The sequence below is a fragment of the Dipodomys merriami genome, unplaced genomic scaffold (genome assembly GCF_024711535.1).
Source record: "Dipodomys merriami isolate MVZ:Mamm:240054 unplaced genomic scaffold, mDipMer1.0.p SCAF_126, whole genome shotgun sequence".
NCBI lineage: Eukaryota > Metazoa > Chordata > Mammalia > Rodentia > Heteromyidae > Dipodomys > Dipodomys merriami.
Genome location: NW_027202560.1, coordinates 2,674,325 through 2,746,413, shown reverse-complemented (window position 1 = coordinate 2,746,413; position 72,089 = coordinate 2,674,325). Strand labels below are relative to the sequence as shown.

The 72,089-nt window shown below is 37.9% G+C and overlaps 1 pseudogene; it reads right to left on the bottom strand.

Annotated features, from left to right (window-relative positions):
• Positions 1-13,685: 13,685 nt before the first annotated feature.
• On the bottom strand, positions 13,686-47,499 carry LOC138824119 (zinc finger protein 658B-like; annotated as a pseudogene).
• Positions 47,500-72,089: the final 24,590 nt, after the last annotated feature.

The following is a 72,089-nucleotide window of genomic DNA, read 5'->3' as shown; positions in this document are numbered from 1 at the left end:
ACCTTCCCCTGAGTGCTAACCAAATCATACTCCATCAACACGCTTTGGCAAGATGCTCTACACATCATTTTAGTGAGAGTTTTTCATTATTCTTTTTGCTTTTAGCATCTGTTTAACTTACGTTTCTCCCATAAGTTCCTTAATTAAATAATACATTCCTGCTTGCATAAGAAAACTGAAATGACAAGAAAAGTAACTCTGAGATATTGAATCTACTTATGGCAAAATAGAAATCATTCAGAGAACATCAGAAAGAAGTGAGAAAAATAAACAATGCAATAATACTAGGAGAACAAAAGAATAGACAGAAACTAAAAAGAAGGTGGGGCCAGTTGTTTTGTTTGTATAGTAACTAGAGAAATCAGCTAATAAAAGCAAATGAAGATGATCTCTGGTAGCTCATGCCTATAATCCCAGATACTCAGGATCAGAGGGATGAAGTTCAAAGCTTCACCGGGCAGATAAATCTGAGACTCTTATGTTTAATTAACCACCAGAAGACCAGAAGTGGAGATTCAGCTCAAGTGATGTGGCACCAGCCTTGAGTGAAAAAAATCTAAGCTAAAGAATAAAAGCCAAACAATAGTAGAAGTCCATGATTTTGAGCCCCAATACACACACACACACACACACACACACACACACACACACTCACACACACACATCAACTGAGAAAGAACAAGGTGAAAATAAACTACTTTAGAAAACTGCAATCATTGGCTAGAATAGCCAATGTTTCCAAGGAAAAATAACTGAAAACAAGTCTTGGGGACCAAAATTTTTTTAAAAATCTAAATAGAGTCTCACATTTTAAGGCTTAAGAAAAAAAGCCCATGCACCGCCTCAATCCTATAAGGCAGGGCAGTTGTCAGGCTCTTATCTCCAATTAACCACCAGATAACCAGAAGTGGCGCTGTGGCTTAAGTGATAGGGCACTAGCCTTAAGCTGAAGAACTCAGTGACAGTGCCCACGCCCATAGTTCAAGCCCCAATGACTGATGAAAACAAAACAAAAAAAAGAAGAAACCTCAAAATGCTGTTGTTCCTATTCTCTACTCTTTATTCATAGCCTCCCTACATGCCTGGTGGGTACATTTATTTTTGGTCACTAGACACCAATCAAGTAATTCAGCTGCTGAATTCCACTAGCTGTCCTTTCATTGGCTTCACTGCTGATCATATTGATCTAGAGATAGTGTCAGATCTCCAGGTTGAGGATTTAGTCAACCCCCCAAAAGAAACTATATATATTATATATATACATATATATACATATACATGTACATATATGCACCAATACACACACACACACACACACACACACACACACACAACGCTATTTGCAAGCCTCAGGTTATGATAACTAATTTCAGCCAAACAACTATAAATTGTGGTTTCATTGATTTATCGTTTGGCTGCTTTGCTAGAGCAACCCACAGTACTTGAGTATACACCTCACTTATGATTACATATTTATAAGAAAGGATATGACAAATGAACAGCCAAATTTAATATGGAGTGCATGAGGCAAGCTATAGTAGAAGGGTCGGGAGCTTCCATATCATTTTTCAGTATGCTCCCATCCAGGAACATCCACACAGCCATCTAGAATCTCCCTAGCAAACACTCTGTAAATTAAAGAGGCAGGGTTCACTAAGTCATAGGCTATTAGTAATCAACTCTATGTTCAACTCCTCCCACCTCCAGAGTTCAAAGTATGAAGCTGAAAGTGAAATAGGCAACTTGAAAGATGCTTTTGCTGGAACATCTGAATTAACTAAACTCCCTCAACTTTGTATCTGTGCACTATGATTGGAGTTATTCCCTGCTGCAGTCACTTTACCATGCCCACCTTGCAATCTAGGAAATAGAACATTCACTGTTAAGTGTCGTGTGGAAGGCAAACTACTCCACAAGACACCCAAAAGCAAGATTCCCCAATGAGAATGAGATAACAATTCTCCAGAACTTCTCCAGAGACCTTGCTGGTGACTCAAGTCTTGGGTTAATTCTGCATTCCCCTGCCACTAGTTCTCTTTTTAACCTGAAGCCAACCTCTTTTCCTCCTAAAGATGCCTGATGATACACTTAAGTGCTTTCTTCTCATGGCTGCTATATAATAAGTATCTTTTCTCTGGTCTTCTTCATTTCTCTTTACTTGGAATATCGAACATAATTTGGGACTTCTAAATTTGGAAGAGGGAGCCTTTAGAAGACTTGAACCCCTCCCAGAAGTCATTCATTAGCATAAAAAACACTTATGAGCTGGGGATCAGTGGCTCACAGTTCCTGTTATCCTAGCCACTTAGGGGGCTGAGATCTGAGGATCAGCCTGGGCAGGAAAGTTTGTGACACTTTTATCTGCAATAAACCAGGATAAAACTGAAAGTGGCATTGTGGCTCAAAGTGCTAGAGTGCCAGCTAGCCTTGAGTGAAAAAGCTCAGGGACAACACCCAAGCCATGAGTTCAAGCCCCACAACTGACAAAAACAAAAACAAAAACAAACAAAAAATCAAGACACTCATCACTCCAGAGTCTTCAAAGGCTTAAGGAAATGATTATAATATCTAAGTACATAATTCATAATATCATACATGGTTGAATAGAAGTATCTGGATTTATTAGACACCTCATTTCAGGAAAGAATAATAATTGGAAGAAGTAAAAAAAAATAATAGGAAAATTGCAAGTTAAAGTAATGTGTTAGTTATAAAGGTTTCCTGCAGGATACGAGTGACAGAATAGGCTAAACATTAGGACTCAAACAGACGTAAGTAATGAAGCCTCTTCCTCTTCTCTATTGAGCTATACTCATTCCTGAGACTAATGCTTTTGAAAAATTCACTTTATTCAATGACACCTTTTTAGAAAATTCACAGAATCGTTAATAGCTAGATACTTCAGGGTTTATTTGGCCATGGACTTGAATCCATTACACAGTATTACAGCTGAGGGCCAGTGGCTCACATCTGTAATGCCACACACTCAGAGGCTGAGATCTGAGGACCAAGGCTCAAAACTAGCCAGGCAGAGAAGTCAGTGAGACTCTTATCTTCAATTAAACATGAAAAAGCCAGAAGTCAAGCTGTCGCTCAGGTGTTAAGAGTGACAGCCTGGAGCAAAAATGCTAAGGGATGGTGCGCGGGCTCTAAGCTCAAGCTTGAGTACCAGCACAAAACAAAACAAAAGACAATAGCATTAAAGCCAACTAGGTGCCAAGCTTTACTAAAACACATCTAGAAGTAATATATTCACTACTTCCTGAAGAAACATAAGCTACACCTGGTGAACTCTGAATATGAGAAAAATCTTCCCTGGGTTTCAAGGTTGCTGCCCATCTAAGTGTTGTATTCTTTACTTTCTCATTCTAATATATTGAGCAAATATGAATAGAGACATCACATACTAATCTTCTAGAAACTCATCTCCCTGTTGGTCCTCATAGTAGTAACAAGAGTTCCTCATCAAGTTCCATGTACTGACATCACCACAAGTCCTGGTTTCTGTAACAAGCATGCTCCTTTCATTTTTCATCAGGAAGTAGTAAAGTAGGAATGGGATAAAGACATCCCTCAGCTTCCCAGTGTCGATGCAATTAACAAGAATTTGAGATCCAGGACCTCCCCCCCAAAATCTGTATTAATAGCTGAGAGAGAGAGAGAGAGAGAGAGAGAGAGAGAGAGAGAGAGAGAGAGAGAGAGAGAGAGAGAGAGAGAGAGAGAGAGAGAGAGAGAGAGAGAGAGAGAGACTCTAACAAAGTAGTTCAGCAACCACTTATTTTAGTGTAATAGGATAAAGTGCAGAAAACTAGGACAGGGAAATGAGAGTAAAGAAGACTCCAAATGTAGGTTAGTGTCTAGAGAATTTATCTGGGGGATATCATGTTGAATTCCTATCTACACACCTGCTCATCACCTAGCAACTCTTAATCATTAGAGACAATACGTTCTGGGTAGGTTTATTACATAAAACACAGCCAAAATGTTTCTTAATATACAGAAGCTGAAGATGTGGTCTCAGCTCATGAAAAACACATCAGCAAAATAGGTGCAAATTTCAGAACTTCAACTTTCAAAACTAGTCCTTCAATTTCCTGGCTATTAAAAGATTTGGCAGTTTCTTCCTATAAGTCTGTAAGGAAGCCAACTTGTCCTTTATTGTATTCTTCCTACTCTAATAACTTCCTAACATCTAAAAGGGGTGGTGAACATCAGGCTGGTGGGATATATTACATGTCTGAAATCATCTGGTACATGGCTGCCCAAGCCATCACATATATAGATAATTCTGGTTGGCCTGCAAATTCTGGATGTTACAAATATCCAAATGTGTTTGTGACTTTAACTAAGTATCACTATCCCACAATACTGTGAAATTTGTGAAATTTATATAATCACAATAAAAAATTGCAAAAAAAAGAAAGAAAGGAAAAGAACTGTCTGGATCTCCAATTCTAATGTTCAAGTTATTTTGTATATGTATGTGTTTCTGTTTCTCTCTCTCTCTCTCTCTTTTTCTGAGTGTGTGTGTGTGTGTGTGTGTGTGTGTGTGTATGTGTGTGTGTGTGTGTGTGTGTGTGTGATGTCTCCCCTGGGATTTTAAGCTCATGGAAGGCAGGAAGCATTCTTAGTTATGCCAACCCTGTCAGAACTTATCACATATTTTTACATGCAGGAGCCTGAGAATGGAGCATACAAGGTAGAGGCCAGCCAACATAGAAATGTTCAGGGACTCTATCTCAGTGGAAGAACCATGGTACATTAGTGCACATCCATCATATTAGGAAGAGTAAGAATCATGAAGTAGGAGGATCCCAAATATAACCATTGCCCAAAAGGGCTTGTCATGTGCTTGAATGCCTGCCTACCATGTGCAAGGCCCTGAGTTTGAACTGTCAAAAAGGAAAACACTTGTGTGTGTGTGTGTGTGTGTGTGTGTGTGTGTGTGTGTGTAAGTGTGTGTGTATTTGTGTGTGTGTGTGATGCTTCACTTGGACTTTAGGCTCATGGAAGGCAGTTAGAATTTTTGGTTCTATTGTCACTCCCATGGCTTAACATGGTTTTACATTTAGAAAGGACAGTTAAATTTTCCACTACCATGTAACAAGCCCAAGCAAAATTTAGTGAGTTAAAACAACAGCAGGAAACATCAGTTCTCATGGTTCTGACTTTTGAGTTGTCGTTAGCTGCTCAGTTTAGCATCTGCTGAGGTCACATCTTCTAGGGTCTGCTGTGTTGCTGGCCAATTTGACTATGGTGGCATGACTTCTCTTTTTTCCTCTTCTCCCCCTCCTCCTCCTCCTTTTCTTACTTTCCTTTTCCTCCTCCTCCTCTTCCCTTCCCCTCCCTTCCTTCTTCCCTCCCTCTACCTTTCTTCTTCTCTCTACATCTCTTCTCTCTTCATTTAGCCTTCTAACCAAAAGCCTTTACATTCTGACCATTAGCATTCAAGAGCAAAACTAGAAGCTGCCATATTTTTTTACAAGTTACACTCAAAATGTCACAGCTTTGTTTCTGTCAATTTCTACTGGTCACAGAAAGATTAAAAAAATATACAAATGGCTTTCAACTGAAAATAAGGTGTCCTACTCTTGAAAAGGTGATGGTGTCACAATCATGTTGGATCCTCAGCTTCCAACTCTCCACACAGAAATTCCAGGCACAGGCTGGCAAGGTGGCTTCATGGTAGAGTGCTTGCATAGCATGCATGAAACCCTGGGTTCCATTCATCCATACCACATAAACAGAAAAAGCCAGAAGTGGTGCTGTGGCTCATGTGTAGAATGCTAGCCTTGAGCAAAAAGAAGCTCAAGGACAGCATCTAGGCCCTGAGTTCAAGCCCCAGGACAGGCAAAAAAAATCCAGATCCACTCATAAAAAGCAATTCAGGGCTTCACACGCATATGAGGTTGATAGGGAATTTTGACCCACACAACTTGCAGCCAAGATAAGTTGATACACCCAACCTGCCTGATGACAAAATGGGGGCAGGAGGCTGCAAAAGAAAGAAAAACGGGGAAGTAAGAAGGACAAAAGAATGAGAAAGTAAGACAGTAAATCTTTGGCATTTCAACCTCACACAAAACACAAAAGAGACCCATAAATCAGAAAGCCATCCAATTCTCAATTTAACCTGAGGCCAAACTCTGTAAGGAGGAAGACAGAACAAGACATAGGAAGACAGCTGAAGACTGTTCAAGATGGCAGATTTAGGATGAAATGCTGTCTTGCCAGTGGCATAGACATGCTTCCTGCCTGCTCTCTTTCTTTATCACATTCTCTTCCAGTCATTTTTTTTTTATCATACTTACATACGTTTGCATCTTGCCTGAATTGTTAATTAGTTAGCTGCCCTAAAGTTTCTGGTAACAACTTTGGTGAGTTAGCCTGGAAGTTAGGAATGAAGTAAGTATGTGTCTTTTTCTATCTTGGACTCAAGAATTTCACAAAGTGGAAGTTCTGGCATGGATTTGTTTTAGTGTACCAGGATAAACCAGGAAGAAAGAAAAAGAATATTGCTTCTTCTAACACAGGAAATGGGAGCTCCGGACTCAATGGTTTCGCCTGTTTGTATAGCTTTCTACTTTCTGAGCTAGTGGAACATAGGTAAAGTTCTCTAGCAAATCCTAATCCTTAGATAGTTCCTGGGTGGGTGAGACCTAACCAAAACACCAGTAAACCTCAAAACTTCTTTTGCCAGACAGGGCCTCTCTTTCATTTGGTTCCATTCATTCCTTGAATTTCCAGCTGTTTTCTATTTCAAACAGAGAAGGCAGATGTAGAGAGTCCCATTTCTGTGTGTGTGTGTGTGTGTGTGTGTGTGTGTGTGTGTGTGTGTGTGTATGTGTGTGTGTGTGTGTGTGTGTGTGTGTTTGGGCAACCAGGTAGCAGAGAACATAATGGACTGCTTGGCAGTACCTGTCAGAGGCTACTATAAATACAAATAGCAGCGAACAAAGCAAGACTGTAACTTTCTACCCACTAACAAGTTAGACATGTATGGATATTAGGTGGGTGAGCAACTATTTCTCTTCATCTCCCAGCTCTGATTAATTTTGAAAGAGCAAGCATAAAGTAACTCCATTTAGTAAGTAATCTCTTCTTACTCCTCTCCATAGTTTTCCATTTTCAGGACTAAAATTGTTCTGGGTGGTCTCAATGTCTGTTGCTGGGATAGGTTGTCGTAGTTGGCATTGACTGGGTTTGAACTCAAGGTCTGGGCACTTTTCCTGAGCACTTCTGCTCAAGGCTAATGCTCTATCACCAAAGAGTTCCTTGGAGGTGAGATTCTCTTGAGCTATGTCTCCAGACTGGCTCTTGGCTGATTAGCTGGGAAATACAGTTTTAGACAGATTCTTTGTGCCCAGGATGGCTTTGAACTGTGGCAAAAGGAGTCTTTGCCATAAAAACCCTTTATATTTCCAATTCAAGAAACAAGGAGATCAATGAGATTGAGGATACCTATAACTTGTTAATAATTAACTAACAATTTAAAACCCAGTAGATATTTTAAATTACAACTGATTGACATTCTAAGTACTGGCCCTTGCCTCTGTGCAGCTTGTTAAAAGTCATATAGCATTTAACCTTTAACAAATATACAGACCCTTTCTTGGGCTATAGCAGTATACCTTGTTTAACATTTTGGTTTGTAAACACGTTTTTCTGGTTGACTGAGGAGCCTGATCTGTAGTGGTCCCAAAAATGCCTGCCCCTGTAGGCCTTTAGACAAATCTCACTAGGGACCTAGTCTCAGGTCACAACCACTTTTCCTTAACATATAAATGAATGTGGCTGGGCCAGCTCAAAAGTCACTGCCATTTAGGACTTTGAAGCAGATACAGGGCGTTTGGGATTTCAATTATTCCTCACATTTTACAACTTTAGCTTTTAAAACCCAGTACCATAGATGACTGGCAAGTCCCTGCCAAGTCAGACAGACATGGGCATTAGGCATGCCGACAAATTATCTTCCCATGACTTCTGGACTCTGATCAAGCTTTGAAGGGCCACGCAGAAGTGACTCCAGGATCTGATACCATCTCTGCCATCCAAAGAGCAGTGGCTTACTACCTCTGCATGTTCCAACATTCCCGGGGTTCCAGGAATGCCTTTCTCCGTGGTGGCATAAATACTTATTTAGTAGTTTCCTTCATTGCTTGCTGGACTTGAACTCAGGGTTTGAGTATTGTCCCTCAGCTCTCCAGATCAAGAAATCCCAACCAACTTCGCTTTTGAGCACTCTGCTGGGAGATTTGAGATGACAATCTCACAGGCACCTTTCTCTGCACAGCCTGGCTTCACACCACTTTTCAGCTTAATTGGCTTTACTTATGGCCACATTTACCCCAAGTAAAAGCATCAAAGATGGGCACCGTAAGGAGATTTAAAAGCATGGTCTTACCTGGAATTTATTCAGGGCCAACATTACATCTGACAAACGTGTCCTCTGTCCTTTATTGTGGGCCTTTTGGAAACTGTTATAAAAAACCTATAATGGCAAAGTAGGTTAAACAATCCTTTTGGTAATCCTAATTTTTATTTTCTACTTTGAAATCAACCTTTAGTATAATTTTTCCTTTTAAACTTTACTTTGTCTGGGAGACCTGCCATTCCCCACAATGTCACAAATTTCTGACAATGGGGAGGACATTTGTAAACTTTTTTGAAAAGTCAGTTTACTTTGAATTTAAATTCCTCATTGAAACACTGGGCAACACTCTTTACCTCTTTTTTTATTTTAATTTTCATTTTTTGTGAACATACTGTACAGAGGGGTTACAATTACATGGGCAAGATAATGAGTATATTTCTTATCAAGCATTGCAGCCTCCTCTTTTGTTTACCCTTCACATCCCTTCCGAGCCTCCCTCTGCCCCCCCCCAAACACACACACCCGCACCAAAGTTTTAAAGTTCATTTTCGACATGACAACTTCTATTTCTCATAGTTGCAACAGGTCCACCTGTATCCTTAAATCACTTGTTTTTCCCCATCTCCTCCACAAATTATACCAACATCAAATATAGTGAAAGCAGGGGTTATACTGTGGGGGATAGACATACAAAGCAACAAAGAAATAATCTTATAAATGCATTAGAAACAAATGCATGAAAGAAAAAAAACATTTAAATACATATCTATGGTTTCATTTTCCTAACATCACATTATCTGATATTTTCTGCTTGACTAATTCATATACTAGATATTGCAAATAAGGGAAATCATGGGACCTATGTTTCTGTGGGCCTGGCTTACTTCACTTAATATAATTTTTTCTAAGCCTTTCCATTTCCTAACAAATGGGGCAATGTCATTCTTTCTGATGAAGGCATAGAATTCCATTGTATATATATACCACATTTTCTTGATCCATTCATCTACCGAGGGGGTTCTGGGTTGGTTCCATATCTTAGCTATGGTAAATAATGCTGCAATAAACATAGTTGTGCTGGTAGCTTTAGTGTGGTCTTGTTTGTAAACATTTGGGAAAATGCCCAAAAGTGGGATTGCTGGGTCATAGGGGAGCTCTATGTGAAGTCCTTTGAGGAACCTCCATACTGCTTTCCAAAGTGGTTGAACAAGTTTACACTCCTACCAACAATGAAGTAATGTTCCCTTCTGTCCACATCCCCTCCAGCATCTGTTGTTGTTAGAGTTCTTGATTTTTGCCATTCTAACTGGGATGAGGTGGTATCTCAATGTTGTTTTGATTTGCATTTCTTTTATGGCTAGGGAGGTTTAGCATTTCTTCATGTGTCTATTGGCTATCCTTCTTTTTTCTTCAGAGAAGTTTCTCTTCAAGTCTTTCGCCCACTTATTTAATGGGCAGTTGTTTCTTTGAGGATTTGTTATTGGGGGATTTAATTTTTTGAGTTCCAAGTATATTTTAGATATGAGACCCTTGTCCATTGTATGGCTAGTGAAGATCTTCTCCCAGTCCGTGGGCTTTCTATTGATCTTGCTAACTATGTCCTTTGCCACGCAGAAGCTCTGCAAATTCATGCAATCCCATTTGTCCAACCTTTCTTTGATTTGTTGTGTTTCCGGGACGCTATTAAGAAAATTTGCACCTGCTCCAAGGAGACCTAGGATTTCTCCTATTCCATCCTGTAATGTTTTCAGAGTGTCTGCTTTGACTCCGAGGTCTTTGAGCCATTTGGAGTTGATTCTGGTGCAGGGTGATATATAAGGATCTAGCTTTAGTTTTCTACATGTAGTTAACCAATTTTGCCAGCACCATTTATTGAAGAGGCTGTCTTTCTTCCATTCTATTATTTTAGCTCCCTTATCAAAGATTAGTTGGCTATAGGTCTGTAGGTTCATTTCTGGGTTTTCAATTCTATTCCATTGGTCCTCAGATCTGTTCTCATGCCAGAACCAAGCTGTTTTGATTACTATGTCTTTATAATAGAATTTGAAATTTGGTATTGATATTCCACCAGCAGTGTTCTTTGCATTGAGGAGCGTTTTTGCTATTCGGGTTCTTTTTTTGTTCCATATGAATTTTTGGATTGCCTCTTCAATTTCCTTGAAGAATGAGTTTGGAATTTTGATAGGTATCGTATTGAATTTGTAGCCATCTTCCTATAATAATCCCCCATTTACCTCTTGGCTGAACGTTTAAACTGCCCATTTTTTTCTACAGTGTGAGTTACATTTAGGAAATCAACAGTTTATTTTAATGCAATAGCTCTGTACCAAGAATCTAGACTTAGTATCTCTTGCCCTTTAGAGATAAGTCAACTTAGATTTTTTGTTCACACACCCCTTATGGTGTAAGATGGTGGTGATTAACATTACAGAAACAAATTTCTTAACTGGCTTGTTTTTTATTCTTTTTGTACCCCAAATTCGCAGTCTTTTCATCATGTGTGTTTCAGCATGGCTGGAGTCTAGGCAAGGTATTGGCATCTCCCAGTGTGTATGGACTGTCCCATCTCTTGCTGGTTACCTGCAAAATTCTATATGCATTGGTTAAAGACCACTGGTGAAAGACCACACTGGCTTTTGCAGGCTGGTGTCACTGGTTTAGGCAGTTGTGACAACTTTGTTCTGTTACATGGGTATTTCCAATGCATAGGAGCAAACTGCATCTTGATGCATTGTGGTCCCTTGATCTTATAGGGAATTGATCATTGCACAGGGGACAAAACAGAGAATTAAAACCTGAGCCTTAGTTTACCAGTCATGGTCAGAGGTACAATATTTAATCTTAGCATAGATAGACATAAGAAATAACATAAATCACAGCCAACTTAATTACCAATTTCATTGACTTGGAAAGGAAACCAGCTTTTCTAACTCCTTTCCCATGGTCTTTTAAAACTGCCTTTTTAAAAAAATTTTGGCTTATAGTCATGTCACAAAGCAATTCAGATTAAACAACAGCTTCCACTGACAAAAGATTTTTAGCAAGCAGAAAAGTTGGTAACTTTGGAACCATTACTATTTACATATTTTACATATAGAAAGACAGAGATGTTTGTGCACAGATTATAGAGCACATTAAATGCTAAAATTTGCCATTTAAAACTTTTGGAATTTTAGCAGTAATACGTTGCCTAATCATGGTAGAACCACATAGTTCACAACAAAAAATTTCCAACAACAAGGAACTTGTACTAAACAGGAATCAAGACATGAACAGACATATAGCATGACATAATGGCCCCTATCCTGGTCAGGTAAGGGGGGATGTTTATGGGACCCAAAAAACAGGCAAAGAAATTTATTCTGAAAGCAATATTCACGCCCCACCACCTCTTCACTCAGCTTCCCTCAGAGCACCTTGACTAGTTCCCTCTGCACCGACACCCCTGTCATGTTACCCCAGGGACCACAAGGATCGTTTTTGTCTGTATTTTACCCTGCCAAATATATAGCACAGTCCTTCCTCTTTCTGCTTAGCTCTATAATCCCATGGATATCTGTAAGTATTCAAGCTAGCTTTTGTCCATCATTTTTTCCATGAGTCTGGTTTTTTTAATTGCTACAGAATTAAATTTAGCAAAACCATAACATAATTTGTTATAGAACTAGAAATTTGGAACTAGAAAAAGCAATATTCTCCTCTTGAGAAATTCACTTTCACCTTCCATAACAGTGAGAAAACACAGACTCTCCACAATATCCACACTAGTGTTTTATTACTGAGAAGAACAGTAGCATGGTCAACAAGTGAAAAATTCACAAGAGACTCAGTAGTAATTAAATATAAACAGCATGTAGTAAAATCATTTTGGCATTACTCATCCAAATCCAAATGCTTAAGAATCATGTATTTATTTTTCCACCAAAGAAACTAGTAATAATAAAAGTTTTACAATTTCTAGTAATAGTAATAGTGACAGTGTTATAATGCATACATAGACCACACATATACTGGAAGACTTTTGGGGAGCAGTGGAGAAATTGATGCTCTCATGTCCTTGGGTTAAAGCATGACAGTACTTCCCCATCTAGCACTAACAAAACTCTCTGGATGATCTGAGTTCAATCTCCAAGTTCCAGAGCTCATATTTCTGAGAAATGTTTATAAAATTTCCTTGAACATCCATTTATTAATATAAAAGACACAAGTCAACAATTTCACTATCTTAATTCTTTGTCAAGCCTGTAAATAATTGATACCCATTCCTTTGGTCCAACCCCTGAATAATATGAAGGGGCATCATCCCTACTCTACACAATGAGAGGATGAGAAATATTGGCTCAGTGAGTGGTTTCCCCTTACACCTAGCTTAATTCTGACATGAAGGATTTCTGTATAATTTACAGAGGTTTCTGCCAAAGGTTTCCCTATGTTGGGTTTCTTTTTTGTGTGAGTGCTCTAATGCTGGCTGAAGGTTCATTTCTGCTTGAAAGACGTCCTCTAATGTTCAGTTGACATTCTATCTTGTCTCTAGGTCTCTGAAATCTATAGAGAAACCTCTGAAACTTCTGGCTAAATATTGGTCTACATTTAGTATACTCATATTTTCTCTCCTTATTATGTTCTTGGATGTACTGAGGACTGACTTCACATTAAAAATTGCATATTTGTTAGACCTGTTAGTTTTCTTTTCTCCTTTGTGATTCAGTTCTCTGATGAACACTGTGCTATGCTGTCGAAATGGGGTTTTCTACATTGGTATTATTCATTCCTTGTCTTTCTTCTGTGTGCTCTATAAACACTCATTCATGCATGATTACTAAGTGAAGGACCTTTTTGATACTTGTTTCTTATTTTATTTTATTTTATTTGTGAACATACTGTACAGAGGGGTTACAATTACATGGGCAGGATAATGCATACATTTCTTACCAAGCATTGCAGCCTCCTCCTTTGTTTACCCTTCACATCCCTTCCCAGCCTCCCCCCTCCCCACCCCACCGAATCCCAATCCTCCCCCCTCCCCGCACCGACGTTGTAAAGCTCGTTTTGGACATGACAACTTGTACTTCTCATTGTTGCAACAGGTCCACCTGTTGATACTTGTTTCATTCATAATGTTTTTCTCCTGTGTGCTTTCTGTTGAAAATTTAACTATGACTTCTTGAAAACTTTCCATATTTTTTTATTAATAAGATTTTGTTCCCGTGTTCATTCAATTTGGAACCATGAGGTATGTCTTCTGGCTAAAAGGTTGCACATTTGCTACATTCACAAGGCTTCTATCAGGTTTTGGTTCTATCATGCAAATTTATTTTTCTTTCAGGTGAGACTTTCCATAGTTATCACATTCCTTAGGTTCCTCATGTGTGTGGATTCTCTTATGCTTCCTGAGGTATGAACTCCAAATGAAGGACTTTCCACATTTGTTACATTCATAAAGTTTTTCTCCTGTGTGTGTTCTCTGATGGAGATTAAGTTATGAATTAAATCTGAAATACTTTCCACATTTGTTACATTCATAAGTTTTCTCTCCTTTGTGTGTTCTCTGATGATCTAAATGTGAAATACTTCCACATTTGATATATTCATAAGGTTTCTCTCCTGTGTGTTCTCTGGTGAACAATAAGGTGTGACTTATGTCAGAAATATTTTCCACATTTTGTAGATTCATAATTTTTCTCTCCTGTGTGTATTCTCTGATGAGCAGTAAGTTGTGACTTTACTCTGAAATACTTTCCACAGTGGTTACATTTATAAGGTTTCTCTCCTGTGTGTGTTCTCTGATGAACAGTAAGGTGTGACTTATGGGTAAAAGACTTTTCACACACATTACATTCATAACGTTTTTCTTCTGTGTGTATTCTCTGATTGAGTGTAAGGTACGATCTAAGTCTGAAATACTTTCCACATTTGTTACATTTATAAGGTTGCTCTCCTGTGTGTGTTCTCTGATGAACAGTACGGTATGACTTATGGGTGAAAGACTTTCCACACACATTACATTCATAAGATTTCTCTCCTGTGTGTGTTCTCTGATGGACAGTAAGGTGTGACTTACGTCTGAAATATTTTCCACATTTTGTACATTCATAATGTTTCTCTCTTGTGTGTATTCTGTGATGAGCAGTAAGCTGTGACTTTACTGTGAAATACTTTCCATATTGGTCACATTTATAAGGTTTTTCTCCTGTTTGTGTTCTCTGATGAACAGTAAGGTGTGACTTATGGGTGAAAGACTTTTCACACCCATTACATTCATAAGGTTTTTCTCCTGTGTGTGTTCGCTGATGGAGAGTAAGGCATGATCTAAGTCTGAAATACTTTCCACATTTGTTACATTTATAAGGTTTCTCTCCTGTGTGTGTTCTCTGATGAACAGTAAGGTATGACTTATAGGTGAAAGACTTTTCACACACATTACATTCATAAGGTTTCTCCCCTGTATGTTTTCTCTGATGGAGAGTAAGGTGTGATTTTGATCTGAAATACTTTCCACATTTGTTACACTCATAAGTGTGTGTATTTTCTGATGGACAGTAAGGTCTGACTTCTGTCTGTAATACTTTCCACATTTGTTACATTCAAATAGTTTTTCTCCTGTGTTTGTTCTCTGATGAAGATGAAGGTGTGCATTACAGGTAAAAAAAAATTTCTACGTTTGTTACATTCATAAGGTTTCTCTCCTGTATGAGTTCTCTGATGTACAGTAAGGTCTGACTTCTGTCTGAAATACTTTCCACATTTGTCACGTACATAAGATTTCTCTCCTGTGTGTATTCTCTGATGCAAAGTGATGTATGACTTCATTCTGAATGATTTTCCACATTTGTTGCATTCATCAAACTTCTGTTCTGTGTCAGTTCTGTGATGCCTCCTGAGACCTGACTTTTGAGTGGAAAATTCCCTACATTCTTCATATTCATAGGGTTTCTCTTCTGGTGTTGTTTGAGGTTGGTCAGAACTTAGTTCTGACGTCTTAGAGATTGATTTTGCATATTGCTTAATACTCATCAGGCTTCTCTGGATATTTCCTCTCAGGTTTTGTAAGGTATAAATCCTTACTAAATGATTTCTCACATTCACTACCAGACTCATTGTAGGAGAGCGTGTTCTGACACTGAATGAACTCATCCCTCCTCATTCTTAAGGAGTTCTCATCATTCCTATTCAGATCTGTCTTCTGTTTTGAGGTCAAGTTAGAAGTTGTCACTAATCTCACTCTTTGCTCTATTGTCTATTTGTGACAACTACGTCATACAGACATTCATCTGGACCTTCCTGGTAAGTCTCAGTCACATGCTCCATTTTTTTTAATATCTAAAATGAGTCATATAAAGAAGAAAAAAAACATACATAAGATCCAAATACTCCTTAATGAAAAGACATTTTTCCCATCTTAACTGTTACAAATTTTAAAATATTAAAGTAGAATTGATTTTTGAGAAATAAATTTCTTTCATCACAATGTATTGATTAAGAAAGTAATGCTGTTCCTTTTTTGTCATGGAGCCTGAACTCCAGTCCTGGTGTTGTCCTTCAGCTCTTCAGCTCAATGCTAGCTTTCTACCACGTGAGCCACAACACCACTCCCAATTGTTTCTGCTTATGTGGTGCTGAAGAATCGAACCCAGAGCCTTAGGCATGCAAGGCAAATACACTACCACTGAGCTACTATAATCAAGAACTCTAATAAGATGTTAGAGGGGATATGGACAGAAGGAAACCCTACTGCATTGTTGGTGGGAGTGTAAACTTGTTCAACCACTTGGAAAGTAGAATGGATACTCCTCAAAAGACTCCACATAGAGCTCCCCTATAACCCAGCAATTCCATATCTAGGTATTTACGCAAATGATCACAAACAAGACCATACTAAGGCTACCAGCACAATTATCTTTATTGCCGCATTATTTACCATAACTGAGATAAGGAACCAACACAAATGCCCCTCAGTAGATGAATGGATCAAGAAAATGTGGTATATATACACAATGGAATTCCATGCATTCATTGGAAAGAATGATATGGCTCCATTTGTTAGGAAATGGAAAGACTTGGGATAATTATATTAAATGAAGGAAGCCAGGCCCAAAGAAACATAGGTCCCATGGTTCCCCTTATTTGCAATAACTAATATATGTCTGAGACAAGCAGAAATGGTCAATAAGTTGATGTTAGGCAAAATGAACCCTAAGATAAGGACCCAAATGTTTTTGTTTCTTTCTTGCTATAGTTTCTAACTATATTTATAAGATATTTCTTTGTTGCTTTTATGTCCCTCCCCCACGGTATAACCCCTGTTTTTACTGTATTTGATGTAGGTATAATTTGTGGAGGGGAAGGAGGACCCATTCCAACAATGAGATGTACAAGACGTTATGTCGAAAAACGAACTTTACAACTTTGGCGAGGGGGGAGGGTGGGGGGAATGATGGGAAGGGATGGTAACGGGAAACAAAGGAGGAGGCAAAAATGCTTGATAAGAAATGTACTCATTACCTTGCCCATGTAGTTGTAAGTTCTCTGTAGAGTATTTTCACAATAAAAAAAGAGTAAAACTGGTAGTTTATGATGGAAATTTTTTTTCTGTGTTTCAGGTTTTTCTTCTTTTTTATGTCAAAGGAAGTATTTACACAATTTACTAAACTATTTACTGGTAGACTTTTAACCTGTATATTTTAATATTTAGCATTCCTCTTTTTTCCCAAAAATTGTTTTGATTGATCTTATTTTCTTAAAACAATTTTATATTGTGCTACTTTACTTCTCAAACATTAGGAGAAGAGTATTATCTAACTTTGGAGATTGTAACATTTTTATACAAACCTTTGTCTTTCACCTAAGAATAAGGTTTTATAACCACATTTCTTCAGTTATAAGTTCTCACTGTGAATTATTTTAAGTATCTTTGGAAATTTTAAAATTTGTTCCCCTCCATCTTAGACAGAAACTCATCAGACTTTTATTTTTTTTAATTAATTAATTTATTTATTTTTTGGTCGGTCGTGGGGCTTGAACTCTGGGCCTGGGTGCTGTCCCTCAGTTCTTCAGCTCAAGGCGAGTACTCTACCACTTGAGCTACAGCGCCACTTCCAGTTTTCTGGTGGTTTATTGGAGATAGGAGTCTCACAGTCTCTCCTGCCCGGGCTGGCTTTGAACCGCGATCCTCAGATCTCAGCCTCCTGAGTAGCTAGGATTACAGGCGTGAACCACCAGCGCCCAGCTCATCAGACTTTTAAACCCTCAGACTCATGAATTAAAGCCACATCAGCTCACCACCTAGTTAATCATTCTCTCTAGACTGAAAGCTTTGGTTCTGTATCTTGGCCTCTACCTTCCTTATCCTTATCAGAGGATAGCAGCCTTGGCATAGTCATTTGCTATACCTGCCTAGTCCTAGTTTCAAAGAAAACTAAATCGCATTTTTGACATTTCTAATTTTCTTTTTTCAAAACAATTTCCACAAAGAGAAAGAATTGCTAACTTTACCTTTACTGCCATACACAGTTCAGTGGGCATCTACAAGCATTTTTGATTCACAAGTCTAATACAAAGATCACCTAGTTCTCTGCCACACATGGGACTCAGGGGAACTAGGAATATTATTGGTCAGTACAGAGCAAGATGAATTTATCAATTTGGTTCTGGATCCAAGATCACTATGCAAGATGCCTTAACTCACCTGGTAAATTCTTGTCTGAGGCTTCTGCCATATATGGCTTTTCATCTTGCTCCAGCTTGATAATCAATTGAGGTTTAGGACCGGTGTGCCCTGTTAATAAGAGTGAATAACTATTGCTCATGCTGTGTCAAAATTGTTGTAAGATTTCAGATATCCTGTTAACAAGGTTGGTCCCAAATCTTCTTTCATTTCTCCCTGGCTCCATGGTTGACTTTCCACGAGGCTTGATTTAATTTTGCAGGTTGTGTGACTTGAACGCAATTCTGTTTCTCAAGGTTAGCATTCTATTAGTTTGAGTCCTAACTCCACTTCCAGTTTAAGAGTGGTTATCTTGACATAAGAATCTCTTGGAGATTTCACTGGCAGTTTTTGCTTCAAACTGAAAGCCTCAGATTTCAGACTCCTAAGAATTACAGGCATGAACCACTGCATCTAGTACTAGGTTTGGATTATAAATAAGTACTCCCTCTAAACTAGTGATTTCCAGTACATATTTCCAATAGTGATAAATAGGTATGTATGTATGTATGTATTTTCTAGATTGAATATCCACCCACAATAATCATCTCAAGTTTGGGAAGACAGTCTTCTCTTTACGGAAGAAATTTTGGAATTTTTTAATTAATTTTTTAAAATATTTTGTGAACAAACTGTACAGAGGGGTTACAATGACATGGGCAAGATAATGAGTACATTTCTTATCATGCATTGCAGCCTCCTCCTTTGTTTACCCTTCACATACCTTCCGAGCCTCCCCCAGCGCCCCCAACCAATTCTCCCCCCGCACCCCCCTCCCCCCCAAACCAAAGTTGAAAATTCGTTTTCGACATGAAAACTTGTACTTCTCATTGTTGCAATGGATCAACCTGTATCCTTAAACGACTTGTTTTTCCCCATCTCCTCCATAAATTATACCGACATCAAATATAGTGGAAACAGGGGTTATACTGTAGGGGACGGACATACAAAGCAACAAAGAAATAATCTTATAAATGCGTTAGAAACAAATGAATGAAAGAAAAAAAACATTTAAATACATATCTATGGGTTCATTTTCTTAACATCACATTATCTGACCTTTTCTGCTTGACTCATACATATACTAGATATTGCAAGTAAGGGATACCATGGGACCTAAGTTTCTTTGGGCCTGGCTTACTTCACTTAATATAATGTTTTCCAAGCCTTTCCATTTCCTAAAAATTGGGCATTCTTTCTGATGGAGGCATAGAATTCCATTGTGTATATATATCACATTTTCTTGATCCATTCATCTACTAAGGGGCAGCTGGTTGGTTCCATCTGGGTTGGTTCCATATCTTAGCTATGGTAAATAATGCTGCAATAAACTTAGTTGTACTGGTAGCTTTAGTGTGGTCTTGTTTGTAATCATTTGTTTACAAACATTTGTTTGTAAACAATCCCCCAAAAGTGGGATTGCTGGTTCATAGGGGAGCTCTATTTGAAGTCTTTTGAGGAACCTCCATACTGCTGTCCAAAGTGGTTGAACAAGTTTACACTCCCACCAACAATGAAGTAAGGTTCCCTTCTGTCCACATCCCCTCCAGCATCTGTTGTTGTTAGAGTTCTTGATTTTGCCATTCTAACTGGGATGAGGTGGTATCTCAATGTTGTTTTGATTTGCATTTCTTTTGTGGCAAGGGAGGTTGAGCATTTCTTCATGTGTCTATTGGCCACCCTTACTTCTTCTTCAGAGAAGTTTCTCTTCAAGTCTTTAGCCCACTTATTTATTGGGCAGTTGTTTCTTTGAGGATTTGTTGTTGGGGGATTTAATTTTTTGAGTTCCAAGTATATTTTAGATATGAGACCTTTGTCCATTGTATGGCTAGTGAAGATCTTCTTCCAATTCTTGGGTTTCTATTGATCTTGCTAGCTATGTCCTTTGCCATGCAGAAGCTCTACAACTTCATGCAATCCCATTTGTCCAACCTTTCTTTGATTTGTTGTGCTTCCGGTTCTCTATTAAGAAAATATCCGCCTGCTCCAAGGAGACCTAGGGTTTCTCCTATTCCATCCTGTAATGTTTTCAGAGTGTCTGCTTTGACTCCGAGGTCTTTGAGCCATTTGGAGTTGATTCTGGTGCAGGGTGATATATAAGGATCTAGCTTTAGTTTTCTACAAGTAATTAACCAATTTTTCCAGCACCATTTATTGAAGAGGCTGTCTTTCTTCCATTCTATTATTTTAGCTCCCTTATCGAATATTAGTTGGCTATAGGTCTAGAGGTTCTTTCTGGGTTTTCAATTCTATTCCTTTGGTCCTGAGTTCTGTTCTTATGCCAGTACCAAGCTGTTTTGATTACTATGGCTTTATAGTAGAGTTTGAAATTTGGTATTGATATTCCTCCACCAATGTTCTTTCCATTGAGGAGCGTTTTTTCTATTTGGGTCTTTTATTGTTCCATGTGAATGTTTGGATTGCCTCTTCTATTTCCTTGCAGGATAAGGTTGGAATTTTGATAGGGATTCATCAAAGAAAGAGAACTATGAACCCATTTCTTTGATGAACATTGATGAAAACTTCTCACCAAAATTTTTGCCAATCGACTTCAACAATTCATCCAAAAAATTATAAAATACGATCAAACAGGATTCATTTCAGGGATGCAAAGCTGGTTCAATATACGCAAATTCAATTAATATTATTCATCACATAAACAGGAGCAAGGATAAGAACCACATGGTTATCTCAATAGACGCAGAAAAAGCATTCGACAAGATCCAACAACCCTTTATGATGAAGGTTTTGGAAAAATTAGGAATCCATGGAACATTCCTCAATACAATAAAGGCTGTTTATGACAAACCTATAGCCAGAATTATACTTAATGGTGAAAAACTAAAACCATTTCCTCTGAACTCAGGAACAAGACAAGGATGTCCACTCTCTCCACTTCTCTTCAATCTAGTATTAGAATGCCTAGCTACAGCAATAAGACAAGATGTAGACATAAAGGAGATCCAAATAGGGAAAGAAGAAATAAAACTCTCCCTCTTTGCAGATGACATGATCTTGTAGTTAAAGAATCCCATAGACTCCACTCCCAAATTACTCAAGCTGATTCAAACTTTGGCAAAGTAGCAGGGTATAAAATTAACCCCCCAAAATCAATGGCTTTTCAGTATTTCAACAATGAGAAAAGTGTGACTGAAAGGAAATCAACTCCATTTGTAATAGCCCCACAAAAAATAAAATACCTAGGAATAAACTTAACCAAAGAAGTGAAGGACCTCTATGATGAAAACTTTAAAATCTTGAAAAACGAAATCAAAACAGAACTTAGAAAATGGCAAAACCACCCATGCTCCTCGATTTAGAAGATTAACATCGTGAAAATGGCAATACTTCCCAAGGCTATCTACAAATTCAATGGGATACCTATAAGTTTGGAACTTTTGTCAAACTGCTTTTTTTAATTCTTGAACAATGAAAAATAAAATTGCCTCAGAATGTACATAATCTACCTGAAGATTTCATTCCAAACAAATGACATTCCCACAGACTGGAATTTTACATCCAAATAGCATTGAAATTTCGATAAATATTCACATAGCTACTGAAAACAAATCATTTTCCTGGCACCAATGGTTCATGCCTATATTCCTTGCTACTCATTAGGCTGAGATCTGAGGATTGCCATACAAAGCCAGCCCTAGTAAGAAAGCTGTGAGATACTTATCTCCAAATTAACCACCAGAAAGCTTGAAGAGGAGCTGTTGCTCAAGTGATAGAGTGCTCACCTTGAACTGAAGAGCTGAGGCACTGCACCAACGCCCAGAGGTCAAGCCCCACTTAACTTTTCAAGTTAATGTGTTATTTTTGGCTCACCTAAGGACACCAGCATGCTATAGGTTTCTAGCATCACATCTCTATACAGGGTACTCTGAGAAATATCTAATTCCTGCCACTCCTCACAGCTAAATTCCACAGCCACATTATCAAATGACACCAGATTCTCTAAGGGCACATTCTATCAATTTATTATCCCTGAATCATGAGAACACCAAAGCTAGACTTTCATTCTTCTACATGTATGCTTTTGTATTACAGATTGTGGTTGGTACTTTCTGTGTTATGTATAAAATGAGAGAAAATATAATCAAAGTAGAAACATTTGCCTCCATATTAACTTGGTAATTACACATACAAAGTTTTTCTAATACATCAGAACACACTTCTGGTTCCAGCAATAAAGACAAGAAAACAGTTCTAAGAAGCTAATAACCTAGCAAGACAACAATAAGTATGAGTCTGAAAGTGTGTTTTTAGCTTATTTTGGTAATATTTACTACATATCTGGGTAACAATGAAGTAAACAAATATGTTTTCTGTATTTTCATATTCTGCCTCATTAACAATATTATTTAGATTTTCTATTAAATAGTGCTCTCATAAACAGTCACAACATAGTCATTACATCATATGGAATACATAACACATTAGTAGATCTATGAAAAGCACAGCATCCAGGTGAATGTTAAAAGGAATAAAATTACTCAAAAAATAGTAAATGAATGATTTGGCTCTCATAAGATTTGACTAAGTTCTCACAATAAAATACCCAATGTTAATCATTTTTGTTATTAAATTTCTAGATATAAAAGTATGGTCATAGATATCCATATGTTTCCTTCATATGTAAAAACGAACTTCCAGCATGAACATTTCTGAACATCGACTACTTCCTACCACATCAAATACTTACTTATTACCATAAAATGTTTCTTAATCAGCTTTGCATTTTAATAGGCCTTAATGGAAGGATGGATGTAAATGGATAAAGGCTTAAGGAATGCTCAAGATGATCCCCCAAAATGTGAAATATGATCACCACAAGAAGGATAGAGAAAAAAAAACTATGAATTGGCACATGAGCTAAAAAATATAGAAGTTTTAAAAATTGGAATTAAATATGGCACTAATTTGATGTACAGTGTCTAAAAGGAATATAGTCATTCTTGACAATATCAGAGGTGAATGATGACTAACACACAAAAAGAAAATATATTTATAAAGTGTTGAAAGAAAATAGACTTCAATACACAATCCATCGGGCAAAGGGCCTCTTCTAACAATATAGATTGAAGGTATTCCTAGGGAAAGATAATGCATCATTTACCCATCTTCATTTTAAGTGCTATAAAAATTATTCTGTGGGACTGGGAAGGTGGCTGGCTCAGTGATAGAGGGCTTGCCTTGCATGCCTGTGGCCCAGGGTTCGATTCCTCAGCACCACATAAGCAAAAAAGGAAAAACCGGAAGTGGCACTGTGGCTCAACTGGTAGAGCCCTAGACTTGAGCTGAAGAGCTGAGGGACAGGGCTCAGGGCCAGAATCCAGGCCCAACAATCAGATAAAAAGAATTATTCTACATCAAGAGAAAAATTAAAATTGCTAACGTAGATCTACACAGACGACAAGATTATTAAAAAGGTAAATGTGTAGGTAAAGGAATGGTACATGCGTAGGTAAAAGAATGTATAGAAAACATTGTATGTAATTTCTCTTGTGAAAAGAAAACTTAAAGTACCATATTCATAATTCATATGGAATTCAAATTCAATATACAAACACATAAGTGTTTTAAAACAAAGTTTGTGAATCCTGTATATGTATCAATTAATATTGTACTTGCATTGCAAATATGGGGGCCTGAGTTCAAAGAATTATTTATACAAAAATTAAAAGGAGAATACATAGGTTATAAGTAGGTTATAAATTCCATTCAATTCCATTGAAAAGTAACTATATTATGCTATATGCTACTACTATGATAATATTGTAAAGTTTAATGTTCTTAGCAAAAGTGTATCCAGCAAGTTAATTCTTTGTGTTCCTAACAAAGTACCCCACAAGGTAGGAAGTTCATTTTCTTGCAGTTCTATAGTAAAACAATTTTCCTTCACATTTTACTTCTGCTGAAGCTCTGTGCTTCAGCCTGAGAATGACCTTTGTTCTTTACATGAAATGTCTGGTTATTTCTGTATGAAGAAAATTAATAAGACCCTTTTTAAAAAATCTTGCAGTCCTTGCATATTTTGAGTTGTACAAATTCAATGGAACATAGAAACAAATCTTTGAAAATGTAGGGCACCTGTATTAAGCATGCAGTCTTATTTTTATCCTGTGAACAATGCAGTATAACAACTATTTACATCAGATTTAATTTGTAATTGGTATCAGAGGTAATTCACAGTGTACAGCAGAATGCCGGCAAGTTATATGAGAGGTGGTTTACAGTGAATTTGAGATGTGTGCAGGCTATATAGAAGCAGAATAAGAAACAAATATCAGATGAGACAAACAGATATTAAATAGCAAAATGTCCATCAAAATAAGACCATACTTTAATTGTAAAGTATAGTAAATATATGAGGCACTGTCTGACATGAACAGAAGAAAGAAAACTTATTGAGCAATCCAAAGTCACGGATTAGAGAGAAATAAAAATTAAAAAAACATACAAAGATACCATGAGCAAAAGTTAATGATGAAAAATACAAATAGTGATAATATGTAGGAAATAAGTATCAGCCCAAAATATATGACCACAGATACAGATCATTGATAATAACAGACTGATGATACATTATGATAATAAAAATTTATGCTGAAAATCAAAGTGTACAAAGACATGTTTAAAAGACCATGCAGTTTTAATACTTTAATCTACCATTACTATTGCAGAACTAATTGGCCTCTTACTAATTGATATAACAACCGGACAAAAAATCAGCACGAACACACAAATGGATTCCATTATGTTAAACTTAATGCTGTTTATAAAACACTATGGTGTTACATTTATCAAGACACATATTCCAAGATTAAAAGTAAATCTGAAGACAAATGGTGTAGAAATCAATATGAGAAATTAAAGTTCTGTTATAAATACATGAAAATTAAAAGATATACTTGTAGTATTCTATGAGTGAAATAAATACAGGGAAATTACAATGGATATCAAAAAAATGTATTCCTTCATTGTGATTTATAGAATATTACATGTAGCCTCTTTCTTACTTCACCTTTGAAATAAAAACAAATAATTTGGGGCTGGGAATACTGCTAAGTGTTAGTGTATTTGCCTATCTGCATAAAGCCCTAGGTTCCATTCCTCAGCACTGCATAAACAGAAAGATTAGGAAATGGCAATGTGGTTCAGGTGGTAGAGTTGTAGACTTGAGCAAATCAAGATCGGGAATGGTGCCTAAGAAGGGCCCAAATTCAAGCTCCAGGTTTGGCAAAAAAAAGGGTTTAAATATCTATGGTGTATTCACATGGACATTTTCAGAAGAGTGGGGGAAAGCCAGAGAACTAGAAGGAAATGGGGTAAAAAGAGGATCTGTGGAGGCCATTAGGCATTGATGAAAGTAAGCTATAAAAATCATGAGACAGGACGGAAGGGAAACATTGGGAGAGAGTGAGGGTATGAAAGGAAATGTACTCATTACCTGGCCCATGAACTGGTAGTCTGCCCATACATCACCACAATAACAATAGATTCAATTAAATTTGAAACAATTTCTTCATGGAGTTGTGTGAGCATAAAGTTAGTGAAGAAAATGTACCACAGTTAGAAGAACAGCTACAATTATTAGAAATAAAATACGTCACTTATACTGGAGCTTAGCTTGAATATTAATTTTACATATGCTGTTAAAAATAATCTAATTTTATCATAGTATCCAATTAACTGTTAATGATAAATATTCAGGTAAGTAAAAACAAAACAAAACAAGTGCTTCTGGCTCAAGATGCTTATCGTACCCTAGCTACTAAGGAGGCTGGAAGCCAGACAACTGTGTAGACAACTCAAATTAAACAGCTAATCAACATATTGGAGGAGGTGTGGCTCAAGAGATAGTTCCAAAAAAGAAATTAAAGCACAGCTTAGGAAGTGGAAAAACCTACCATGCTCCCAGAATGGGAGGACCAACATCGTGAAAATGACAATACTTCCAAAGGCTATCTACAAATTCAATGCCATACCTATCAATAGTCCAACCTCATTCTTCAGTGAAATAGAAAAAGCAAGCCAGAAATTTATATGGAACAATAAAAGATCCCAGATAGCAAAAATGATCCATACCAGAAAGACAATGCTAGTAGAATATCACTACCAAATTTCAAACTGTACTACAAAGCCAATGTAATCAAAACATCTTGGTAATTGCACAAGGACAAACTTGAGGACCGAAGGAATAGGACTGAAGTCCCGGAAATGAACACACAGACCTGTATCCACTTAAACTTTGAGAAGGAAGCTAAAAAATAGAATGGAGGAAAGACAACTTCGTCAGTAAATGGTGGTGGAAAAAGTGGTTCATTACCTGTAGAAAACTAAAGCTATATCTGTATATATCACCCTGCACCAGTATCAACTCCAAATGGATGAAAAACCTCACATTCAAAGCAAACACCCTAAAAATCACTACAGAAAAGTATAGGAGAAACTCTAGGGCTCCTTGGCACCAGCCAAAATTTTATTCATAGAGACCCAGAAACACAACAAATCAAAGAAAGGTTGGACAAATGGGATTGCATGAAACCGCAGAGCGTCTGCATGGCAAAGGACATTGCTAACAAGATAAATACAAAGCCCACAGATTGGGAGAAGATCTTCAGTAGGCATAAAATGAACATGGGTTTCATATCTAAAATATATTTAGAACTCAAGAAATTAAATCCCCAACAACAAATCCTCAGAGAAACAACTGCCCAATAAATAAGTAGGCTAAATACTTAACAAGAATCTAATCTGAAGAGGAAATAAGAACGGCCAAAAGACATATTTTAAAAAAATAGGCTCAACTAATAAATATGTTAGAAACAATTACAAGAAAGAAAATACATTTGAATCCTTAACGGGGTTCATTTCGCCTAAAATCAACTTATCTGACCGTTTCTGCTTGTCTCAGACGTATACTATTTATTGCATATAAGGGAAACCATGGGACTTATGTTTCTTTGGGCCTTGCTTACTTCACTTAGTATAATATTTTTTCCAAGTTTTTCTATTTCATAACAAATAGGGCAATGCCATACTAAAAATATACAAAAAAACCCGAAAAAGTTCAACTTCTCTAGACAAAAAGAAATGCAAATTAAGACAACCTTGAAATTCCACCTCACCCCAGATAGAATGGCTAGTCAAGAACACTAATATCAACAGATGCTGGAGGGGATGTGGACAGAAAAGGGAACACTACTGCATTGTTGGTGGGAGTGTAAACGTGTTCAACCACTTTGGAAAGTAATATCGAGGTTCCTCAAAAGACTCCACATAGTGCTCCCCTATGACCCAGCAACCCCACTTTAGGGTATTTACCCAAACATCACAAACAAGAGTATATTAAAGCTACCAGCACACCTATGTTTATTGCAGCTTTATTTACCATAGCTAAGATATGGAACCAACCCCAATGCCCCTCAGTAGATGAGTGAATCAAGAAAATATGGTTTTTACATATATATGCATATATATATAATATTTATACATATATGTGTATATATATACACACACACACATACACACACTCACACAATGCTTTTCTATGCCTCCATCAGAAATAAAGGCATCACCCCATTTATTAGGAAATGGAAAGACTTGGAAAAACTTGTATTAAGTGAAGTACACCAGGCCTAAAGAAACATAGGTCCCATGGTCTCCCTTATTTGAAATAACTAGTACATGTCTAGGGCAAGCAGAAATGGTCAAAAGCTATGTACATATGACCATATAAGATGATATGAAGCGAAATGAGCCCTAAGACTGGAACCCAAGTGGTTTTTCTTTTTCTTGGTATTGTTTTTCAATGCAATTATAATGTACTATGTGATTTTTTTTGTTCCTTTGGTATATTCTTCCCCCAAGGTATAACCCTGTTTTCACTGTATTTGTTTGCGGTGCCCTAGATCTTTTATATACATTTTTCTAATTTGGGGATAGGACGCAAAAAAAAAAAATGCTTAAATAGGGATACAAGCTGACCCATTGTAACAATGAGATGTACAATACACTAGGTTGAAAATGACTTTACCATTTGTGTGAGGGAGGGTGGGAGGAGTTGCAGAGGTGAAGAGGAAAGAAATTGTAGGGGGAAAACAATGGAGGAAGTAACAATGCTCCATAGGAAATGCACTCATGTAACTGTAACCCCTCTGTTCACTATTTTACAATAAAAAAAGATATTTTTTAAAAAGAAGTAGTGCAAACAGTGAAGGAGGAAGCTGATTGACTGTGAGGCCTGTGAGTTCCTGTTCCAATACTAGCACAAGAAAGGCACAGTGGAGGCTGAGGTAGGTATATCCCATTAGATTTGAATTTAGACACCAAATATGGAAACACAGCAAATCCTCATCTCAGACATAAAGAGAAAAGCAACTGATTGGGTAAGAAAAATGTCATTTCCATGAGCCATGTCAGCAAAGGAAAATTGATTAGTAAAACAAACAACTTCCCAGATACATCATTTGAAAAAAGGTGAGAGAGAGATGGAGAGAATGGGGACTGAAAGAGAAGAAGACACAGGGAGGAAAATATACAAAAAGTGAGACAAAGAGTGAAATGATGAAATCTTATGAGTAGGAAACAGAATGAAGAGAGTAAATAGAGAAAAAATCTTGCGAGGACACCTTAGGAAAAATACAGAGGGCTTTCTAGGAAGACCACACACTATATCATCAAATATTATCAGGTTTTATATGGAGAGTAATTTAATTACATATATCTTACTAAGTAATCTCTAATATTTGAAGTCGTGTGTGTCACCACACTATTTCAGAAACTCCAGTAAAACTTCTTTAACATAATTCAACATTACTCATGAGGAAATGATCTCTGACAAGTTGTCAGCAAATGTCCACTTTACATGACAAGTGACCCCTTCAATGGCATTGAATTACAAAACAAGTGTGACTACTTTATCTCACATCAGAAAACTGGAGGCAAATCTGCCCTCAACTAAGACATACTGTAACAATTTATAATCTACAAATTCTAAAAAACTTCTTCACCTCATTTAGGAGTAAGTTCTTGAAGCTGAATCTATTTTTTTTGTTTTTAAATCTTGGATAAACTTAGTTTCCTAAATGGAATGTAAACATTGAGATATAAAAAGTAACTCACCAGAGATCCTCTCATTCTTTCTTGCTGTTGACTATGAAGAGAAGATTCTGATGCATGGCTTAGAGAAAAGGCAATTGACATAGTCAGGAAAGAACCTGTGTGATTATGTCCGAGATTTTCCTGCTCAAAACATTATACATGGAATGAAAAAAGCACAAAGTCTTCTTATGGGAGAAAAATCTTCGATGTCTCCAGTAGAGTATTAAATGCTCCGCTGAAGATGACTCCACAATCCATTAGTTGGTAGACAAACAGTATTCTAGGTTAATATACATGCAGAATTCATAAAAACTAAGGTTCCTAAAAATAATTGAATATTAAAACAAAAATCCACCACTTTAATACCACTAGTTATTAAGGAAATACGTTGTATGAATTATTTTTCTATTCATTAAAATGGATCCTAAGACTCCATTGAGCTTTTGGACTCTTATTCATTTATATATTTAAACTCCATGGAGAGAATATAGGTTATAACTCAATACTATCTCACCCAAAATTATACAGGGAAATGTATAATACTTATTACTTTTATTATAATATTTCAGTAATGGTTTTCAAATGGCACATTTCCCTGCATCCAAATACTTGAAGCACCCTTGAGCAATAACTTGAAATTTGTCATTTAACCTGCTTAACATAATCAGTAAAGATTATGTAAATACAGGTTTGAGAATTCCCAAATGCTCATATTCCTAAACAATTCTATGAAGAATTGTGGCCATCCTCCATGAGATAAAGGGCTTAATAAAGATGAAACATGAAATATTAGTCATAGGAGTGACAGAACACCAACCACCCAATCACAGCCAAAGAACCAGAAGATTAAAATCTTATGTTGCACAAATAATACTAACACAAAATTCTAAGCTGAGGACACCCTAAAATGCAGACTTATAAAAATAAAAAATAATTTAAATATCCATATGCTTTTCTTATATTTATTGTTTAGATTATACACAGGAATGCTACTATCCAGAGGTTTTTTTCTTATTTTTTTTTACACAACTACGTGGAATAGAAATCTTAATATAAAATAACATAAACTTTACAGTGATATGTACGAAATATGAAAATCTACTCTGTAAATTTCAGTTCGGTTGTTTGTGCTAAGAAACAATATGAATTACTTAAAAGCAACATTTGTACATTCATTTTGGATTGTTCCACAAGAATGATTTCATACTTTTAAAAAGTTACAAAGAAATTTCTGTAGGCTAATTATCCATATTCCAATACTCAAAATCAAAAGTGTTGTAGATTTCAGGGTGGGATATTTTCTTTTTGTTTTGGGATTTAGAGTATCCTCCTTAAATTTAAAGTTTTCTATTCCATATTATTTTTTTACAAACATAATCTATATTTAATAGAGTTTATTGTGTAACTGGGCTCTGGTGGCTCATGGTTGTAATCTTAGCTAATCAGAAGGCTGAGATCTGAGCACCACAGATTGAAGCCAGCTGGGGCAGGAAAGTGTAAGAGACTCTAATCTCCAATAAACTACTAAAATACCTAGAAGTGGAGATGTGGTTTAAGTGGTAGAACATTAGGCTGGAACAAAAGAAGCTCAGGGTCAATGTCCAGTGCTTGAGTCCAAGAACCAGGTCTAGCACACAAAAAAGAGCATTTTATTTTATTGTATTTAAATTCTATTGAACAATTTCTTTGGAATACAGATTTAGGCAGTCTCTCATTTTAAATGATGTAAATTAGGCTCATTTATCTAGTGGAAAAATTGTAACATGTCAAGAACAGATAAGATAGAGAATACCCATGCTAGTAACATTTTAAGCTAAGAAACTCCGTAGGAAGTGCAAAGGATAAAAAGGGATCAACATGTTTCACTAACATCTTTTAAAGGAATGTTCAAGCTTTATTGACTTCAATTTCCATGAAGAATTTCTTAAGTGAAATAATACTTTTTCGAGCAGATTGAGACAAAATAGAGAACATTACCTAAAACCAAGAAATTCTGAAAAACCAAAACTGATTAGGAAGCATAGAATTTACAGTTAATGCTATCCAATGTCATATGGGCAGATTTTCCACTCCTCAAAGGAGAAAAAAAACACTTTTGTTTTTGAGATGAGGAGAGAATGCGGAATATGGGAGGTGTTTGGTGGTTACATTAGTATTTTTGTTGTTATGATAAACTTTGCAATTTAACTCGGTAAAAGCCTATTACCTGCCAAAAGTGACTAAGGAACAATTTTCTAATAATGTACAATTTTCTTAGAGGAGATTCAAACTCAAAAAAATGATTTACATGAAAAATAATAGAGAAAGTAGTTGAAAAGTCCATTCAAAAATGTTTTATTCCACTCAAATGAACTTAATACATGTGTTCTTTACAATTATGCTTGGATTGTTCATGAAAATTTCAAAAGATATTAAACAAAGCAGGCCATCATCTTATTTCCCTGTTAACTAGTTTTTTTATTTTGCAACACATGTGTTTGAGGCACATAGCAAAAAAGAAAAAAATCACAGAAGGAAAAAGAATCTAAAAACAAGTTAAATACATAGAGTTTTTTTATTGTGAAAATACTGTACAGAGGGGTTTAATTACATGGGCAAGATAATGAGTACATTTCTTATCAAGCATTGTAGCCTCCTCTTTTGTTTCCCCTTCCTATTCCTTCCCATCCTCCTCCCAGCCCCCCAACCCAATCCTGCTCCCTCCCACCAAAGTTGTAAAGTTCATTTTTCCACATAACATCTTCCACATAACCGCTCATTGTTGCAATGTATCCACCTGTATCCCTATTTAAACAATTTTTTTCCCTTCCCCTCCACAAATTATACCAACCTCAAATACAGTGAAAGCAGGGGATATACTATGGGGTAGGGACATACAAAGCAACAAAGAAATGATCTTTTAAATGTGTTAGAAACAATCATCTGAAAGAAAAAAAAACATTTGAATACATATCTTAGGGTTCATTTCCCTAACATCAACTTATCTGACCTTTTCTGCTTGACTCAGACATATACTAGTTATTGCAAATAAGGGAAACGATGGGACCTAAGTTTCTTTGGGCTTAATATAATTTTTAATATAATAACTTAACATAATTTTTTCCAAGTCTTTTCATTTCCTAAACATAGGGTTTCTTTGTTTATGGCTTTGCTGAATATACATGAATTGTCAATACCAAGCAGTTCATTTTTACTACACCTTTACTTTTACATCAGTTCTTAGGTTGTCTAAAACATTGAAATACAAATAAAACGTGTAGCAAAAATAATTTGAGCAAACAGCAGGTAATTTCACAAATAATGGAATGTGAACCATTTCTGCCCTTAATTGGGTTACAACTTTGTCTGAAAGAACACTTCTGGTGCTGTAGTCAAATGTGTGCACACTGAAATAGATTCTTCCACAGAAATACATGATTGCACCTTGGAATAGCCATGGAATATTTGAGCCACAGCCCTACAAGTGCTCCAAAACTTTATAATACCCACAATAACCACACCTTGACTGGAACCAATTTCCCTCTTAATCTCCACCAGGACAAATCAATATGTAGGAAGATTTCTTCGCTTAGACATGGAATCAGTTTCAACACTGGCTCTTGTGAAGTCACCATGAACCAAAGCACATGCCAAACATTTATACCTTGTTTAAAAATTCCACATCATCATACTGGCCATCTCATGATGAAAACGGATAACTCACTAAATGTTAACGGGCTTTACTCTTCTAATATGAAACAAACTAACAGAAAACACATGGGAAATACAGAAATTAAAATAGAAGTAACATAACCCACATAAAGTATAAAGTTCAGCAATGATTTCATCAAAAGCTGTCTTTTCAAGAAAAGAAACTTCCTCTGTGGAGTTCAAAACCTCATAATTGAACACTGAGAATTTAGGGGCCAGACACAATCTGATAGGATGCATTGGTTGCATTTCCTTTTTGCTGACTTAAAAAACTTCTTGGTATGCTTGGTGTGCCTGATTCACAATTCATGTCATTACCAGCAGCAACCTCAGCCATGATGTGATAGAAGTTTTTCTTTATTTTCAAATAGAAAACTTTTCTCTTTGCTTGTGGAGCACTAGGGGTCAAGAACTTTTCCAAAAGAGATAGTATATCATTGCAGATATCTCTTAGCTTGTTCTCAATTCTTCCTGTGTTCTCACACGATTTGCTGCTTTTTCTCAGAACTTTCTGTCTTTTGCTCAATACTTGAAACTACACTCCAAGATGACCTATGGGTTCCAATAAGCAGCTGAGAGAAGATTCCTTTCCTCATTAGGTAATTCAGCTTCTTGCTCCTTTCCAGACTTGATGCAGGCTGCCATATCACCATATTGCTCAGCTTGCTTGGCCACTTTGGCCCTATGGCACCATCTCATTTCTATCCATGACTGCATGTCCTGTGTCCTGAATAGGTGGTGGAGGAAAGACAGGGGGTCATTGGTCTCTGGACGATGGCAGAAGCAGCGGTGAGGCTGAGATTTTGTCCCTGGATCTCACAGCTCACAGGCTCCAGCCCCTCTGCAGCCCCATTGGGCTTCTTCACATTCAATTTTATTGTTATTCCATGTGACGAATATCCGTAATTCTCCCTGAAAATTTCAAAATTAAAGTACATTTTGCTTGCTGCTCATTTTTTGTCATGTTAAAATGATTTCATATGCAGCATTATAGTAACGTGTGATTGTGGGTTTTATTTTTTGAAACAATATGGCCTATGGCAGTGTGTATGGTGCCAGGTGTTCAATGTGCACAATCTAGGATGACCTCACACCATGATGATATGATGAGCAAAACCTTGCCTTCTACTCCAAGTGTCACTCAGAGTCAAGAGTTTCACAATTTTGAACAGTTGGGACATGATCAAGTTTCTGTCTAAATTCCTGAGAAATGGGAAAAAGGAGCTATTGTTATGGAGCTATCTTCATACAGAGTTTCTGAATGCTACTTTTACACATGAGACTGCTCAATGTTACTTGATATATATTCCTCATCTTTTAAAAAATTCTGCAATATTTTACTGTTGTTTAAATGTGCAAGAAAATTCCATTAAATTACTTTTTTTTATTTAAGTTCTGAGATAAAACCACTTTTTAAAACATCTTTCTAGGGCTTGGAATGTGGTTCATTGGTAGAGTGCTTGTCTTGCATGCATGAGGCCATGGGTTTGACTCAGCATCACATGAACAGAAAAAGCCAGAAGCAGTACTGTGGAACAAATAGTAGAGCATGAGCCTTGAGATGAACAGCTGAAGGACAACACCCAGGCCCAGAGTTCATGCCCCACGATCTACAAAAATATATATGCATATTTTTTAATTTAAAATATCAAGACACATTTAATAAAAAGCAAAGTTGCTGTTCAGACAAAAATTGCTGTTATCAGCCAAGAGAGAAATAAGCCAGGAAGGTTTGATTACCAGAGGAGACATACCATGGTACCTGGCTCCTGTCATCCTGGAGGTGGGAGGTAAGACTTTTTCCACTTTAGGATTACAGTAGCCAGAGGAGGTTGCAGAGATATTTAAAGGTACCAGAGTCAACAGGTGTCATGGGTTCTTTTGGCTACTTCCTGCTGGGGAGGTGAAGGAGTCACTGGAGCTGGGGATATTAGGGTCCAGCAGGGCAATGTAAATGATGTCTCCAGTTGCCTGTAGTATTAGGATAGCCATGACTTGCTCCCAGGTGGTGTCCTGGGTTGGGACTGTTAACCTGTTAAAGGAGACTTTTGGATAGATCAGGCAAAAAGATGACAAGGTACCAAGGTCAGTTAACATGAATGGCATAGGATAACATGCCACGCCGACCCCAGTAGAGTCTGCTTAGCATGGGAAACCATCTATCAGACCATGATAGGGGCCTCGAGACCTATCTCTGAGTTTTGGGACTTCACCGAAGTCTACCTCAGAGAATGGGGCTTTACAGAAACCTATCTCCAAGTTTTGGGACTTCACTGAAGTCTACCTCGGAGAATAGGGCTTCTAAGAGGCCTACTCCTGGGAAAAGGCTGGCAAAAACCCCTGGAAAAGATGTGTTTCTGCCTATCTTTTCCTCATAAGAGTGCCTATTAATCTTTTACTGTTTCTACTGCTCATTGTACTTACTCATTGTCAACGTTCCCTTATTCAAAGCTCTTTCTTAAGAGTGTTGACGACTCCAATATCTGATGAGTGTCTTAAAAATATGACTAACTCACCAGAGTTAAGTGCTACCCTGAAACCCCTCTTATGGAGGCTAGTAGACAAGTTATAAGTAAATATAAAAGTATTGGGGGTTTCACAAAGTCACTCCAGAAGGAATTGTAAGAGATTTACAAAAAGTTGTAGGCGCGGCTAGAACAGAAAGAATGTATGGCAATTGCTGAGATAACTACTTAGGAGAAAGAACTTCCTCATTTACTAAGAGACTTGCTAAATCTAAGTCTCCTTGGTGCTTACTATTAAAGAAGGAACAGGAAAGATCTTAATGGGACAGTTAAGGCCTCTATAGAAAAAAGTAGTGGTTAATTGGTGACAATCATCGAAACCCATTGTATTTCTTAAAAATAGAGGTAAAGCTGGAAACAAGTGCCTATCAGGCGACCAGTTGGTGACCACCCAAGGACGAAGCCCTGCAGCAAGGTTGTGTAACCTTTTGCCCTTTCAGGCGACCAGCTGGTGACCGCCCAAGAATGAAGCCCTGCAGCAAGATTATGTAACCTTTTGCCCTTTCTTATGGAGACTTTTTGCTATAAAAGTTTGTTATCCTCTGCATTAAATCGCACTCAGCACTCAGCACTCAGCATCCACTCCTAATGTGTGTGAGTTGTCTGTTTGCCATCTCCCCGTCCTATTCCAGGTTCCTCCCCTAGGTATCCTTCGTCGTCCCGACAGAACCCGGTCCGCGGCAGGTGGCGCCCAACGTGGGGCTCAGAGCGGGGCAAGAAGCAGTTTCTTCAGTCAAGGAACCTTGGGAGGTAAGCATCTATCTCTCTCTCTCTCTCTTTTCTTTTCACCTGGAATAGTAGTCAGAAGCTCGTTGGGGTGCTGCAGGCCCCTCAGTTGTGACTGAGAAAGATAACGAGTAAGTAATGGGGAGTTCATCTTCTAAGAATAAGGATAGTTTGTCTCTATTTTAAAACATATACTCCACAGCAGCAGTGGGAGAACAAACTAATCCTTGGTTCCCGCAGGAAAAAGGAAACCATTGAAAAAGTGAATGTAATTCTAAGTTCCATAAAGACGGAACTCCTCCTTCGAGAGGAAACAAAAAACGGAAAAAGGGAACCATTGAAAAAGTGAATGTAAATCTAAGTTCCATAAAGACGGAACTCCTCCTTCGAGAGGAAACAAAAAACGGAAAAAGGGAACCATTGAAAAAGTGAATGTAAATCTAAGTTCCATAAAGAGGGAACTCCTCTTCAAGAGGAAACAAAAAACGGACAGAGGGGCAACCAGCCCCTCCCCAAGAGAATAAGAAACAGTTAGATCATTTGATACAATTTTCATATTTCAGGAATGGTGAAAGCCTGCCTGCAGGTGTGGTCTTGGGGCTGGCGGAGAGTCTTGGCGGACGCGCTATAAGACTGCCAGTGGGGCCAGTGGGAGACGTCCCCTGGACCCCTGGGTGGGGCTGTCCTCGAGATCGGGTAGAGGGGGTTCGAGTCCCCCCGATTGGCCGATTCTCTCTGGTTGGAAGCCCTTCTGGACAGACTGTCTGACCAGCAGTCTGACGCGCTTGCTGTCTGTCTTGAGTGTGCGTATATGTCTTCTATTAACTCTAATTTGAATCTTAGGCACGCAGCCCTGGGGCTGGTGGATGAGGGGCTTACTGATCCCGTAGACCAGAGGAAGAGTGCGCATTTCCCACTTAATTGCCCCTTCCACCCTTTTAGAATTACAGGAGTGCCCGGACCAGATTGCCCACCTCCCCAGAGAAAGCGTGACCAAGTGCACATACATTACCAACCCCCGTATGTGGTGTGTGTGTATGTGTGTGTAATTTTAACTTCTTTTTCTTTCTTATCTCAGTTTTATTAATTTGGACACTCCTTGTCCCAGAGATGGGGCAAGGACAAAGCAAGCTTACTCCTCTCAACCTCCTGCTCAATCATTTCAAAGAGGTAAAAGAGAGGGGGTATAATTTCAGTATAATTGAAAATCTCAGAATAATCTAAAAAGAAAAATTCTCTAGAATAAGTAGAGGGGGTTCTAGTCCCCTGGTAAGTGGTGAGATGTCACCCCATTCACTGAGACCTAATTTTGTCTTTGTGGCCACTTGTTTGTCTTGTTTAGTGTGTGTGTTCGTTTTATGTTTTCTGAGGTAGGGAAGATTTGGGTGAGTGTGACAGGCTCACTCAGCAGACTCTGGATTCAGTTTGCTGAATGAGAACAGCACAGAGATTCAAAAGACTAATTAGTGAATTGCCTTGCTAGATAAGCAAGCTCTGGGAAAATTAAGCCCAGCAAAGGTACCTATTTTAAAAGAACTACTGTCTTAAATTTTTGTTTAAAAACTTTAAATAATGTACGTACAACTGATTTTTATTTTTGCGCGCTTTAAGATCTGTGTGTTTTGTGTGTGTTTGTGAACGTGTTCAAAGATAAAAAATTGTCAGCATGCTGTAACAATTGGGTGAGTTTTAATTTAAAAATTCAAAAGGTTATGAGGTTTGGACATTACCAAAAATTTTAAAAATCTTCACATTGTTTTAAATGGCTTTTTAAAAGGTTCTTTAACTTGCAAATTAGAAAATCTGGTATTTTAAAAACTAATATTTTAAAATGCATAAGACTGTTTATACTGTAATCAAGTTATCTGGCTTAACAAAAATGCATTGGCTGTTTGGGGTCTAATTCCCTTGGCTAAAATTTGGGGATAAATATTAGAAATTTAAATGTAAAGGTTAGTTTAACACTGTCAAAGATGTTACCTGTTCTGTCTATCTAAAACTGTATTTCATTTGAGAACCAAGAGAAGAGACAGGGAAAAACTTAGAAACCAACAGAAGACCTATCTTTAGAGGTGAAGGGTGAACAAGCAGAAGTGCAGTTCAGCTGGTCATGCAGTGGGACAGGCCCTGGGAGGAGTCCACGCATGGTGAGGCAAGCTGGCACAAACGCAGTTCATCTAACCCTAAAGAGTCAGATAGAGTGTGTGGCCATTCCATAGGAGGGGCCAAGTGGCCCATCGTTGTTCTGTCTCTTTTCCCTGCAGATAGACACTGAAAACATGATGGTTAAAATGAGTGGTGTGATGATCTGATTAGTACTGGAAAAACTTTCCCTTGGATGTGTTAACATTAAAATTAGGAAGGCCTTAAAAAGAGGGCAAAAAGTTATTTGTATAATGTGGCTTACTTTCAATTATGTTCTACAATTAGGATGTTTTTAAAAGTTATAAAGATGTTAAATCTAGCTTTGTGGTATAGTAAAGGTGACTGTAATTCTTGCATTAAGGAAAATTGTCATTTGAGTTTAAAATTTTTAATGTGTATCTGTTTTAAAACAAGCAGCCAAGAGACAATGAGTGACACTTGGCCTCAAGATTTCAAGGGATCTTTTCAAAATGCAAATGAAAACTAAAGTATAAAATATTAAAGGTGATTAATAAGAGGTTTAAAAAAATAGGGAATGGATTTTTGGATATAAAGTTTAAATGTAAAATCATTCTTGACATTGGCCTCAATGTGCAAAAAAAAAAAAAAAATAGGATTATCAAAATGATTGCTATTCTAGTTTGCTCTTATAGGTTTTTAAGTTTCCAGCAAGCCCAAAGCAAAGCACAGAGGATTCTTACAGTTTGTCAGATGTAACTTTGACTCTTAATAAGTGTCAGGTAAGTGCATGCTTAAAAGCTACTTCTATGTTGACCACCTTGTTGCTTTTAATTGGAGTAAAATGGCCTTTTATAAGACTCACTGATCTGCAAACAGGTTCAAAGCCAGCCCGGGCACACAAAAAAGTCCCTGTGAGACTGTCACCTCTATTCAGCCAGCACAGTACTAGCCCTGGACTAAAGAGTCAGGGGACAGTACTCAAGCCCCAAGCTGGAGACTCACAGTGGCAGAGTACTAGCCCTGGACTGAAAAGTTAGGGGACAGCATTCAAGCCCCGAGTCTGGGACTCAAAGTGGCAGAGTGCTAGCCTTGAGCTGTAGAGCTGAGGGACAGTGCTCAGGCCCCGAGTTCAAGTCCAACAACCAGCTAAGGAAAATGCCAATGAGGCATTTATCCCAATGTAGAGAAGACACTCCTGGGGCAAAAACAATGGTGGAGCATCCAGAGGCAGTAAGCCACTGCTTGGATGGCAGAAATGTCAGATCCTAGAGTCATTTGTGCATGGCCCTTCAAAACCGGTCAGAGCCGGGAGGTCATGGGAAGAGTTTATAAGCATGCCTAATGTTCATGACTACCTTGTAAGGGACAAGAACTTGCCAGTCCTCTGTGATAGTAAAAAGCTAATGTTATAAAATGTGGGAGATAGTTTAAATCTTAACCCCTTTATGTGCCAAAAGCTCTAATTGGCAGTTACTATTGAGCTGACACTAGTTACATGAAATTCATCTTCTCAGGAAAAAGTTTGTAAACCTGAGAGTGCGTTTCTATTGATATCTGTCTAAAGGCCTGCAAAGGTAACTCAGGCATTGTGTTAGGGTCACTAGAGATCACATTCCTAAGTCATCCAGAAAGATGCTTTTACAAACCAGAGTGCTAAACAAGCTACACTGCTATAGCTGGAGAAAAGGTCTGTGCAGTTGTCAAAAGTTAAATATTGTTCTTAATGACATCTAACCCTGATGGCCTCTTTGTAAAATAGGCTAAGGTTATAGGCTCCTGGCTAGGTAAGATCAACGCCCCTAAAGTCAGCTTGAAGAAGTTACAGAAGATTGACCTTCGCCCTTCTACCCCCATTTTAAGATCAAGGGTCCAGAGTCAGTTTTGAAAAAATGAGGCAAAATAGATAAAATAATTTTTTTTAGAAAAAGGCATAAAGAATAGTGTTAACAGCTGTAGGTGTGCAAGTGTGGAGACTGCATTTGTCAGAGATGGTTACAAGACTAAGCCTTCTGTGTCTATTTATAAAAAAAAAAAAAAAAAAATCTGGTTAGTAAAAAAGTTATTTTGGTAAATTGTCCTGGGCTATTGTCTAAATGTTCTTAGAAACCAACGGAGTCATGGCCTGCCAAGCCTATGTATTACTTGCATCCTTAACCAGTCTGTGTAGGAATTTACAGCCCAGCACGAGAGACCCTGTTGCTGCTACTGCTACTGCTGAACACCTTAATGGGTAAAGTTCAACGACGGCCTGACAGTCAACCAGAGATACTCCTGCTTGATTCCATCACCTGAATCTGCTTCCTGGTTGAAAGCTGCTAAATCTAAGATCTTGCGGGACATTCTTTTGGGTGATATCCAGAAACCCTCTCTATTCCCACAGTGGATATTGGGGACAAGGATATCACTGGCTTGCTTGTCTTAGGCACTTCAGTGCATAGTGACTGGAAATCCACTCTAGGGTCACAGCCTAGTTTGACTCTGATATGGTAATAACCTTAGTGTGTTATCAATAGAGGTAATACTCTTAGCCTTAAAATCTAGCAAGCTTCTGCATCATGGTGGTGCCTTAAAGCTGTTCTAAGATAAAGGTTCCGCAAGCCAAAGGAAAATTGGGCAGTTTTAAACTACAGCCACAAAGATGGACAAGAGATTGTAAAGAAAGAGGGTGGTAAAGAAAGCCTTGGGAAAGGAATTGTAAAGAAAGAAGGAAGTAAAGAAAGCCTTGGAAAGAGAATTGGGGAAATTTGAAAAGTAAGGATTGTCTTTAAGACAAACCTCAGAAAGTTTAAGTATGTCGCAAATGGTATGAGTATGTCTTAAAATTGGAGCTTACAAGGACAGCTGGTATAAAATTGATACACGGAGTCAGGACTGGTGAAAATTAAAAAAAAAAAAAAAAAAAAAAAAAGGGGCAAATGCCACGCCGACCCCAGTAGAGTCTGCTTAGCATGGGAAACCATCTATCAGACCATGATAGGGGCCTCGAGACCTATCTCTGAGTTTTGGGACTTCACCGAAGTCTACCTCAGAGAATGGGGCTTTACAGAAACCTATCTCCAAGTTTTGGGACTTCACTGAAGTCTACCTCGGAGAATAGGGCTTCTAAGAGGCCTACTCCTGGGAAAAGGCTGGCAAAAACCCCTGGAAAAGATGTGTTTCTGCCTATCTTTTCCTCATAAGAGTGCCTATTAATCTTTTACTGTTTCTACTGCTCATTGTACTTACTCATTGTCAACGTTCCCTTATTCAAAGCTCTTTCTTAAGAGTGTTGACGACTCCAATATCTGATGAGTGTCTTAAAAATATGACTAACTCACCAGAGTTAAGTGCTACCCTGAAACCCCTCTTATGGAGGCTAGTAGACAAGTTATAAGTAAATATAAAAGTATTGGGGGTTTCACAAAGTCACTCCAGAAGGAATTGTAAGAGATTTACAAAAAGTTGTAGGCGCGGCTAGAACAGAAAGAATGTATGGCAATTGCTGAGATAACTACTTAGGAGAAAGAACTTCCTCATTTACTAAGAGACTTGCTAAATCTAAGTCTCCTTGGTGCTTACTATTAAAGAAGGAACAGGAAAGATCTTAATGGGACAGTTAAGGCCTCTATAGAAAAAAGTAGTGGTTAATTGGTGACAATCATCGAAACCCATTGTATTTCTTAAAAATAGAGGTAAAGCTGGAAACAAGTGCCTATCAGGCGACCAGTTGGTGACCACCCAAGGACGAAGCCCTGCAGCAAGGTTGTGTAACCTTTTGCCCTTTCAGGCGACCAGCTGGTGACCGCCCAAGAATGAAGCCCTGCAGCAAGATTATGTAACCTTTTGCCCTTTCTTATGGAGACTTTTTGCTATAAAAGTTTGTTATCCTCTGCATTAAATCGCACTCAGCACTCAGCACTCAGCATCCACTCCTAATGTGTGTGAGTTGTCTGTTTGCCATCTCCCCGTCCTATTCCAGGTTCCTCCCCTAGGTATCCTTCGTCGTCCCGACAGAACCCGGTCCGCGGCAATAACACACATTAGCCATGGGCCAGAAAAGTAATATTTGAAGCATAAGCCCCTACTAAGGGAAGTAGGGAGAAAGGGGGTGTCTAGTGTCTTTAGGACAACTAGGTAAGGGAGAAGAAAATGCACTAGTTGAGAATACCAGTCAGAGGCTACTATAAATACAAATAGCAAGTAACAAAAACAAGACTGGAACTTTCTGTCCAGATAGAAGATAGGCAGGTATGGACATTTAGGTGGGCAAGCAACTGTTTCTCTTGTTCTTCCAGTTCTGATTAATTTTGAAAAGGCAAGCATAAAGTGACTCCATTTAGGATGTCATCTCCTCTTATTGCTCTCCATGGTTTTCCATTGTCAGGACTAATTTTGTCCTAGATGGTGCAGGGCGGGGGTAGTGGAAGGGGGTGTCTTAGAGTCTGTTGCTCGGAGAGCTTCTCCTACTTGGCATTGTCTGGTTTGAACTCAAGGTCTGGGCACTCTCCCTGAGCACTTCTGCAAGGCTAGTACTCTACCACCTAAGAGAGTTGCTTGGAGGTGAGATTCTTTTGAGCCATGCCTCCAGACTGGCACATGGCTGATTAGCTGGGAAATTGAGTTTTAGAGAGATTCTTTGTGTTCAGGATGGCTTTGAACTGTGGCAAAAGGAATCTTTGTCACAAAAGCCCTTTTTATTTCCAATAAAAGCAACAAGGAAATCAACGAGATTGAGGTTACCTATAACTTGTAAACAATTGACTAACAATTATTTGCCAGGGTTTTGTAGTAAATCCCAGTAGATGTTTATAAACTCCATCTGATTGGCATTCTAAGTACCACCCCTTGCATCTGGGCAGCCTGTTTAAAGTCACTTATATACAACATTTAACCTTTAACAGATGTACAGACACTTTTTTAGGCTCTAGCATCATATCTTTTTTAACATTTTGGTTTGTAAAAATTTTTTCTGGTTGGATGAGGAGCCTGATCTGTAATGGTTGCAGCAATGTCTGCCTCTGTAGGCAGTTAGATCTAAATGGGGACCTAATCTCAAGTCCACACAACTTTCTTTCCTTAGCAGATGAATTAATGTGGATGGGCCAGCTCAAAACTCACTGCCAATTGGGACTTTGAGCTGATACAGGTGGGTTGGGATTTAAATTATCCCTCATATTTTACATCTTTAGCTTTCACTACACACTATCATAGATGACTGGGAAGTCCATGCTGAGTTAGCCAGACATGGGCATTAAGCATGCCTACAAACTCTCTTCCCATGACCTCTGTACTCTGTTCAAGCTTTGAAGAGACAAGCACAAGTGACTTCAGGATCTGATACCATCTCTGCCATCCAATGAGCAGTGGCTTACTGCCTCTGCATATTCCAACATTTTCAGGGTTCCAGGAATGCCTTTGTCTATGCTGGAATAAATGCATCTTTGACAGTTTCCTTGGTCGGTTGGTGGACTTGAACTCAGGGTTTGAGCATTGTCCCTCAAATCTCCAGATCAAGGCTAGTACTTTGCCACTTTGAACTCCAAACCAACTCGGCTTTTGAACACTCTGCTAGCAGATTAAAGATGACAATCTCACAGGGACCTTTCTCTGCCCAGCCTAGCTTGACACCAGTGTTCAGATTAATGAATCTTTACTTGTGGGCATATTTACTCCAACTAAAAGCTGAAAGATGGTCATTGGAAGTGGATTTATAAGCATGGTCTTACCTTGAACTTATTAAGGGCCAAAATTCCATGTGACAAACTTGTCCTATGTCCTTTACTGTGGGCCTTTTGGAAACTATTACAAAAATCCTATCATGGCAAACTAGGTTGAACAATAATTTGGTTATCCTAATTTATCTTTTCTACTTTGAAATAAACTTTAGGATAATTTTCCCTTTTAAACTTTTCTTTGTCTGGGAGCCCTGCCACTACCCACAACTTACCAAATTTTTCACAAAGGGTAGGCCATTTTTAATTCCTTTTTTAAAGTAAGTTTAATTTGCTTTTAAATGTTTCATTGAAACACTGGGCAACAGCCTTTACCTCTTGGCTTAAAGTTTAAACATAGTCTATGTACCTATGTATGCATTAGACAGCCACAAGGATCATTTTTACCTGTATTTTACCCTGCAAAATATCTAGCAGATTCCTGTTTTTGCTTATCTCTGTAAGTATTCTCCAAGTTCTTGTTCCTCATTTTTTGAAAGTCTAGCTTTTTAAAATTGCTACACAATTAAATTTAGCAAAACCATAACTTAATTGTGATTTTTTTACACCCATCTTCATGGAACTGGAAAAAGCAATATTAGTGAGAAATTCACTTTCAGCCTCCATAACAGTGAGAAAACACAGGCTCTCCACATTATCCACACTAGTGTTTTAATTATAACTCACTCAGAACAACATCATAATGGACTAAAAGTGAATCAGTCACAATTGACGCATCATCAATAATTAATTAAATATAAAAAGAAAGTACTAAAGTCATTTTTGGGTTACTCATACAAAGCCAAATGCTTATGAATCATGTTTTCATTTCCCCACCGAAGAAAATAGAAATGGAGCTGTGATTCAAGTGGTACTTGAGTAAAAGTACTTAACAGAGTGGCTAGGCTTTGAGTTCAAGCTATAAGACATCTACCCACACAAAAAGAAAATGTATTCCCAAATACGTGCTCTTTCATATTTTCTGAATGTTTCATGAACATGGGGATGAAAGATGATGAGAGAGATTTTAATCCTGTACACATTATGTAATCAACCAGGAGTGTTATCTTCCAACAGATATTCCATTCAAAAACTGAAATGGAATAGTAATAATGTTATAATGTATGGACCACACATATAATGGAAGACTTTTGGGGGAGCAGTAGAGAAGTCAGTGCTCTCATGTCCTTGGCTTCAAGCATGATAGTCTTTCCCCATCTATCACTACCAAACCACTTTTGATGATCTCAGTCAAATATCAAAGGTCCAGAGCTCTTATTTCTGAGAAGAGTTTATTAAATTTCCCCCAACAGCCATTCCTTAATATAAAAGACACAAATCAACAACTTCACTATCTTAATCATTTGTCAAGCCTGGAAGTAATTTATACCTATCACTTTTGTCCAATCTTTGAAGGTGAAAGTACATCATCCCTACACAATACAATGAAAGGATGAGAAATATTGGCTCAGTGGGTGGTTTTCCATTACACCTAGTTTAATTCTGCAATAAAGGGTTGCTGTATAAATCCCAGAGGTTTCTGTCAAAGGTTTTCCTACATTGGGTTTCATTTTCTGTGAGTGTTCCAATGCTGACTGAAGGGTGATTTCTGCTTGAAAGACATCCTCTAATTTTCACTAGACACTCTGTCATGTTGCCAGGTCTCTGAAACTGTAGAGACATGACTTCTGAATAAATAGTTGTCTACATTTATTATATTCACTTTTTATCTCCTGTTTATATTTTTGGATGCACTGAGGACTGACTTCACAGTAAAAGTCAATGCATATTTCTTATATTTGATAGTTTCTTTTCTCCTATGAGAGTCATTTCTCTGATGAACACTGAGGTATGACTTCAAAGTAAGATTTTCTACATTGATATTATCCATAAGTTTTCATTCTTGTGTGAGCTCTATAAACACTCATTCATGCATGACTTCCTACTGAAGGACTTTTTTGATACTGTTACATTCATAAAGTTTCTCTCCTGTGTGTTTGCTGATGAAAATTTAAGTATGATTTCTTCTTGAAAAAAATTCCACATATTTTATTCATAAGATTTTTCTCTGTGTGCATTCAAGGTTGAACACTGAGGTATTCCTTCTATGTGAAAGACTGCACATTTGCTATAATCACAAGTCTTATATCCTGTTTGGGTTCTCTGATACAAGCTGATTTTTCTTCCAGGTGAAAGATTTTCCGTATTTACCAAATTCCTAAGTTTTCTCATCTTTGTGTATTCTTTTATGCCTGCTGATCTGTGAACTCCATATGAAGGACTTGCCACACTTGTTACATTCATATGGTTTCTCTCCTGTGTGTGTTCTCTGATGGACAGTAAGGTGTGACTTACATAGAAAATACTTTCCACATTTGGTACATTCATAAGGTTTCTCTCCTGTGTGTGTACTCTGATGAATAGTAAGGTCTGATTTCTGGGTAAAAGTCTTTGCACACACATCACATTTTTAAGTTTTCTCTCCTGTGTGTGTTCTCTGATGATGACAAAGGTGTGTCCTCTGAGGAAAACACTTTCCACATTTGTTATGTTCATAAGGTTTTTCTCCTGTGTGTATTCTCTGATGGACAGTAAGGTGTAACTTACGTCTGATATACTTTCCAAATCTGTTACATTCATAAGGTTTCTCTCCTGTGTGTGTTCTCTGATGGGCAGTAAGTTGTAACTTCTATCTGTAATACTTTCTACATTTTTTACATTCATAAAGTTTCTCTCCTGTGTGGGTTCTCTGATGGACACTAAGCTTTGACTTACATCTGAAATACTTTCCATATTCATTATATTCATAAGGTTTCTGTTCTGTGTCAGTTCTCTGGTGCTTTCTGGGTCCTAACTTCAGAGTGGAAATTTTCCTACATTCTTCATATTCATAGAGTTTCTCTTCTTGTGGTGTTTTAGGTTGGCAAGTCAGTTCTGACTTCTTAGAGATATATTTTGCACATTGGTTAAACTCATCAGGCTCCTCTGGATATTTCCTCTGAGGTTTTGTAAGGTGTAAATCCTTACTGATTGAACGCTCAATTCACTACATGTATGAGGATTCTTTCCTGTGTGTCTTTTCTGATTCATAGTTTCTGTAGACCTTAAGTGGAATGTTTTTCCGCATATAGTGCTCTCAGGTGTTTTCCTCCCTCCCTGACAAATTTCTTGGGCAAGGAGTGAAGACTTAACATATTCTTCTCTATATTCATTATGGTTATAAGCAGGATCTCTGACACAAACCTAATTATGTGGAAAGAACATGGTCTCTGAGTTTAAAATCTTCCCTACTCCATATTCAAAATACTGACGCTTATTTGGACCCTCATAATTTTGACTAAAAGGCTCCAAATATCTAAGGGATTGTTTATCTATAGGTGACAGAACAGGCGTATATGCAGCAGGCATCTCACCAGACTCGCAATAGGGGAAAATGTTCTGATGTTGAATGAACTCTACAGTCCTCACCCTTAAGGAGTTCTCGTCATTCCTATTCAGCTCTGGCTTCTGTTTTGAGGCCAAGTTAGAAGTTGTTAGTAATCCCACTCTTTGCTCCACTCTGTTACTATCCATGACAGCCACTTCACACACACACATTCATCTGAACCTTCCTGGTACGTTTTAATCAAATCCTCCATTTCTTGAACATCTAAAATGAGTCATGAAAAAAAGACAAAAACATAAATCAAATCCTTAATGTAAAGGTAAAGACATATTTCCCATACTGTTAGAGATTTTAAGATATTCAAATAGGTTTTGATTTATAGAGAGATACATTTTGTTCTCCATAATGTATTGATTAAGAAACCAATACTAATATTTTATGATGGAAAATGCTTTTTCTGTTTCAGTTTTCTCATCTTTTTCATATCAGAGGAATTATTTACACAAATTTCTAAACTATTTAGTGATAGCATGTTAGGCTACATACTGTCGTATTTAGTATTTTTGTTTTTTTCTGAAATACTGTTTTGTTTTTTTAGGGTTATAATTGCTTTTTGTTTTTCGCGCGGGAGGGTTCCGGTTGTGGGTCCTGAACTCTGGGCCTGGGCGCTGTTCCTTAGCTCTTCAGCTCAAGGCTAGCGCGCTACCACTTGAGCCATAGCACCACTTTTGGCTTTTTTTTTCTGCTTATGTGGTGCTGAGGAATCGAACCCAGGGCCTCATGCATGCAAGGCAAGCGCTCTACCACTGAGCCACCTTCCCAACTACTCTACTTCTCAAACATTAGGAGAAGGGTATTTTCTAATTTTGGAGATTGTACCTTTTTTTTACACAAGCCTTTTGCCATTCACCTGAGGGTAAGGTTTTATACACCATCTCTTCAGTTCTAACTTACCACAATGAATTATTTTAAGTATCTTAGTAATTTTAAAATTTGTTTCTCTCCTTTTTAGACAATGTTTCATCAAAATTTATTCCTGCCCCTCAAACCTATGGAAGCCCAAAGATTCTCCAGCTCACCACCTAGTTAATCATTCTCTCTAGACTAAAACTTTGATTCTGTATCCCGGCCTCTCCACACCTTATCCTTATCAGAGGATAGCAGTCTTGGCCTACTCATATCCTATATCTGCCTTGTCCTAGTTTCAAAGAAAATGAAATCTCATCTTTGACATTTCTAATTTTCTTTTTTTGTCAGAACAATTTGCACACAGAGAAAGAATTGCTAAATTTAACTTTATGGCCACACACAGTTCAGTATGTATCTGCATGCATTTTTGATTCACAAATCCAACACAAAGAATCACCAAGTTCTCTGCAACACATGGGACTCGGGGGAATTAGGAATATTATTGGTCAGTACAGAGCAAGATGAATTTACCAACTCAGTTCTGGATCCAAGATCACTATGCAAGATGCTTTAACTCACCTGTGAAATTATTTTTTTTTATTGTGAAAATACTGTACAGAGGTGCTACAATTCATGGGCAAGATAATGAGTACATTTCTTATCAAGCATTGTTGCCTCCTCCTTTGTTTCCCGTTCCCATCCCTTCCCATCTCCCCACCGGCTCCCCTTCCCTAACCTCCCCCCCCCGTTCTTTCCCCCAACCCCAAAGTTGAAAAGTTCGTTTTTAGACATAACGACTTGTACATCTCATTTTTGCAATGGGTCCACCTATATCCCTATTTAAACGATGTGTTTTTTCCCTTTCCCTCCACAAATTATATCAACATAAAAATACAGTGCAGGCAGGGGTTATACCATGGGGGAGGGACATACAAAGGAACAAAAAAAATCTTATAAATATGTTAGAAACAATTGCATGAAAGAAAAAAAAATGAATACTTATCTTGGGTTGATTCCCCTAACTTCAACTTATCTGACCTTTTCTCCTTGACTCAGACATATACTAGTTATTGCAAAAATAGAAACCATGGGGCCTATGTTTCTTTGGGCCTGCCTTACTTCACTTAATATAATTTTTTTCCAAGTCTTTCCATTTCCTAACAAATGTGGCAATATCATTCTTTCTGATAAAGGCGTAGAATTCCATTGTGTATAGATACCACATTTTCTTATCCATTTTTCTACTGAGGGGCATCTGGGTTGGTCCCATATCTAAGCTATGGTAAATATACTTGTGCTGGTAGCTTTAGTGTGGTCTTGTTTGTGATCATTTGGGTAAATGTCCAAAAGTGGGTTTGCTGGGCCATAGGGGAGTGTTATGTGGAATCATTTGAGGAACCTCCATACTGCTTTCCAAAGTGGTTGAACAGGTTTACACTCCCACCAAGAATGCAGTAATATTCCCTTCTGTCCGCATCTCCTCCAGCACCTGTTGTTATTAGACCTGTGAAATTCTAGTCTGAGGCTTCTCCCATATATGGCTCATCATCTTCCTCCAGCTTGACAATCAATTGAGGTTTAGGAACACAGTGCCCTGTTAATAAGAAAGAGTGGAGACCTATTGTTCATTCTGTGTCAAAATAGCTGTAAGATCTCAGATATTCTGTTTATCAAGTTGCTCCAAATCTTCTTTCTTATTTCTCACTGGCTCCATGGTTGACTTTCCCCCAGCATTGGTTTAAACTTTGCAGGTTGTGTGGCTTGAACTCAGTTCTTTTTCTCCAGGCTAAGATTCTATTAGTTTGAGTCTAGCTACACTTCCAGTTTATGAGTGCTTAATTTGAGATACGTGTCTCATGGAGTCTTTAGTAGCATTACTGTCTTCAAAATGAAAACCTCAGATTTCAGACTCCTAAGGAGCCTGGATTACAGGCGTGAACCACTGCACACACACACACACAACATATATAAATACACATGTATTTATATAAATATATAATTTTATATATACATATATAAATACAAATGTATTTATAAATTATAAATTTATATTATAAATTATAATATATATTTATATAATAAATATATATTATATTATAATATAAAATATAAATTATAATTATAAATTTATAATTTATAAATACATTTGTATTTATATATGTATATATGTGTATAATTTTATATATACAGATATAAATACATATGTATTTATATATATGTGTGTGTGTGTGTGTGTGTGTGTGTGTGTGTGTGTGTGTGTGCATTTTCTAGATTGTATATCCACCCATGATAATCATCTCAATTTTGTGGAAACAGTCTCCTTTTAGGGAACATAGTTTGGAACTTTTGTCAAACTGCTGATTTGAATTCTTGAAGAATGAGAATTAAATTGCCTTGGAATGTATATAATCCACCTGAAGCTTTCCTTAGAAGCAAATGACACTTCACACAGACTGGAATCTTACATCTAAATAGCATTGAAAGTCCAATAAATATTCACATATCTACTAAAAACAAATCATTTCTGGGCAGCAGTGGTTCACGCCTGTAATTCTAGCTACTCAGTAATCTGAGATCTGAAGATCATGGTACAAAGCCAGCCCTGGCAAGAAAGCTGTGAGACACTTATCTCCACCACACTTCCATCGTGAATCATGACTTGTATAGCTTACTTTCATCAATGCCTAATGACCTCCTAAGATCCACTTTTTTACCCTATTTCCTTCAAGTTCTCTGGCTTTCCCCCACCCTCCAGAAGATATTCATGTGAATACACTATACATATTTAAACCTTTTTTGCTATTCCTGGGGCTTGAACTGGGGGCCAGTCCTGGGTACCTTTCCTGATCTTGATTTGGTCAAGGCTACCACTCTACCACTTAAGCCCAAATGCCATTTCCTAATTTTTCTGAGGAACTGAACTTAGGGCTTCATGTATGGTAGGCAAATACTCTACCACTTAGCCATATTCCCAACCCCAATGCATTTGTTTTCATTTCCAATATGTAGTAAGAAAATGGCTACATTTAATATTCTATAAATCACAATGGTAGAATACATTTCTTTGAGATCCATTGTAATTTCCCCTGTGTTTATTTCACTCATAAAATATTACAAATATATTTTTAAATTTTCTTGTATTTATCATGTATTTTTATTTCTCATATTGAGTTCTACAAATTTGTAGATTAAAGATATTATAATTGCATGGCCCTTTAAAGATGGATTCGCATACTTTGCTTTTCACCATAAAACTTTTATTATCAAATTGTATGATATGTCAGTTATTATCAATGGTCTGTATCTGTGGTCATATATTTTGGTCTGATGTTCATATCCTTACATATTATCGCTATTTGTATTTTTCATTATTAGTTTTTGCTTATGCTATCTTTTTTTTAAATTTTTACTTCTCTCAGAAAGAGAGAAAAATAGAGAAAAAAATCTCGTGAGGACAACTAGAGAAAATACAGAGGGCTTTCCAGGAACACCATATCCTATATCATCAACTATTATCAAGTTTTATGTAGTCAGGGACCAGGAAGCAGGCCAAGAAGTATGTATGGAGAGTAATTTAATTACATATAGTTACTCAGTCATCTATAACAGTTGAAGCTGTGTGTGAGAGCACACTATTTCATAAACACTGGTAAAACTCTGCAACATAATCCAACATTACTCATAAAGAGGTGATCTCTGACAAGTTGCTGGCAAATGTTCATTTTCCATGACAAGTGACCTTCTCAATGTCACTGAATCACATAACAAGTGTAACTACTTATTCTCACATCAGAAATACTGGAAGCAAGTCTTCCCTCAATTTAGACAGACTGTAACATGTTATAATCTACTCATTCTAAAAACCATCCTTTAAAAAAAGAATGTGACAATACCGTACAGAGGAGATGCAATTACATGGGCAAGATAATGAGTACATTGTGAACCCCAAGATAAGTATTCAAGTGCTTTTTTTTTCTTTCATGCAATTGTTTCTAACATATTTATAAGATGATTTCTATGTTGCTTTGTATGTCCTTCCCCCCATGGTATAACCCCTGCTTTCACTGTCTTAGATGTTGGTATAATTTGCGGAGGGAAAGGGTAAAAACAAACGTTTACCTAGGGATACAGGTGGACCCATTGCAACAATAAGTTGTACAAGTTGTTTTCTCGAAAATCGAACTCTAAAAATCATCTTTATCTGATTTAGAAACATGTTCCTAAAGCAGAATCACTTTTTCTGTTTTTAAATCATAGACACCGTAAGCTTGCTAAAATGGAATTTGGAAAATGAGAAATAAAAATCAACTCACCACAGATCCTCTCATTCTTTCTTGTTGTTGATAATGAACAGAAGATTCTGGAAGCCTGTCTTAGAGAAAAGGCAACTGACATAGTCAGGAAAGAACCTGTGTGATTATGCTCCAGATTTTCCTGCTCAAAACATACATGGAGTGAAAAAACACAAAAGCCTTCTTATGGGACAAGAATCTTTTATATCTCAAGTAGAGTATGAAATACTCACCTGAAGTTGACTCCACAGTCCATTAGTTGATAAACAGACAGTATAAAAGCAATTCATTTCTAGGTTAATACACACACAAAATTCATTAAAACTAAGGTTCCTAAAAATAATTGAATAATTGAAACAAAAATCCACACCTTCAATAACACTAGTTATTAATACTTAGAGTTGTATGAATTATTTTTCTATTCGTTAAAATGGATTCTAGGACTCCATTGAGCTTTTGTACTCTATCTTATTCATTTACATATTTAAATTTCATGGAGAGCATATAGGTTATAACTCAATACTTTTTCACCCGTAATTATACAGGAAAATTTATACAATACATTTTACTTGCATAATATTTCAGTAGTGGTTTTCAAATGAAATACTTCCCTGTATCCAAATACTCAGAGTACCCTTGTGCAATGACTTGAAATTTGCCTTTTAACCTGCTTCACATAATCAGTAAAGATTATGTAAATAGAGGTGTGAGAAGTCCCTAATGCTTACTTCCTAAACAATCATATGAAGAATTGTGGCCATCCTGATGAAGATAAAGGACTTAATGAAGATGTAACATGAAATACTACTCATAGGATTTACACTGTCCCAACCCACAACCACAGCCAAAGAACCAGAAGATTAAAATCTTAAGTTATACCAATAATACTAACATAAAATTCCAAGCTGATGACACGCCAAAATGCAGACCAATAAAAATTTAAAAATTACATATCTATATACTTTTCCTTGTATTTGTTGGTTGGCTTATTAAACAGGAAATGCTACTATCCATCCACACAGGTTTTTTTTTTAAAACAACTGCATGGAATGGATACTCTTTATATAAAATAAAATGAACTTCATAGTGATATGCATGAAAAATGAAAATCTACTCTATAAACTTCACTTAGGTCCTTTCTGCTAAGAAACACAATAGGAATCATTTAAAAGCAACATCTGCAAATTCATATTGAGTTTTTCCACTTCACAAGAATGTTTTCTCTAAAAACTTACAAAGAAATTTTATTTTTTGGATCAGTCGTGGGGCTTGAACACTGGGCGCTGTCCCTGTGCTCTTCAGCTCAAGACGAGCGCTCTACCACTTCAGCCACAGCACCACTTCCAGTTTTCTAGTGGTTTTATTGGAGATAAGAGTCTCACGGAATTTTCTCCCTGGGCTGGCTTTGAACCGTGATCCTCAGATCTCAGCCTCCTGAGTAGCTAGGATTACAGGTGTGAGCCACCGGTGCCCAGCACAAAGTAATTTTTATACACTAATTATCCATATTCAAATACTCAAGGCCAGGAGTGTTGTAGATTTCAGGATGGGATATTTTCTTTTTGTTTTCAGATTTGGACTACACTCCTTAAAATTTAAAGTGTTTTTTTCATATTATTTTATTAGAAATATAATGTGTATTTAAAAGAGTTTATTGTAATTGGGCTGAGTTGGCTTATGATTTTAATGTTAGCTACTCAGAAGTTTGATTTCTGAGCACCACAGATTGAAACCAGCTGGGGCAGGAAAATCTAAGTGACTCTGATCTCCAATAAACTACTAAAAATACCTGGAGGTGGAGATGTCGCTCAAATGGTAGAACATTAGGCTGGAAAAAAGAAGCTCAGGGTCAGTGTCCAGTGCTTGAGCCCAGGAACCAGGATTAGCACACAAAAAAGTGCATTGTAGTGTATTTAAATTCTACTGAACAATTGTTTTGGAATACCTATTTCAACAATCTCTCATTTTAAGTGATGTAAAATAGGCTCAATATTCTAGTGGAGAAGTGGTAACTGGTTAAGAACAAATAAACTGGGGAATATCCATGCTAGTAACATTTTAATCTAGGAAAATCCATAGGAAGTGCAAAGGATAAAAGGGATCAATATGTTTCACTAAGATATTTTAAAGGAATGTTCAAGCTTCATTGACTTCAATTCCCATTAAGAAATTCTTAAGTGAAATAATACTTCTTTGAGCAGATTGACACAAAATGGAGAACACTAGCTAATATTTTGTTACACCTTCCATCTACAAAACATACAACTTTGAGCAAAACAAAGTACCTCAAGTTTCCTTCTGTAACAATCTGTGACCAACACTTTCTCAACTGCAGGTAAAAAAACAACGCTTTAAGGCTACTATCAGTATATCCACAGGTGAGACATTTGAGAGATCATGTACAAGAATTGATAGTGTGAACAGGCTGAATAAACTAGTAAGAACAGAGATAGATACTTTCAGTTGTGACAATTATTCCTCTCCTCCACAAACCACAACCCCATGTCCCTTCTGAGAACTAGGTTCTGTCTGATTCCTCAGGCAAGTTCATTTCCCCTCCTACTAGTTAGCGTTAAATTTCCAACAGCAGCTAGTGATTGGGAGTGTTAGAGGAAAGAGTACACCTGAGCCTTGTGCTCTAGGAAGTAGATTCAATTTTTGCTTAAGGCAAGAAAGTTGAAAACATTTTGTCCTTCCTTTGCCTTTCTGCCTCTGCTCTGTAGGGCTTGTCAAAGTTGACAAGGTATCCTCCTTCAAACATTGCTACGCTTCATTGCTTAACAGAAAGAGGAAAAAAACAGGACTATCACACACTACTGTAATATCTCATGTAGACCTGTTCCTACAAAGAAGGTCTTGTACAAACACGTGTGAACTAATGGCAGGAGGGCTAAGAAATCTAACATGGGAGGCACAGAACAGAGACACCTCGACATAAACAACACAGAAACCCAAAATACAAATGCCATATAAATGGAGTCAAAACAGGCCCACATTTCACAATTTCACTAAAAATGTTACCATGCTCATCTTCCTCCTGGGCAAAGTTTAATAAAGTCACATGGGTTAAGAGCAGTGTTTCATAGTCATGGAAATAGAAATGCACAGTTCCTTGTTTTCCTTATTCGAGAGAACTACCCATCTTGCTGTCAGAGCTTTGTGAGCCAGTTTCTGGCACCTGGAGGCACAAGTGCTTTGGCAGCACAAACTCTTGAACCCTGAACAAATCATCAGCCCCATACTGGAGGAATATGTGGAGGACAGACTCCTTCTTGGGTTCTGCATCCAGCTTGCAATTTCTACCTGACATTGGTTCTGCAGTCTGAGATCCCTTCATGTTACACCTCCCAAGCTCCACTGAAGAGAAAACTTCCAGCAGCAAGGCAACGAGAAAGGAACTGGAATTTACAGGCTGAAAATACCCACATGGGGTGGGGAGGCACATGTGCAGAAGGATCGTTGCCCTGCTTTTTAAAAAGAAAAAAAGAAAAACAAAACAAAACAAAAAACAAACTATGCACTTTCAAAGGATCTGTGCTGCAATACAGACTAAAATTTCCACAATGCACTGTGCCTCCCTGGAGGAGGTGGGCTTCCACAAGTGCTATACCCTAGTTCCCAGGACTGCAAAGATGCATGGGGACCTTTTTCTCCCAAATGTGGGAACATAGGTGAGCTTTTTTTTCATGAAAAGCATTGTGTGCCTCCTGAAACATTGTTAGACCACTCAAAAAATGGAAATGTATTGGAAGCATGAGATAAGTTGGCTTTTTAATTTTTAGTTCTATTAATATAATTGAGGTTATGAGACTCTTGTGTGTTTATTTTTAACAGATAGTTTTTGTTGAATGTAAATTTTGTCTGTTCTTTACATTTTGTCATGGCCCTCTGGTCACTATAAAAAGATATTTGCAGCCACTAAACGGATTGTTGAATCGTTTTCCATGCTCTAATGTATACACAGCAATAAAGTAGCAGAATTGCGTGGTAGATATACTGCATAATCCTTGCACCAATTTAGATTTATAAAAAATCTAAACATTTCCCAGAAATGCCCAAATCCCATCTCTGAAACATTCAGGAGTTTTTGGCTATTTCCAAAATTTTCCCTTTTTAAATTTTTTTTCTTTTCTTTTCGTTGTTGTTTGTGTGGCTTGAACTTGGGGTGTCAGTATGATCATTTCTTTAATAATTTTTTCAGCTAGGTAGTGAAAAGCATCCTGTGTGGGGTGGGAGGAGCGGTCTTACATCATGGTACATCACTACCATTGCTGTTCAAAGACATAGTGGTTTGGGGAGATCCGGGGGAATGTGGGTGGGTGTGCAAGATTGAAGTGAAGGGTAGGTCAATGTGAAGCTTGATGGCTTTCCATCTGTTTTGCATGCCGTACTTGGTTTGAATTCCTACCTCTTCTATAATTCTAGGAGTTCCTCTCAGTAACTCAGTTACCTCAAACTTATCTGCCCAGATGTTACCCATTAGACTTTGGAATAAGTCTATTATCTCAGGTCCTGCATGTGGGAGCAGTCAGGGGCCTCTTCTAGAAAGCAGGCTTGTGCCATGAGCTCTCGCATTTGCAACACAGTCAGGAATAGTCAGGCATCATTGGGACAATAGAGTTCCTTTACTTATAATGCAGCTTTGACAGAGAATTCCTAAATTCTTCATGACAAGTTCTCTCAAAATATATGTGTAAACCTAATCTATACAGGTACAGTGGTACACCTATAGTCCAGCAACCTGTAAGGCTGCAAGGATCATTCAAGCTCAGGAGATGAAAGCCATTCTGGGTAACATAGGAAGATTGAGTCTCAAAGCAACACAAGTGCAACATTTCCCTACCAGAGGTTCCTGGTTTGATCCTCAGTACTAGAGAAAAAAAACTAACCCAAAGCATAGCATTTTTTACTAATAATACATCACTTTTAATGCTGAGTGTACTATTTCCAATTTTCCTTTCTAATCATCAAATGTGAATCTTCAATTTTATGAAACTGCTAGATGACGGTAGAGGAAGAACATGCTTAGTTTCTTAGCTCTGGGTAGAACCATGGGAGTAGAAAACAATTTTCAGGCGTTTCTAACCTCGTTCCAATGACATGGAGGATACGTTGCCAGTGCTCATTGATTTTGGTAAGCTTGTCATCATCTTGACAAGTCTCATATTGCTGCTGTCCTTATCAACTGCTATCCCATTTGCTCCAACTGGGACTTGATTGCACTGAGGAAGATACTTTCCTTAATACACTCCTGCAAGAGGAATTTAAAACAGGACGCTACATTGTTCTGCCAATTACTTTTTTCTTTTTTTTTCAATTCCAGCCCCCCAAATGCATTTCTTCTTTACCAAAAATATATGCATGCCTCTTTTTTTTGTAATTGAAAAATTCTAATCATACTATGACTTAAATCAATTTTACAGGAAGGGGCTAAAAACTCAAGCAAGACCATGTAAGCATATTTACGATGTGTGTTTTTTTTTAATTTTTATTTATTTTTATTGTGAAAATACTGTACAGAGGGGTTACAATTACATGGGCAAGATAATGAATACATTTCTTATCAAGCATTGTAGCTTCCTCCTTTGTTTTCCTTTCCCAACCCTTCCCATCCTCCCCCACTCAATCCTCCCCTCCACCAAAGTTGTAAATTTATTACATTCTTAATGCAACAGCCTCTCTAATATCTCTACATTCTAACTTAATTGAGATCCTACAAGTGGATGGAACTCAGTTGCATTAACTATATGAATAACAGTCTTGTTCCTTACATCACATCTGGGTCCTAGTGACCACCTAAACGTAGCAAATTCATTGTAGTTTACCTCTGCCTTTGGTGGTAGCTAGAATCCTTCACATATCTGAGACATCAAGATACTTCAGGAGACACAATTCCCCTGCTCCTAACAGATTTTCCAAACCAGAGAAAGCAACTGCTCTCAATACATGCCCACCTACAAAGGGGTCATACTTTTCACCTCTTTGGACTCTTTTCTTTCCCTCAGATAGATGAAAAGTGGTTCTAAAATTCCTCAGTTCTTACAGGAAACACCTATGTAAGGGATTTTCACCAGTGGGAATAGGGTTCTAACTATGTCCACCTGAGAATGCCTGCTGGCTCACTTTCTGAAATGTCACAACCTCTTCTTCAATGCTGAAGTCTGTTGTCTGTAGAACTGATTTCCATCTGGCACCAGGTATTTACATAGCTCCTTGTTTTCATCATTTAATTGAATCCATGTATTGAGTCTGTCTTCAATCTCTACTTTCCTGATAGTCATCTGCCTATAAAAATGTATTTGGCTGCTAAACATAGTCAACATACCATTCCCTCTTAAGAAAGGGCTGTGAATTTTATTTATTTTAGTCAGCATCATTAAGGATTTTAATATCTGTTTTTTTTCTGTTATGAGCCTCAGGTTAGCATTCTCAAGGGTTGGTGATGTAACACCTGTAGAAGTGCAACAAAACTGACTTTTACTCATTGTAGATCTATTACTATCACGTTATATCAAACATGACAAACAAGAAAGTCTGAATATATTAAACACCACATAAATTTCTTCTGTTTTCATTCCTTTGGATATTGAGTTTTGAATGTTGATAACCTGCTAATTTAATTCTGACCCAACCCTTTCCCCTTTTCAACTATTCAAAAACTTACATTGTTAAGACAAATTTTCCTCTCATTTGATTTATGTATAATCCTCATCATGCTGTATATCAACTATTTGTAATACAATGCACCAAGAATAATAGAGCCATATACATGATAGAGTATTGAAAGAAAAGAATGAAAAACCTAAACCAATGTCCACCAATCACTTGATTCCACACTTCACATTGTACAGTATAGCTTTTGCATGGAAATCATAGAAATGTCAACCCAATCTAGTCTACTCTATACAGGGAGATGCAAAATATCCTAGGTGTCTTTACTTACAAGCAACTCTAGGAAGCAGGCTTCAGCACAGAATCATTCTCCTCCTAAGTTTAAATGAGTTAGTCTAATAAATTTGAGAATAAATAATGCAAACAACCAAAGGAATTCTGAAATCCTAAAAATCTTGAAATACAGTTAGTTAAAAAGGGGCTCCAGGAGGAAAGCAGCACTCTCACAGGTAGTCCCACTATGTGTCTCTGACCAAAAGAAGATCTAGGGGCACAGCCACACTAAACCTGAAGAGATTCACTCCAATCAAACCCTAAATATGTTGACTTTTCCTGCTACATGAGGATGATCCTAGTAGGCAAATAAGGAAAGCAAAAAGAGATATAGTGAACCTACCCTTGAGGTGCTCCTGCACCACAGGGCTTGGTGTGCCATGCCAGGATTTCCCAGCTGCATGCAGCCAGCCACAAGGCTTCCCACTGCCTCTGCTGCAACCAGCATGGCCCCCGCTGCCCACACCAGCCCACCAAACCAAGACCCACCCAATCCTTCTTGTGGCAAGACTCACCATGCTGCAGAGGATATCCTTAAGCTGCAGCAGATGCCACCCCCCAACCAGGACCTGCAAACACCCACACCCAACTCCATCCTGGCAGCCATAGCATAGCCATAGCATAGGTCGAGTGCACTACCAGCTACAGACCTTGTGAGTTACCCAATTGGGTCCAATCCCTGGAGGTGGCAATTCTCTGTGGGATCCCAAAGGCCTCTGACCCAAGCCCCATTCCATAATAGAGGGATGACATCAGAGCCCAACATGGACATAAGCTTCATTCCCAAGCCTCCCATGGCTAACTGGGAAAGCCTGGGAACACAGTTCCAGGCTTGCGATAGCAGTCTACAACCCTGAAACCCCCAAACTCCCTGCCACCAGTAGGCACACTCCCTCATCAAAAGGCCATCTGTTCACAATCAAGCCACAAGGAAAGTGGACTTTTGTAAGGCATACAAGGTTCTATCAGGAATCAGCTTTGAGGACTATGCAGAGACTCAAGCTCCCACAAACAACCCGAAAAACCCACTCTTTAGGATTTTTTCTTTGATTTTGTTTTGTGTGTTTGTTTTTATATTTTATCATTTGCTGTTTGTTTTATTTCTATGTATTACTTTTATGTATTGTATTTTAGGATTTGCAATTTCACTTACATCTTAGATTTTTCATTAGTATTTTGTGTTTTCTTCCACGTTCCAATTTCTTAATTTGTATTTTTTCCTCTCACTCTCCCCTTTTTATTTCCTTCCACATTATATTACTACTGCATCAGAGCTACCCTGTCTAGTTCTATACAAAAAGTAAGGCCTCCTTCTATGTGTGCAAACAATAATTACAGGAGTTATCTTAGATTAAGTGACTTTACAATAATATCTGAATAAAACTTTTTCTAATGTTAGCAACTCTCCCAAATATACTTATATATAATTCTTTCCTTATCTTCATCTAGATCCCTAAGCTATTCTCTACATAGCCTTTCTTTGAATTATTTTGTTCCTTACGCTCGGAAACAAGGTCTCTATTCTCCAACTACTACAAATACATCTCCTCTAAGCTGTTTTTACCCCACAACTATCATTATACTCAATTTCTCTTCTGAACTTAACTTTATATGTCTCCAATCCTAGCCCTCCTCTTCTCCATGTTCTCCAGTCCATAGATCCCTGTTTATATCTGATTCAATTTACAATTGGTTCTTTTTTGGCCATAAAATTGGTTCTATTTGATTATTTTGAGTACAAGGGACCCATCTTGTTAACTCTAAGGGGCAGACTATTTAACAGCCCAACCCAGATTGTCTCAAAAGTTACAATTGTACATAGTCTCATCCTCTGAGCCACAACATACCTCTCCAACCAAAGAAAAAGAGAACTAAATAGAAAAAACCCCACACATAACTCTGATACCCTCAGATCTATACATCTACAAGACACCCAGTTGGCTCCAATCCTAAAAGACTGTTCTCTTGTCTAACAGTGTGGTTCTTGTCTCCAAATGGGTAGACCTAACTGCAGAAACACAAGAAATATGTCCAATCAACTAACCCCTACACCACCTTCAAATCAACAAGCTACAGAGCAGTCCCAGAACAACCTAGAGGATAATGCTCAAGGTAGTTTAAAAACATGGCTGGTTCGGCTGGGTTGGTGGCTCAGTGCTAGGGTGCTTGCCTTGCATGCATGAGGCCCTGGGATTGATTCCTCAGCACCACAAAAGTAAAAAGAAAAAAAAGCTGGAAGTGGTGCTGTGGCACATGTGGTAGAGCATTAGCCTTTAGCTGTAGAGCTGAGGGATATTGCCGAGGCCCAGATTTCAGGCCCCACTATCAGACCCCCCCCAAAAAGCATGACTAATAAATATGCTGAATGAAAAATTGAACACCCTTCATAGGGCTATAAGAGAACATGATGAGGTCGACCAGATGCTAATAGATTACTTCATAGCATCCACAAATGAAAGGATAAAGGAACTCCAGCAGAGGGAAAAAGATTCTAATGAAAAGATAGAAACCCTGATAAAGGAGTGGAAAGAGAAGTCTGCAAGCCAACTCCAGGAGGTAAGGCAATCTATTCAAGAATTAAAAGAAAACCTTAATAAGAGCTGGCCACCATTAAGTAAGACCAGCAAGAAGGAGATAAACAGTAAAGTAAAAAACCTTGAAAGCTGAATGGAGGAGGCAGAAGAAAGATTCTTGGAGGCCAAAGCGTTTAGATTCCATAGAGAAAGAGGGCACAGATATTCATAACAAAACCAAGAATCATGACAGAACACTGCAGTAAATAAAGGATACACTCAGAAAGCCTAATTAGAGATTATTAGGTATACAAGTGGGCCCAGAGAAGGAAGCCAATGGACTAGGAAATATACTCAGCAGAATCCTAGCAGAGAACTTCCCAAATATATGATAGGACAGTCCCATCTAGATAGAAGTTTTTAGAACCCCAACTAGACCAGACAAGAACAGGTCATCCCACTACCATATGATAATCTATACCAAATATATACCAACTAAGGAAAGAATTCTTACAGATACCAGTGAGAAGAGAATAATCACATATAAAGGTAACCCAATCAGAATTACCTCAGACTTCTCAGCAGACACCATAAATGCAAAGATGGCCTGGAAAGTGGTATGCCATGCCCTAAGACAAATAACTACCAACCAAGAATAATCTACATAAGTAAGCTCTCATGCACAGCAGAAGGACAATAAAATCCTTCCAGAGCAAGGAAAATCTGAAGCAATATTTTGCTACAAAACCAGTTCTACAAAAAATCCTCAAAGACATTCAACACAAAGAAAACAAACAAGAACAGGTTATAGCCAATGAAGCAGTCCGCAAACAGAAAACTATGTAATAACAACAAGAATAGACAAGGCACAGCTCCCCACCCCCAAATTATTAATGGACTTAACTCGCTAATTAAATGACATAGATTTTCCAGTTGGATCAAAAATCAAGAACCGTCTATCTGCTGTCTTCAAGAGACAGACCATGTCCATAAAAATAAACATATTCTGAAAGTGAAAGGCTGGAATAAAATCTACCAAGCAAACAGCCCCTATAAACATGAGGGAATTGCAATTCTCATACCAGATGAAATAGACTTCAAATTAAAATCAATGAGAAAAGACAAAAAAGTCACTACATACTAATTAATAGATCTCTCCTTCAGGAGGATATTACGATTCTAAATATCTACTCATCATATAACAGAGCACCTAAATTTATCCAAGAAACACTACTTTTCCTTAAATGACACATAGATCCAAAAAACAATTATTGTTGTGGACTTTAACACACCACGACCCCGCTAGATAGATCAACCCAGCAAAAACTCAACACAAAAACCGCATCTTAACATCTGCATAAATCAAATAGACAACATTTACCAAATATTTTACCCCACAGCATCAGATTACACCTTCTTCTCAACAGCACATGGAACTTTCTGCGAAATAGACCACATTCTAGGCCACAAAGAAAATTTGTCTAATTTCAGAAACATTGAAATTATGCTCTGCATTCTTTCAGACTACAGGGAATAAAATTAGAATTCAACACCAAAAGCCACCAAAGGAAGTCCTTCCACACATGAAGGGTGAACAATGCACTGTTGAACCACCTATGGGTCATGGAAGAGATTCAAAAGAAAATTCAAATGTTCATGATAGTTAACAAAAATCAACACACAAACTCTCAGCTCCTCTGGGAAACAGAATAGCAGTACTCAGAGGCAAGTTTCTAGCTCTGAGTTCCTACGTTAACAAATTGGAGAGATCTTAAACCAGTTTAATGAGGCAATTAAAGCTCCTTGAAAAAGAGCAACAAGCTAAGCCCCCAAAGAGTAGATGGAAACAAAGAATTAAAATTTAATCAGAATTAAATGAATTAGAGCCCAAAATCACTCTATGAGAAGAATTAACAAAACAGAGATGGTTATTTGAAAAAATTACTAAAATTGACAGACCCTTAGTAAATCTTACCAGAAAAAATAGAACACACCCAAATAAATTAACTAAGAGATGAGAATAGAAACATCACTAGAGAAAAAACCATGAGTCAGAATATAATAAGGAGATACTTCTCAAATCTTTATGCTAATAAGTTCAAGAGTCTGAAAAATATGGATGATTTTTAGCACTTATTAACATCCCCAAAATAAACCAAGATGACTTAAACAACTTAATAGACCCATATCAAGCATTGAAATAGAAACTACAATAAAAGTCCTCTCACCCAAGAAAAGCCCAGGACCAGATGTATTTACAGTGGAATTCTACAAAGCCTTCAAAGCAGACCTCACACCAATACTTCTCCAACTCTTCAATGAAGATGAAAATGAAGTGCACTGCAAAACCCTTTTGTATGAATCCAGCATAACCCTCATTCACAAACCTTGCAGGGACTCATCAAAGAAAGAGAACTATATACCCATTTCTCTGATATATATATATATATATATATATATATATATATATATATATATATATATATATATTTGAATTCTATGCATCCATCAGAAAAGATTATGTTGCCCATTTGTTAGGAAATGAAAAGACTTGGAAAATATTATATTAAGTGAAGTAAGCCAGGATGCAAGAACCATAAGTCCAATATTTCCCTTATTTGCAATAACTAGTATATGTCTACAAAAACCAGAAATTGTCAAAAGCTATGTACATATGACCATATAAGATGATGTTAAGAGAAATGAACACAAGAAAGGGACACCAGTGTTTTCTTTTCCTACTTGCTATTGTTAACATACTTATAATGCATTATGTGATTCTTTTGTTTCTGTTGTATGTTCTTTCCCATAGTAAAACCCCTGTTTTCACTGGATCTGATTCCAGTGTCCTGCATCTTGTATATATATTTTATCATTTGTGCTGGGGAAGGTATATAATAAAATACTTAAATAAGGATACAGGTAGTACAAGACACTATGTTGAAAATGAACTTTACAATTTTAGGGTGGGGCGGGAGGAGTTGGGGAAGTGGTGAGGAAGGGATAGTAAAGGAAAATCAAAGGAGGATGTAACAATGCTCAATAGGAAATGTACTCATTACACTACTCATGTAACTGTCTCCCCTCCATACCCTGTTTTTAAATTGAAAAATATATAGGAAAAAATAGAATGGAAGAATCCTCTTCATTAAATAGTGCTAGCAAAATTGATTAAAAACTTCAAAAACTAAAGCTAGATCCTTACATAACACCTTGCAGCAGAAGCACCTCCAAATGAGTTAAAGACGTGGAAGCAAAAGCTCACAGCATAAAAACATTACAGGATGGAACATGAGAAACTCTAGGGTTCCTTGCCACAGGTTGAATTTTCTCATACAGACACAGAAACAGAAGAAATCAAAGAAAGATTGTACAAATGGTATTGCATGAAACCACATAGTTTCTTCATGTTAAAGGACATAGCCATCAAGATCAATATTAAGCCCACAAATTGGGTGAAGATCTTCAGTAGCCATACAACAGACAAGGGCTTCATATCTACTCCAGTGCTGACTACAGTTCGCATATTGTGCTGTGCCACTCTGGAGGAAGTGAGGTTGTTGCAAGGGTTCGACCAGTGTCAAACCCTAGGTTCCAGGAGTGTGTGTATGCATGGGGATATTGCTCTCCCAACTGCAGAAGCCGAGATTGCCAGAGCCTGCTGGCAATGAAAGTAATCCTGAATGAGGAGGTGAGGATGCAGAAAAATAAAGACATAAGACAAAGGATGGGGTCAGGAGGTCTGCAGCTCAAGACTGCAGCACCGTTTATTTTTAACTTTCCCTATTATATACTATTAGAAGTCAAGAGGTAACATCAGGTTACCATACTGCAGAAAAACAAGGAAAATTTTAATAAAAACAGAGTGTAGTAAAAATAAGACAAGGTCAACTGGCAGAAAGTAAAACAAACTCTGCAGATATAGCAAAGCAATCCCAGGCACCTGGTGTTTTTCATGAAAGCCAGTTCCTTGTATGTGCCTTCAAGTGAGCACAGAGGTCAAGATGACCTTAGAGCTTTACTGTCAGCTCCCAACATCTCCCCTGTCTGTGTTTGAAGAAGCGAACCCACCTGTCTTAGTTTGGGTGGATCACCTTGTCTGCCTTACCCATCATCGGGAACTTCTTCAGAGAGAAGTTGAATGCCCTGTCTTAGGTTGGTCAGACTGGCACCCCCTTTTACCCATCTGTAGCTGCAGTTCCTCTCGGGGGGGAATTCACTTATTTGGAGCTTGATCTTATGTAGCTGGCTGGCTAAACTCATAAGAGAGTTTTGCAGTGCACGTATAATACAAGAAAGCCATAGAAAAACCATTAATAAAAATAGACTGGCACCAAGGAATGTCATTAACAATCCTTTAACATTAGTCAGGGAAGGGATATAGTGTTGAAATTGTTCAAACAGCTCTTTAGCAATTTTAGCCACTTCAGAGTCCAGCGGTGGGGCTTGTTGTAATATAGCTATTTGCCTGTGAATTTGAAAAAGATCTAAAAACAAGTTATTATGGTGCCAAATACCATTGAGATATGCTACAACCTTTTTCCATGAGTGATTTGATTCATTATATATATGAGGGGTCACACAAATAAAATCAAACCTGGCATGACAGCGCACTCGCTGTAAAGTTTGCAGAGCGCGAACTTGTTCTCCTAAAGATAATACTGACTCATATAATGCTTCTAGTTTTTGTTCTACCTTGTCATCAATCTGACCTTGAAAGTGGAGAGCTTGTGTAGTATTATGAGCAAGCTGATTAAGATAATGGGCAGTTTGTACATTTCGAGTTAGTGCCTCAGCGGCAGCTAACGAAATAAAGGCCAGAACACCAGCTATAAGTAGCCCAACAAATCTACGAGGGCACATTAGTTCTTTCAAATGTTTCAACACCTGAATACCAGAATCTTCACACCAAGTTTCAGAACTATTTACAGGTACAGGAAGCACAACAAAAGGTGGTTGTCTAACAATAAGTATGGATTCAGTTATGCTGCTATATAAGCAATTAGTAAAAGAACATTTAGAACAGGTAACATTAAAATAATTAGCTCCTATAGAAATATTAAATGGTCCATACATAATGACATGGGGTGAGGATACACAACTCATAATATTTTTTAAAAGGGATTAATTGGGCCAGGTTATATTATTGAGTGCAGCCACCAGCATCCAAACATGATGTTGAGGATGCCCATTCATCCACCACAATCCAGGATTGAACTGATTAGTAAGATTAGCTCCAGACCAATCCATTAATTGAGAATTAGTTCCAGAAATATTGGTAACAACTGGCTGCACATGCCTGCACCTTATTGAATGAGGCTTTCCTGTAGATTCTACTATTTGTGAAGAATTAATGCAACGGGGTATCCTATAGGATAGAGTAGAATTTGCATAAACTAGGTGCCCAGTTGTCAAAGATGTCATCTGTATATTGAACATTTGATTTGTGTCTGTGATCCAAATTTTATGAGTTATGGATTGCATAAAAGTACAGTCTGGAATGGAGCTTTAAAAATTGGTGGTAAAGCATAAAGGATTCCAATACCTGAAGCTGAGAAATCTCCCATCTTGGTCTAATGGATGAAAGGATTGGGGGCTGTACCGTATGTTGATCCATTTACATTTATGAGTACTTCAACTCCCTCCAAGGTGGCTGGGTGCACAATCGGGGAATCCGGCATGTAAGCCCAATGTGTCAGCGTTTGTGTCATTTGAGTGAGCCTCCACATTCCTAACACAACGCTCAGGCAACCAGCGGGCATCATTTTCTTCCTGCGAGAAAACACAAACATGTCCTCGACCCCATGTTAAAACCTGATCGGGTCCGTGCCAAGCACCTGTTAAAGGATCCTTCCACTTAACTTGAGCCAAAGCTCTTTGCTCTCTTTTTTCCCAAAACGGCTCTTCTGTGGAAAGGCCATTAACAATTTAGTTTAAAAAATTTAGTACAAACAAAGCATAAGAAAGAATATTAACAAGAGAGAAGGGGTATAAATCCCTACCTTTTAATTTAAAATTTTGGTGTTTGAGCAAACCATTAGCTAGTTCAACAATTCCTTGACCTTGAGGATTATAGGGAATATCTGTAGTGTGAATAACCTGATAATATTTACAAAAATTTTGAAAAGCTTTTCCGACATATCCTGGACCATTGTCAGTTTTAATATATTTAGAAAGTCCCATAGTGGCAAAGCAATGCAGAGAGTGGGAAATACAATGTTTGCTAGTCTCCCCAGCCAGGGCAGTAGCCATAATAAAATTAGAATAAGTATCTATAGTAACATGGACAATGTGAAGCCATCCAAAGGATGAAATATGAGTAATATCCATTTACCACATGTGATTGGCAACTAAATCTCGAGGGTTAATTCCAATGGAGGGCTCTGGTAAGAAAGTAGTACAACTAGGGCAGATCTTCACAATTTGACGAGCCACCTCATGAGTGATTTGGAATTGTCCGCGTAAAGCACGACTGTTTTGATGATGGGTGGCATGTGATTGTTTTGCCAAATCAATTTGAGTAAGAAAAACCTGAGTAGCCTTGTCCGTAATAGCATTGCCCTTACTTAATGGACCAGGAATCTTATTATGGGCACGTATAAATCCAAAATAGCGTGGACAAGTGCGAGAGTGAAGAAGAAGCTGTATTTAGCGAAAAAGAGTTTAAATAGTGGAATTTGCTGTTCTGAGAAAGGGGACAGTCTCAATAACCTGAAGGGCTCAAATAACATAATGAGTATCTGAATATAAATTGAAAGCACTAGTAGCCAGAAGTGTAAGGGCCTATAAAACTGTTTGAAGCTCAACTTCCTGGGCTGAAGAAAGACCAGTATCCCAGGACGAAGTATTCCCATCAATAGTAAGAGCGGCCATTCCATTAGAAGATCCATCTGTAAACACCAGGGCAGCCATAGAAAGAGGTGATAAAGATACCACCCGAGGATATATGAAAGTGTAAGAAGAGGCAAAATGAAGCAATTTGTTAGAGGGATGGCCATAGGGGAGGGCAAACCTGGTTGTAACAGCCCCATAAGTTCCATAGTAGCATTTACTCACCAGAGATCCTGAAGAAGTCTCCATTTTCCAGATTTTTTTTTGATAACAAAAATAGATGAATTCCATGGGGAAGTAGAAGGATTTATGTGGCCCAATTCCAGCTGTTCCTGCACCAGCTGCTGGGAAAGAATAATCTTTTCAATTGATAGGGGCCACTGATCCACCCACCCCGGAGTTTTTGATAACCATGTAATAGGATCGGTGTGAGGGGCAGGATGAGCAGCAGCCCCGCTAAAAAATATTCTAAACCTTGTCTATGGGGTCGAGGCTGTGGCTGAATGTGTTCTCGAATGCCTTGCTGACCAATCCCCAATCCCCCTGAAGGTAGTAGTCCTTGATTTAAAAGTTGTCCAGTGACTACATTATTTGGGCTAAGCAAATAAACCCCCATTTTTCCATAATATCTCTCCCCCACAAAGTAATGGGCAAGTGATCCAGCACATAAGACTGAAAAGTTCCAGAATGGCCCTCATCATCTTTCCAATTGAGAATAGCACTGCTTTGCTGTGGATCTGTAGCATGGCCAATTCCTTGTAAGGATGTAAGAGGCAGTAAAGGGCCAGTGAGAAGACCAATATTTTTTTGCTATTACAGATACATCTGCTCCAGTATCCAATATGCCTCGAAAAGGCTTTTGTTGAATATAATTTATAAGTTCAAGCCTTCCTTGTTTGCTATTTTCAATCCAGAATACAACCGAGGACCCCAAACGTTTTGCGCCTGTGGGGGCAGAAGTAACAGAATTTCCAACAGAGATCGAAGGAACTAGGACCAGCTGAGCAATTCTTTGCCCAGCAGAAATAGATATAACTCACTAGGCACTGAGGCCATGATTTTTATCTCTCCAGTATAGTATTGATCTATCACTCCTGGAGTAACATATAGGCCTCTCAATGCCAAGCTACTGCGGCCTAATAATATACTAACAGATCTTTTTGAAGGGGGCCAATTATGCCCGCAGGGAGAGCTTGAACTCCCACTTCAGGAGTCAATACTGTATAGGTGGAGGAACAGAGGTCCAATCCTGCACTTCCTGGGGTTGCTGTGAGGAGACTGGAAACCGTTTGTTGTTGTTGATGGTTGCTAGTGGGTAGGCTTGAAGCCTTGCAAAGGACAGGGCTGCCCCATTATTTGTTGAGGGGCCAGGGGCTGGCCCCTTTGCCAGTTTTCCTAAATAAGATGGCAGCACTATCAAAAGTAGATCTACAATCTCTAGCCCAATGTTTTCCCTTTTTACATTGGGGGCATTTCCTTAGTATAATTCCCTTTTTCTGATTAGGATATTGAGTTATTAGATGGCCTATTTAGCCACAAGAAAAAACGCTGCCAGGAGGTCCAGCAACTCGGGGACGTTTTCCTCCTTTTTTTGCTTCCTCAGGAAGTGCGGAGGAATTCAGTTATGGTTTGTCCCTGAAGTGCAGCAGCCAGTGTGAGGCCCTGCATATATGATGGGCCAATGTTGGCACAGAGCCGAATATAATCAGTTATTCCTCCTTTTTTCTAAATGGTCTAATGGCTGCTTGGCAAGCTGTATTAGCATTTTCATATGCCAATTGTTGTAGAAGAACCATACCGGCATCCCCATCTTCGATCAGATGGCCGGTTGCCTCTAGTAACTAAGAGACAAAATCTTGATAAAGTTCATCTGGTCCCTGTCTAATTTTAGAAAGATCCTCATTCTTACTAAAGTTAGGAAGCTTTTTTCAGGCAAGCCTAGCAGCGGCATTAACCTGAACATATGTGTCCAAAGGGTAATTTAACTGGGTATGCGTGTTATTATAAGCACCTTCCCCAGCAAGCTCTGCAAATGTAGTAGGTATATTATTAGCGCTATTAACCTCTGCTGTGGCCTGACACTGTTCCACAAATTCAGACTTCCACAACAAGTAATCTCCTCCACTAAGACAAGCTCTAGCTAATTGTTTCCAATCATTGGGCATAAAGCATCAGTGAACAATGTTTCCCAAATTACCTGAGTAAATGGAGCTGTAGGTCCATATTGAGCGCAAGCATTTTTCAAGTCTCTTATTTGTTTAAATTGAATGGGCTGGTGAGTTCTTTGTTGGTTTTGGTCCTCCATTACAGGAAAAAAATGAAAACCAGAAATATCCTCCCCTCTTTGAGCATCCTGTGCTAGTGAGAGCTGCAAGGCACTAAGCCTGGGCGGTCCCAAGAGAGAATTCATTATTAGAAGGACTAGATAACTTCAAAGGCCTGGGCCGACTAGGCTGAGCAGACTGAGTAGACAGTGCCGGGGGAATAACAGGCAGAAGGGGTGGCGGAAAGAAATCTGAGTCCCCTAGAGCTGTTAAGGAGGGCTCACAAACATTCACCCTTAATGAGGGTCGTTGCTTTGTTTGAAGCTGTGACAATTTATTTATAACTGAATTCAACATTTCCTCAACATGGAGCACTGTATCCTCAGTAGGACCATCATATATTTTTTCCTCAGCATCTGAGTCATCTGACTTTTCTTGAGCATCCAAGCCATCTGACTTTTCCTCATCGTCTGACCCAATAGATTCAACTTTTATTAATTTATTTGATTTTTCTTGGGCAGCAGTATGCGCTCCTGGAGCAGGGTGAGACTCACCCTGTTCAACTTCCCCAATCAACTGATTAAATTTCATTTGTTCATGCCTGGGGTCCAGATAGTCTCAAACCAAATTCCAAAGAGTAAAAGCATCCACTGGGGTTTTTTTTCAGGGTCACTTGCTTCATAATATTCCTGAATCCTTTTTCCTATTTTTTGCCAACTTTCTAAACTAATGTTCCTTCCTCTGGGAACCAGCGGCATACTTCCTCGACAAAGTGAAAGAAACTTTCTAACTGACTCTGTCCAACTTTCACTTCTCGAACATGAAGCATGCCCTTAAGAGCCTGCACATATAACATATGGCTGTTACCTTGCCCCATAATTTCTTACTCCTGACTATACTCTCAACCGCTCTCTTTTTCCGGACACGTCCTCTTACCCTAGCGGGGTCCTCTGCTGTGATCCCAGGTTTTCAGGTCCCTGTTGAGTCACCACTTGCCGGAGCCTGCCGGCAACTAAAGGGAATC